The sequence below is a fragment of the Dipteris shenzhenensis genome, chromosome 29 (assembly GCF_047967505.1).
Source record: "Dipteris shenzhenensis isolate YYH24624 ecotype China chromosome 29, Dip_SZ_1.0, whole genome shotgun sequence".
NCBI classification, from domain to species: Eukaryota; Viridiplantae; Streptophyta; class Polypodiopsida; order Gleicheniales; family Dipteridaceae; genus Dipteris; species Dipteris shenzhenensis.
This window is the reverse complement of record NC_141624.1, coordinates 32,775,385-32,847,473: the sequence shown is the minus strand read 5'-3', so window position 1 is coordinate 32,847,473 and position 72,089 is coordinate 32,775,385. Positions and strand designations below refer to the sequence as shown.

Here is a 72,089-nt window from a genome sequence, read left to right as displayed (position 1 = left end):
AAGTTCTCAAAGCTCTTCCAAAATCAAGAAGACCACAAAGACAAAGTACAAGGTGAAGAACACTCTAGTTAAGAGGTTGTGGGAGAAGCCAACTGGTTATGATTATGCCAAACAATTAGGTTTTTCAAAATTCTTATCTTGCAATTTGCATCTATATGGTGAAGGTGATTTTTTTGTTTAGAAAGATTGACCTTTTGTAAAGGGATTAGACACTGCCATTAATTTGGTAAGACCTTCCTAATTGGCTTCCAAACTAAAAATAGATAAGTTTGAAGGAGAGGGGTTCCACACTTGGCCAAAAAAACTAAAGTTTATTCTCATGAAAAAGGGAATATGGAAGGTAGCAAATGGCAAAGAAACTAAACCTACAACTAGAGAAGGAGAAGCTTCATGGCTTCCAAAAGATGAAAAAGCTCTTGCTATAATTGCTCCTGGTCTGAGTGATTCCTTAATTCATCACATTGATAGATGTGAGACTGCTCATGCTACATGGACTCATCTTGAGCATGTGTTTGGTGAGAGTGATTTGCTTAAGACCATAGAGACTCTTCTTTAGCTTGCAAACTAAATGCTCTTTGCCCTTTTCTTCAAAGCCTTCCGGCTGAACCATGTAAATTTCCTCATGCAAATCCCCATGCAAGAAAGCTGTCTTGACATCCATCTGCATAAGCTCCATATCCTCTATTGCCACTAGTCCAAGCATGCATCTAAGTGTGGTCATCTTCACAACCGGAGAGAATATCTCATCAAAGTCCACACCCTTCTCTTGCTTGAACCCTTTAGCAACCAATCGGGCCTTGTACCTAGGCACATCATCACCTGTGACCTTCATTTTGTAGACCCATTTACATGGCAATGCTTTCTTTCCATGTGGCAAAGAAACCAAGTCCCAAGTCTTATTCTTCATAAGTGAACTCATCTCTGATTGCATAGCATACTCCTACTTGCGTTGATCCTCACGCATCATAGCCTCTTTGTAGCAAGAAGGCTCCCCGCAATCAGTAAGCATCACATAGTCTACCCCTGGAACAAACCTATCAGGCGGTCTAGACACTCTAGATGATCTTCTCAATGGCATTTCAGCTTGCTGTCCCACCTGCATATCAGCCACATTTGGCTCATCATTTCCACTGATAGATGATCCATCATCTACCCTTGATTGTATACCTGTGGGAGTACTTGGTGGTACCATTTCTTGCACATTTGGTGCATGGACAGCTTGCTGCCTATCAACATATGCAGGTGGATTCACATCCTGGAAAGTGATTCTCCTCATTTCCACATCCCTAATGGGTGTCTTATGCATCTTCTTCTCATTGAAGACCACATCATGGCTGCGTATGATCTTCTTTGCTTCTGGATCCCAGAGACGATAGCCCATCTCTCCACTTTCACCATAACCCAGAAAGATGCATTTCCTAGACTTAGGTCTAGCTTCTTTCGAAGCTCTTTTGGCACATGTGCATATGCCTCACACCCAAATATACGCAAATGAGAGTAAGAGGGATTCTTGCCACTCCATGCCTCTTCAGGAATACCACCATCCAAACTCTTACTAGGTGATCTATTGATCACATGCACTGCAGTCTTCATTGCCTCAGCCCAAAAACCACCAGAAAGACTTGCATTGGAAAGCATGCATTGCAACCTTTCTTGAATGGTACGATTCATCTTTTCTGCAACTAGATTTTGCTCTGGAGTACGAGGGGATGTGAGCTCCCTCTTAATCCCACGTGTATCACAGAAATGTTGAAAGTCATGAGAGAGATACTCTCCACCATTATCAGTCCGTAGGCATTTAAGCATTCTACCTGACTGATTCTCAACCAAGGCCAGCCATTTCTGAAATACCTGGAACACATCACTCTTCCGAGCTATAGCATAAGCCCACACTTTCCTAGTTGCATCATCAATGAATGTCACATAGTATTCAGCCCCGCCTAATGACCGTGTAGGCATGGGACCACATACGTCTGAATGCACCAAATCAAGCATTTCAAACTCTTTCTTTCCCCTTCTTTTATGGGCTGATTTAGTTTGCTTCCCATAGAGACAATGCTCACAAAATTCAAAATCAGAGAAACTCAAATGCGGTACATAACCCAAACGGCATAAGAGTTTCATTCCATTCTGGCTCATGTGCCCCAACCTGCAATGCCACAAAGAAGTGCTTGGCTGCTCGGTTATTGCAACAACATGATCAAATACCCCTGATACATGTAAGGGATACAAAGTCCCACACTTGGCACCCCTGGCCAAAAGCATAGAGCCCTTCTGAATTTTCCAACTTTGAAAGCCAAAAGTGGTGTGAAATGCAGCATCATCTAGCTGACCCACTGAAATAAGACTCTTGGTCAGCTTAGGCACATGTCTCACATGTTTCAAAACAAATGCAGACCCATTTGCAAAAGAAAACTTTATGTCACCTACTCCCACTATGTCACATGCATAGTCATTTCCAAGATGCACACAACCTGTCTTTCCACTATCATAAGTGGAGAACCATTCCCTATGGGGAGTAACATGGAATGAAGCACCAGAATCCAAAATCCAATCCTGGGAATATGCATCATCTGAAGCGGTAAGCAACTCTGCAGATAAACTAGACATGAAGAGAACATCATTGTCACTATCACGTGTGACTGCATTGATCTCCTCGATCTTCACTTTTCCTTTGTCCTCCCTTGGACTCTCTTCCTTTTGATTTGCACCCCAATTTGCATTCTTTTTCTTATCCTTTTGCTCTCTTTTCAGCTTGTAGCAATCCTTTTTCATATGGCCCTTCTTGCCACAATGGTAACACTCAATGTTCCGTGCCTTGGATTTGCTACAAGACTTCCCTCTTTCTTGGGACTTCCCCCTGAACTGTGATCTGCCCCTTTGCACATTTAAGGCTGCATCCTGCTTGTTGCCATCCATAGACTTCCGTCTAATCTCCTCGGCCAACAAGCTACCCACAACATCATCAAATTTCAGTACTCCACCAGGTGCAGAGTTACTGACAGCTGTACGGAAGGTATCCCATGAGGATGGCAATGAACATAAGAGAAATATTGCCTTAGTCTCCGCATCAAAATTCATTTTCTGAGCCTGAAGTTGGTTGAAAATAATATTGAATTCATTCAAATGAGAAGCAATGGAGACCCCTTCCTTCATCTGCAGCTCAAACAACCTCTTCATGAGGTAAACTTTATTAGAGGCAGTTTCCTTCTCATAAGTGGCACACAGTTTCTTCCACAAATCTTCCGTAGTCTGCTCATTTACTACTGTGAAATAAACTGACTCTGCAAGATGAAGTCTAATAGTAGACTTTGCTAATGCATCCAACTCATTCCAATCATCCTCAGACATATCCACAGGCTTAGCTTCAATACCTGCCAAGGGTTTAATCTGCTTCTTTTGAATAAGCACATCCCTTATTTGTTCTTTCCACAAAGAAAAGTTTGTCCCATCAAACTTTTTAATGCTGAAAAACTCCTTTTCAGACATGGAAGAGGATGCCATGATGCAAATAAAGCAAAATCCCAAATGCTAGTGCCTGCAAGAGAGAATCACACCAAATACTAGGTGCACCCAAATGTGTATGCCACAATAGAGTGAAATATCACCAAAACTCAAAGCTCAAAGCATCAAAAGATGCATCTGACTCATGTGCATATACTATGCATCCATATGAGCAAATCTGGCCCAAAAGAAAATGCCAATAAGTGCCAAATGACTCAAGCATAAACACTGTCCACTGGCATATGCATCAATAATGTCTCATCCAAGAGAGCATAGCACTATCAGTGCATCACCTACAATGTTTCAAAGCTATCCCTCAGCATAAAATAGCATCCATGTGCAAAGCGTCCATAAAAAATAGCATCCCACAAGGCAATTTGGGCCTATCAGCGCATCCAATAAGGACCGCAATGCATCCAAATGGCCTATAAATCATCCATTGCAACCCAATGCATACCATGAATGAGTGCACACTGCTCAAACTGCAACCAGAGTGATCTGCATAAGGTATGCTCAAGAAATCATAGTCCCACGGTAATGAGCGCTACTGAAAATAGAACCTGAGATGCTTCAAAACATGGGCACCATTGCATAATCGGACTCAGCAAGAAAATCTACAAATATCTCTCCTCTGCCAGAACTCCAAAATCCCAATCGATGAGTGAGAAATGGGAGTCAACACTTATCCACTGGCATGTGGCATAAATCTAAGGTTTCAAAACCTTAGTATGAAAAATTCATAACAGAGAGACGAAATCGAATACACCGAGATTTATAACTCTGAAAATCCTCCACCGAATCATGCAAGAACTGATAGGTAGGGGTTTTTGGGCGTCCGGAACGCAATGGGACAGACGGTTTTGGAAACCGTGGTCTCAATCACTGGGTCCAACACACGGACTGAAAAACGTTTTTGGAAACAGAGCTGTTTGTAAACTCCACCGGAGTGCGAATGATGAGCAACATAGAAGTTTTAGGATCTCCTGAGTCCACCGGAAGTGACAGATCTGCAAATGGTTGCTCCAAACTTGAGTTCCAACACCCGGAAAAAAACGCAGAAACTGACACAGTGAGTCAGAAATCCACTGAAATGTTCCCAGATTCAAGAGTGAAGGTGTTTCCAAGCTCCTGAAGTAATGTGGACACCAAAAGCAAGCAATAGTTGCCTCTACAAGTCAATACGGAGTCTCTGTCATCGAACGGAACAGGGAAAAGCTCAAAAAACGACTTTTTCTTTGAAAGCTCTTAATAGGCTCTCAAAACCACTTCGTAAAGCCAAAGTGACTTTTCCAAAGGTTCCTCCAAGGTCTCTGCACAGTCGGATGCAAGTAAAGTCACCCACAAAGCTTCCCACAGAGCTTCTCCTTCCTCGCACAGAGCTGCTGAGCTTCCAAGCATTCACGCACGCTCAACTAGATCACCCGGGCTCTGATACCAATTGAGAGTGATCTCAACGGAAGCAAGAACGGAAGAAGGAGAGAGAGAGACAGAGAGCCACACAAGTTTGGTGGGTGCAGAACCACCCTAATCTTCTTTTTCATTCATTTATATATGTGTTTGAGTATTGTACATAACCGGGGTTAAGGCATAGTGACCTTTAACCCCCACATTTGGAGCATAGGGAAGATGCTCTAAGTATAGCTTGCTTATCAAGTTCTTTGACTTAAGATTCAATGAAGAGCATTTTGACATAGTTATCTAGCATCGAGTTTAATCTTAATGAAGATATTGTAATTGCCATCTTACTTAAAAGTCTCAATGAAGAATATGGCACTATTGTAACCACACTCACCAATATTCCAGAGATAAGTTTGGTAGAAATTGAAGCATCACTCTTGGAGGAGGAGAGAAAGATCAAACAAAGAAGTGATTATAGAGAAGGGGCATATTACAAAGAAGGGGCATATTTGGCCAGAAGCAACTTAAGCAACTTCAAGGGAAAGAGCAGAATGAAATGTAACTTTTGTGGCAAACCTAGACACTTTGAAAAGGAATGTTATGCCAAAAGAGATGTTCAGCCAATCTTGTTGAGGAAGCAGAAACTGAAGAAGAAGAAGAACCAGAGAATGTCAAAACTCAAGCTCTCACTGCTTACAACACCCAAGTCAAATCTGACAAGGGTAAGGATCCATATGTTTTTTGAGTTGTGTGTATGAGGTCAATAATGGTTCTCTACCATGGATAGTCCATCCTTAAATGATTGTTAGTCTTTTGAGATTTTTCCTTAGACTCATTGGGCTTTACATACATAGTCTGTTTCCATCTCCCAGTTGTAAACCAAGAATCCTATGAGTGAGTCACAAGTTGGGGCCATGAGTGTTGCCACATGATAGTGGGCAAGCCATGGAGCATCCCATGTACTACTGCTAAGGGATGAGGTCATCAATTTGTGAGGGGGAATGAAGGGGCAAATTGATGTGTGTGTGTGTGTGTGCCTATGGGATTGGAGTCCTATGCAAGAAGTGTGTGAGTGTAGGTGTGCTAGAAGGTTCTAGTTAGGTGTCTCAGGTTGGTGTGATGAGTGAGTGATCATAGGAGGTGATTAATTGAGATAATTAGGGAGATGATTGTGGATCTAGGATCTACCTACATGGAGGCAGTTGCCTATATATGTAACCACTCTATGAATAAACAACTACATTTTGTGTCTCATTGTTTCTACATGGACTTTCAGAGGAAGGATGTATTTCTTAGACTATGTACCTTCCTTGCCTATCTTCTTTACAAGATCCTATTTTAACATAGGAGTGGAAAGTAGTGGAATCTTTGATATAACTGACAATGGACTGTCTGTAAATTATGTGCAGGAATACCTTTTAGTCATGGAAAACTAAATGTATAGTCCTTCAACTTTACTTGAAATGGTGAAATAGCAGGCAAGAATCTAGAGAAATGCATGAAAATATCCATTTTATCCCTCGTGCAACATTAAACAATGTGTTTTACTAGTACAAGCTGTCCATAAATTGTAGGTTGGGCATTTTAGAATTTGCATAGGTTTTCTTCATGACTTGGAGGACATTAAAAGCATTGATGAATTTTATTTTGATGGTTTTATTATGTGGTTTCATGTCCAAAGTTTTCAGGTAATATGTATAAAGTTTTCATGCCTAAAGTTTTCATGTCTAAAGTTTACAGTTTATACGTATTTGCCTTGCTTGCATCATTAAAGGAGACAATGCCATGATGGTAAGCATCCTATGTATTAATTTATATTTATGGTCTTTTAATGTAATGTGCTTTGTTAGGTCTACTAATGTAATGGTTGTTGAATTGATGCAGGAGGCATTCGAGATCACTCATTGGTGCACTATATTAGTGGAGTAGGAGGATACGTTGTGGTCTTCCACATCCAATTTTTAGAATGGCCTACATAACTACTCAAGTGCATCAAAGAATTGACAGCTTGATCATTGTGATCCACATCACATGGCTTCCCCTATTGCATTGTATCCCATTGGTAATGGTGTAAAAAACTTTGTGCCTGGCTACCCTGAGAGGAGAGCCTTAATGATATTAATATTAGGATCTTACTTGTGGATTTCAAAAGCCTCTTTTTTCTATGTATTAGAGGTAGCAAAGAGGAGGTATAGGCTATGAAGAGTCTTTATATTTGAATGGAGAGATTATAATACAAAAATGTACATTTTATCACATTCTCTTCCTTGCAAGATACCATGTCATAAGCAATAATTTTGATTCATTCATGGTTGAAGTTTTGAATGTGTTGTTAATTCAATATAAGGTAATGTCGCTTTGAATTGTAGAGTATTGAATACACTACCTCCAAGTTTGTTGTGTAGAGAGGTGAACCTTTTAGATGCAAACTTGTCCCTTTTCCTTCATTTGTATCCAAAGTAAATACAAATTTATGACCCCCTCAACTTGTGATTGATTTTTGAAGGTCTTCTACATTGAATTTGAACATTTGGGGAAAAATAGGGTCATAGAGCTCTCATGCTCTTGATTTTCAACTTAAAAAAATTGCAATTTTAGCACAAAAGTTATAGCTATTTTACTATTCTCTTCATAATCCATGCAATTAAGTTCTATTACTTGTATATATATTTTTGTAAAATTAATTTAGGAAAATATTATGAATATTCTAAGTCAAAATAATACTCTTGACCAAGTTTGGTAATTTTGGTGACCATTTTTTGCAAATGTCAGAGGAATTTGACCATGGCACAAAAGGCAAAGTTGGCCAGGACATCATGGGGTGTCCAAAAATGCACAAACCTGCCATGGTGCGAATTTGGCCATCTAAAGATGACATCATGGGGTGTCCGAAAATGCACAAACCCGCCATGGTGCGAATTTGGCCATCTAGAGATGTCTAGATGGCCAAATTCATGCCATGGCAGGTTTGTGCATTTTTGGACACCCCATGATGTCCTGGCCAACTTTTCCTTCTGCGCCGTGGTCAAATTTCTCCTTTATTTGCCAAAAATGGACATCAAAATGGCCAAAGTTGTCAAACTCCTTCATCTACCCCTTCAAAATCTATATTTCTTCATAGGAAATCATGAACTGCATCAATCCTTTACAAGGTAATATAGTAGCCAACCTAAAAATTAAAATAAAAGATGCAAGGACATAGCTAACCTCCATGACTAAGAAAACATAGAAAATGAAAATTTTAGATTCCTCTTCAAAATATATATTTTCTCATGTAATGCATCAAATTATTTCAAAGTGATTTAGTGATATGCAATCAAATATTTCATTGACATAGCCAACCTAAAAGGTGGCTCCGAAGGAAAGATGAACAAAGAAAATGAAAATCTACAAGGTGATGTGGTGGAATATCAAAGTCTTCTGGATTAAATAAAAAATTACATTGACATAGCCAACCTACAAGGTTCCTCCAATGGCGCAAGAAATTATATAGAAAATATATTGCCTAAGGGTCTTACCAGAGTTGTGCTACAAGGCACATAAGTTGTCATATTGACCAACCGTCATTTGCTAAGTTGCTTTGTAAATATTTTATTTTCCATGTTTATCTATGTTGAAGTTGATGCATCTATAAAGACACATGGATTTCAATCAAGTAGATGAAGGAATTTGACTATTTGGCCATTCCAATGTCCATTTTTAGCAAATGTTGAAGGAATTTCACTGCGGCACTGAAGACAAAGTTGGTCGAGATGTCATGGGGTGTCCAAAAATGCAAAAATCCTTTACGGCATGAATTTGGCCATTTGAAGGTGTCCAAATGGCCAAATTCACACCATGGTGGATTTTGGCATTTTTGGACACCCCATGATGTCCCGACCAACTTTGCCTTCTCTGCCGTGGTCAAATTCCTCATACATTTGCCAAAAATTGACATTGAAATGGCCAAAGTTGTCGAATTTCTTCATCTACCCCTTCAAAATCTATATTTCTTTGTAGAAAATCATGAAATGCATCAATCCTTTACAAGGTGATGTACAAAAATCTCAAATTTTGGTTTTTAAACACTCCATCTAATCAATGTGGTGCCATGGTCAAATCCCTTCTACATATGTATTAGAATGGCCAAACTTGGCGAACAACATTTTATTGACTTGTAAGTTACATCAAAATGTGATATAACTTTTGTGTGCAAGCTATTATAAAAAAAGATGCAATATTAAAAACAACAAATAATTAAAATAGACGTAACAAAAGATTCACCATTTGGACATAGATACATGAATTTTTTTTGCTTTAGATAGAAGAATATTATTACAAATAGGTGTTTGTATTTTAAATTGTATTACAAAGAGGCTTCATAGCTTGTTTGTCTTCTTCAACTCTAATACACTAATAAAAGGGTCTTTAAATCCTCGACTAAGTCCTTAGAAAGACCGCTATGCTATTTGGAATCTCACATTAAACTCATAAGTTCTTATAATCTCATGTACAACACATTAGAATGGATCACGTAGGTTGCCTTGGGTCAATACTGTGAATTCTCCATGCCTTCTTGTTCCAAATGGATAGATTCTCCATTCCTGCTTGCTACTGCACACATGAAGAAACATCATTTTAGAAATTTAAATTTAAATAGATGTAATGCATCATGTGAATTCTTCTTCTTTAATAAACTTTTGAGCTTCAAGACTTACATTAGCAGCATCACAAGTTCCAGGCATCTCCTTTGCATCACCATTCCCTTCAAGTCCTACATCACCTCCAAAACAACTTGCTCATGCATGACTTTGTGTCTTTCGATATGAAGAGTCCATATGATCCATGCCCACCATTCTCATATCATCCTCCATGAAGTTCCTAAAAGAACATCTAAGGGAACCTTAGCAAAAGCAATGCACCACTGTGGATACTCGAAAGTAAGAAATTACATTGAAACACTACAAAATTAACATTTTATCTCATATTCTCCTCTTTAGAGCACCTACTGAGGTTCAAGATGCTTCTTTTCTTGAAAAAAACAATCATGGATCACAGATCGATCCTGCAACTGTACGGTCACATGATGGTTACATGGGAGATCTCCTCAAATGGTGCCATCAATAGCCGCAGAGTTTGCAGAGACTGTGATAGGCCATGTTAGAAGGTAGGTGATGTTCGAGGAGGGATGAGAAGGACCATGAATGATTACAAGGGAGGAGAAGCAAGCAGAGGACTAGGTGTGAGGATGAGGGCAGACAAATACACATGAGTAGGAGGAGTAGAGGGAGCAGCAATAGGCATGAACATGAGGCAAGAGGAGCTTCCATGAGTAGGAGGAAGGAGGACTAGGCATGAGCATGAGGGAAGATGAGAATGGATGAGCATCAGGGAGGAGGAGGAACAGGAAAGAGCAGCAGGGGGGGGGGAGGAGGATGCATGTGGGAGGAGGGAGGAGGAGGAAAAAGCAGCAAAGGGGGGGGAGGAGGATGATGCATGTGGGAGGAGGGAGGCAGGGGGCAGGAAAAACCAACAGGGGGGAGGAGGAGGACGCATGTGGGAGGAGGGAGGAGGAGGAAAATGCAGTAGGGGGGGGGGAGGAGGATGATGCATGTGGGAGGAGGGAGTAGGAGGAGGAGGAGGAGGAGGAGGAGGAATGGGACATGTGGAAGAGGAGGATGGAGGAGGGAGACAAGGAGGAGGATGGGGGGAGGAGGAGGGAATTCAAATTCAAATTTTAAAATTCAAAAGTTCAACTTTGGAGGATGGGGGGAGGAGGGAGAGAGAGGGAATTCAAATTTGAAATTTGAAATTTTGACTTTGGGAAAAGTGCCCCCTCCTTGGTGTAAGAGGTAGCCCCCTCTTAGGCATAAGAGTGTAAGAGGTGGGATCAACTGGGCTTCACCCACCTAGGTAGGGGGGGTTAGGACTCCCTTGGACCCCACAAGAGGACTTGCATTAGGCCTTATCCATTTCTTGACCCATTCCTTATAAGGCCCTCTTGAGACCCCAATTCTCCCCTAATGCATGCACTCATAATTCTGGAACTATCTTAAAGATTACAAATTGTATTATCACAACAAAGCAGCATATATGGCCTTACAAGATCCCAAAGTGCAGCCATACAGTGCAGCCATACATCAGAGCAATTGGTTTGCAAATAGTGGCAGCAAAGTTCCCCTACCACCTCAATCTTAGACAGGTTGTGGACTTCAAAGCCAACTACAACAAAGCGATAAGCACCACAAGTTGGGTGCATGCAGATGGTTAGCTCCACTACTACCATTTTATGGTGGAGGCCAATCCAGAGAGTGTTTGACCTGCCTGTAATGTCCCAGCCCTACTAGACACTCAAAGCCATGGAGAAGAGGTTGGTAGAAGTGGCCCCCTACAACAGCAAAATCCATCAGGGAGGGCTACCGCTCAATCTAATCAAGGAACAAAATTGGCAAAAGCAGTTTGAGTCATCATGCTACTCGCACAATTCTAGATGATAGAGTATTATTCAGTAGTCATACCCAACCTCTTGCTATGATTATATAAGCCAGAGCCCACCAACTGGGCATACTTGTTTTATTGGGAGATCATTAGCATTTGTCACGATGGCAAAAATATAAGTAATCCCATGTTTTTGATGCCCATCATCCATCACCTTCTTGATGACCCCATTCTAGAAGGCTATGGTGATGTGGATAGAGAAGTTGGATTATTAGCAGTACCATCCACTTGATCGATGTCGACCATGAAAAGAAAGTAGGAAGACGTAGCCAAAATGGCCTAGGAAGTAGAAGTAGCCAAAAAGCTCTAGGTGGAAGAAGTAGCCAGAAATCTCCAAGTGGGGGAAGAGGCCCAAAAACAAAGAGAGGAAATAGAGAAATGGGAGCAAGATCTCCTAAGGCAGCAAGAGGAACAAGAAAGGCTCCAGGAAGAGGAGAAGCAAAAGAAGGCAATAGAGGCACAGGCAAGCCACGAGCGAGAACACCGGCTTAAAAGACTGATCAGTTCAGAAGAGCAGATAACCGAGGATTCTCAAGAGCCTAACCCCTCTCCGTTTACTCAGCAACTAGAAACAGCTTCAAGACAAACCCCTCTCTAGGCTCCCTTTGTCCCAAAATTGTACCAACAGGCCGTGGAGTACTATACATTGACTTCATACAACTCCGTTGAACAGTACATGGATTTCATCCTTCATTATTGCAATCTTGATATAAAGAGTTGGCCTATTTGCAGTCGATCAATGCTCTCATGGTGGCAGCATAGAATGTCCTACAGTGGTGTCACAAGGCCTACATAATAGAGCACCAAGAGACACTCCAAACCTTCCACTAGCTTAATGATTGCACTCTGAAAAGATCATGAAAAGTGCCTGGTAGTGGAGGCATTGGTACTCCAAGTAGTTGAAATTGGAAAGAAGCTCAAAAAGGAGCTATTATAGACTCAACAGGCCCTTGCAATGGAACGATCATGAAGGGACTGGGATGACTTCGAGGCATTGCAGCAACAGGCAACTCTCAATAAACAACAGCATGCCCAAGTCCTTAAGGAAAAGTAGAGGCTTGAGATACATGCCCAACAATAGGCCATCCTGATCGAGCAACTCTATGTAGCAAGTTCATAGACTATAGGGGCCTTCAGATAGCAATGACTTCCCCTCTGGTCTGAGATTCTGATCAAGTCCATGACAGGCTGCAAGAAGCGTTGTCCCATGCTTGTACCCTCTACTTCTCACCATGTATAGTCCACGACACATACACTTACTTCTTACACATAATCACCACTACACTCCTCCCCCACAACATCAATTTTGATAACACAGTCATACTACACTCCTCCCCCACGACACATACATTTACTTCCTGTACATAATTGCCACTATGCTCCTCCCCCACAACATCAATTTTGATAACACAGTCATACTACATGACCTCAATGAGGCCTTTCGGCACTCCACTGTACAAGCACATCCAATTTTGTTAATGGCCTTCTCCCCTGAGGATTTAGTTCTGGATGCCGATATGGATATTTTGACCTCTGCTACCACCCATAGTCTACAATTTTATGGCGTGGTGCAAAGTTCTAAAATAATTGGCCAACTATCTCATAGCAATGCCACTGTTAGAGCTAGTAAAGCCTGAAGCCCTAGAAGACCAACCCTGCCATTTTGACATAATCCAACACAGTTTGGAGTGGATGAAGGCGTGCAATCACACTAAAGCTAATTATATTTTCCAGAGCTTATTTTGGGTAGCAAGAAAACAATACCCACCAACTAGCATTAGTGTTCTATATGACAATATCATGGAAGCATTACAAAATATGATTTAGACTAGCATTAGCCAGTTTGATGACTCACATGTAGCTTACCCCACTGAAGTCCATGACCATGACATGGACTTGGACTGGGATCTTTTTTCGTTTGCACCACCCCCATCACTACCCAGACATAGCATCGGCAAGCTCCACCATTATAGGCACTCACCCAAGCATGGCCATCACCTCACAACTATCCACTTCATAGCAAGGAGCTAGGACCATCCAAAGGCAGCCTATTGACGGACAAGAACAAGAAGGCATGGGAACAAAACATTGGTATAATATTCTCAAACCCATGCTCTTCTTAGATATCAAAGGCACTATGAAGAAGAATTGAAGGAAGAAGTGGCACAACAGCCACCAAAAGAATAGGATCAGCCACAAGACTCCACAACCGACCATGACACATGGTATGAGGCTATCACATCATTCAAATCGATCGAGGACGTTGCAGATGTCAACAGATGGAAAGGGAATGTGCAAAGCTTTCATCTTTCTAGGAAAGATATCATGGAGGTGAGAGCCCTCACAAAACTCATTCAACATAGCATCCACAAGTGGCCTAAGCAAATTTCATGGAAGAGAATGAAGAAAAAGCCTCATTTGGGGAAGATGATGACATGGCAGTAACATACTCATGTAGGCTACACCAACTAGAAAAATAGTACCTATGACGGACACTATTGCAGAGCTCCAGCCTCAATGGAGAATTTATTTTCATGCAGCATTTGGACCACATACTACTATGGAGGGGTTGAATAGAGAATCAAACCAACCTTTATGCCCCTACACCACCGTTGGAGTTGGCCTGATTTTGAAAAATTGCATGAAGCAAATCCAAACATCGTACATTTTTCCATGCTTCAATTTTCCAACAATTAGCTCTTCCCTCAATATGGCTGCTCAGATGGAAGAGTTCAACACAACATTCACATCTGCTAGCCATTGTAGCCACCATGCATTTTTTCTAGCTATTGATAATATTGCTAAGGGACCTATCCGCACAAGATTTACCAAAGGAAGAGCACCATTAGTGGGGCTGCAAGCGAAGATCATCTTCAACCTAAATGAGGGTCCTTCATTCCCTCAGGTCATGCAACTCTACATACGTGTCCAAAATCTTCATGGCCATCACATACATACATTTGGAGACATGTTCGAGACACATTTTTGAAAACCTCTCTATTTCTTTTGTTGCATCTCCCGCTGCGGGCATTCGCCCTCAAGTCCAACATTATGCACTAGACACAATCCACGGATGGATTGTGAATAGGAAGGGGGGCATGTTAACAACCATTGAGCATGCTAATGGATTTGGCCTATCCAAACCCTATGGGTTCTGAGCCACAAATAGAACAACCATTGAGCATGCTAATGGATCTGGCCTATCCAAACCCCATGGGTTCTGAGCCACAAATAGCTCCATTTCAAAGTAATCGTCGAGATCACCCAAATTGGCAAGGATAACACAAGAGCCATTTGGATCCCGTATATGGATAACATAAGAGACATTTGGAGATGGAGTGTGGAGAGAATAAGCATATGCCTTGGCACCAAGTGGGCCCATGTGGTTGTAACAAGAGAGAGAGAGAGAGAGAGAGAGAGAGAGAGAGAGAGAGAGGTGCAAGGAATAGAGTTGGCCCTCGCTTCAAAAGGTGACTTCTATAAAGGCCAAATATTTGACTTTGGTCTTCATTGTGTACTTTCAAGGAATGGAATAGAAGCTCTCTTTTCATTCTCTTTTCTTCTTTATGAGTTATCTTGTCATTGCCACTCTCCCTAGCTCCCAGCCCCCTCCCTCATGCTCTCTTCTCCCTTCTCTCCCCATCTCCCCTCTCTTCCATTTTTCTCATGGAATCACTTGCACATGATCTGGTAGACACTTGGGTGACACAAGCGGGCTGTTTATGCATATGGAGCTCCCACAAGGAGTTATTTGAGAGTAGAGGCTTTGACGGCATTCCTCAAGATCCCCATGACATGTGAGTCATTGCCAAAGACTACACACTTAGTCACTCAAATATGAATGACACTAACTCTTTGAATTTGGATCCACAACTGTGATGGGTAGGCCTCCATATGATGATGAGTACAGAAGGGTATACAAGATTAGAGCTATGCCTTGGTTTAAGGAGATGGAGTGAGAAGGACATGAAATAAATTGACAAAATTTGGCAGAGCATCATGTGAGTATACCCTAATCCTCATCTTGTCATTTGAGTATAATCATTGTCTTACAATTGACACTCTTACCTTATTTTCTAACTTTTTTCATTCTTAGGGACAAGCTTAGACCCATTTAGAGATCCAAACTTTTGAGTATAATCGTTGTCTTACAATTGACACTCTTACCTTATTTTCTAACCTTTTTTGTTCTTAGGGACAAGCTTAGACCCATTTAGAGATCCAAACTTGGGGATTAGATCTCGAGAAGAAGATGAGAGGCTTGCAGGTCTAGAGGAGGGTGAGGGATTAGGCCTATGCAAAGAGCTTGTAGGCGAGGAGGGCAAGAGGATGAGGAGTAGTAGGATAGGACATTTTGTAGGTTTTGTATTTCGACACTTTTGCCATTTTGTATCACAATACTTCGGCAATTTGCCATTTTGAAATTTGGTACTTTACCATTTGTACTACATATCATTTTGTAGACCTCTTTTGTAACATTTTAACATGGTTCTAATGAAAAAAAAATCTATACACCCCATCCTATCCGATAAAAATATATATATATTCTACAAAGCGTCAGTATATACCAACACTGATACTGACACTGTAGCGTTGGTATATGCCAACACTGTAGCTTTGGTATATACCAATTCTGATATTGACACTGAGAACAATTAGTTACCAATGCCCATATCGACGATGATACCAACACATTCTTTGTGGTGCGTACACCGATGGACACTCCCACACTTTTGACTTGTTTTTATAAAAATATCCTTTGTTTTTAGCATCTATATCCACATCGAAAAGCATCATGTGTCTTGTAGTGTACTCTACTATATTAGTGATGTATTAGTACTGTATTAGTACTCTACTATAGAAATAGAATAATAGTATATTAGTGTTCTATTGTATTAGTATTGAATAGAAATACATTGTACTACATTAGTATTATTATAGTATTATATAAGTACTATATTAGTGCTATAGTAGTACTATATTAGTACTCTACTATAGAAACATAATACTATTATATTAGTGTACTATTGTATTAGTATTGAATAGAAAGACATTGTACTACATTAGTGTTATTATAGCATTATATAAGTACTATATTAGTGCTCTAATATAATAGTATTGGAATAGAAACAAGTACTATATTGTATTCTTTTACATCATAGATTGCAAACATTACTTTGAAAATTGGAATATTAACACACATGTTGCAAAGCAAACTTACCAATTTTTTTGAATCCCATGGCAACCACCCAATCTTTTAAAACGTTGTTCTTGCAGGATGGAAAAATGCACTCGTATGTGCGAAAAAATGAACTACTACACACAACATGTGGTATGTGTGCAAGCAGGGTGTGAACACCACATTAAGAGAGTCTGTGTTAAATCCAAGCCCATACAATACACACCTGCATATGTATAGAAAGGGTTAGTACATACTAACCACAATGACCTAGGCGTAAGATAAAATACGGATTATGTCAATGAAAAAAGTTTATCTTACTTCTCAATGACCACTGGAATACTTGCAAAGCATGTTGGATGCTGTATTGATGCAAGGATGAGATCCTACAACCATTCTTTGTAAGCTCCACCATCAATTGTTGCATATGAATGTTGAATGTAGGCTCCTATCTCCAGCTGCTCTATGATCCAAACATGGTGCATTCTTGCCAAATCAAAATGTTTTGTGGTGCATTCTGGCTCTACTTCCAAATTTTCAAAATCCCTCTAGCAATTCATCTTGCATGGTGCTACTAGAGTCTAGCATCTTTGAGTTTGCCAGGAGGCTATGTGTTTAACAGAGTCAATGTGTTGTGTGGCTTCTGACTCACATGCATCAGCCATTTCTAAGTCTGACACCAATTTTTGTTTCTCCTCCCCCACCATTCTCTTCCAACTAGATAAGACCACTTGCTGATCCTCAATCAATGTCTTGCATAATATAGTACTCAAAACCGTCTTCACAGGATGTTCCTTTGTAAGGCCTTTTAATGGGATTTTCATAGCATGCTCCTCTTTGATACAAATTCTTTCTTGAATAGCACCCCTCATATTGGTTTCTTGATGGTGGGAAAAATCATCCCAATGCACCTATTGCCATGAATATCTATGCAGCATATGCTCAGGCCAATACAGTGCCCACCTCATTGTTCATGACTATGCCAGTCTGGTATGTCCTTCTATATACATAAATAAATTCCTCATAGAATTCTTTCTTGATGCTTCCAAAGTGATAGCCTCACTAGCTAGCCTTGTCCTAGGTGCATGAGGGGTCTTTCATCGACTCCTCCATGTCTTGGTATACTTCTAGCCAGATAAAAAATTTAGTCGAGCTTTTGTGGGTGATCTTTTTTTGACTAGGGGAGGCTTTTTTGATTAGGCAAGCTTTTAAAAAAAAAACAAATTAGGCGAGCCTTTTCTAAATTTATCATAGTTTCTAACCACCTTAGGAGAGCTTTTTGATTTATTCCTCGCATTACCATGAGCAAACATTTTTTGAATTCTTCATGAAGATGTTTCTATTGGATCAATAACAACACACATAGGTACAAATTTATCTATCATATATGCAATCATTCATTAATATCATTTGTATCAATGTTGGATAGGTGGGAAACGGGTAGTAAACCAACAAAAAGTATTATATCATTGTCACCCACTTATGAAAATAACGTATTGCGAACATCATCTAAAATTCTTACCTTTGAGATATATCCTTTACTTCAAAAAAATGCACCCCTTCTTTTTTATCCCTTAGCTTGAGGGAATAATACTTTTAGAAAGTAATAAAATGCAAGATGAACATTGCATTACTTTAGGGAATAATACTTCTAGAAAAACGAAATCATCACTAGATTACTTAACTCTTTCACATCAAAGTGTCATTCATGGATGTCAGTTGGCCATCATGGACCACATAAAAACATGTCTAGGGTGCTCACCATTTAGCATCTTCTCTCTTGACCCATGCGATGCATCACCTAGAACTCTAGAGTCAACTGGTGCATCATGAGATGGTCATGCGACATCATGAGATGGTCCTACCACATCATGACATCCTGAGATGACAGTGTCACATCATGAGCTGTTGCTTTTGCCTTGCTAGCTTCAATCACTTGAGATGCCGATGGTTCGATCACACCTATGGTTGCCACACAAGAGGCAGTGTCCCTAGTGTCAGTGCAACATGTTGAAGAGCGTGTAGGGTAACGCCTTGGCATGATGTGTATCTCTGATAACCCTACAAGGCCACACAAGTATCAGGCGTGAAATTAATATTTGTAAAATGAAACCCCTTCTAGCAATTACTAGTTACAATAACACTAATGAGCAATAGCAAAGTAAGTAATAATCCCAAGACTAACTGATGCTAACTGGTGCTTGGATGTGTGGCATGATGTGTACCTCTGATAATCCTACAAGACCACACAAGTATCAGGCATGAAATTCATATTTGTAAAATGAAACCCCTTCTAGCAATTACTAGTTACAATAACACTAATGAGCAATAGCAGTAAGTAATAATCCCAAGACTAACTGATGCTAACTAGTGCTTGGATGTGTGAATACATAATAAAACATGCCTTGACATAGAATTTCAACAAATTATCTCACCACTTGAGGTCCTATCACATGGTCTAAAAAATTTGATATTAAAGCTAAAATATGCTAAACCATGTCAAAAGGCAACCTCCCGAGAGATTTTTAAAGATCCCAGATTTGTCCTGACAATCTCCACTAAACTATAACAAGGTCCTAGATGGGGCTTGGACAACACTCATCCCCCCTTTTTTTAATGAGATCAGGCTAAAAAATGCGAAACTATGTCAAAAGGAAATCTCCCGAGAGGTCCCCCATTCTAGTTTTGTCCCAACAATGTGCACTTAACCATGTGATTTTATATGAAACTTCTACACTTGAGTTCTCCATAGGTTGCATGCAATGATAATGGACAAGAAAGAGGCCTTTTTTCTTTTCTTTTTTAATAATCGCCAGAGAGACAAGGGGGCTGCTTGGGAGGAATTTTCCCTTCCCTCCCCCACCATGATGCGCTCCCATGCAACTCTTGTGGGGGCCCTCTAGATGTTTCTTGCATCTTCTCTAGGGCATCTTTCCAATGTACTTTTGCCTCCACAAAAAAAGAATGGGATGTGTTCGATCTGTGGTCAGATGAAACATTTCACCAAATATTTACATGAGGCTATCACCCATCAATAGCTTCCCTGAGATAGTTTTTGGACCGATGTTTTGGACCTACACCATAAACTTGACAGATTTGAGCCCCAAAAAACAAGCCACAGACAGACCTCTGCCAAGCTATCACCAAGCAATAGCTTGCTAAGGCCTTGCTCTAGATGGGATTGCATGAGAAGGATGATGATTTTGATGAGAGAGAGAGAGAGAGAAGGGCACTTTCTCTAGATCCTCTCGACAGGAGGAGAGGAGGGCATGAGGGTAGGAGGATGTAGGAGGCTAGAGGATAAGAGGGCAAGAGGATAGGAGGACAAGAGGATGGAGAGCTAATGGGAGGGACGAGCAAAATTGGAGCAACACCATGTATCTCTACTAGTCTTGGGACCACACCTAGTCACAACTACTATGGGACCCTCTAGCCATTTTTGGCATTGAATAAACCAATGGACCTCAATTTCACTCCAAAAAACTCAGATTTTCAAAAAATAAGGCCATTTGGACCATGAGGCTTCTTCTCCATTGCGTTGTTAACCCCACGCACCACATTCACTCTTGTTGCCTTGCCCTCCTTACAAGTCAGTCATCCATCATTTCTCCCCCCAAGTTCGCTTACTTTGAGCAGATATTTTGTGATTATTGTTGGTAGTGTTTCATGTGTGGCTTAATCAAGTTTCCATTATTCACATTGCTCTCCCATTCTCTTCAAGATGTCGTTACTCTTCCCATTTCTCCTAGATCCACCACCTCCTTATCCCACATGGCTATTTCCCCCCCCCCCATTGCTATCATTTCCCCCATGGTTATCTTGTCCCCACTTCAAGTGGCACCATTGGCAAAGCTCCTTCTTATGGGTTTACAACATTTAGATCTTGAAAGCTCTATGATTGTATTGCAAAAGAGATTTGAAATAGATTCATCTTGCTAAATAGATAGAGGAGGACCAATATGTAGCTTCAAATGTTAAGAGTTGAAATAGTTATGGCTTTGAAAGTCTTTATAGGATGAAATAGTTATGGTCTTGCAAGACTTTTTGTTCTTACGGAATTCTTGTTTAATGGTTTTATTAATGACTTGCAAGACTTGTTGTTTTTATTATATATTTTCATCATCTGGTTGTGGTGTATAGAATCTTCAATTGTCAAGATGGGTGCATCGACTGCAATTCTTGTGTTTGAAGACCCCTCAACGTAGGCCATGAACATGAGCTCTAAGTTTCTCATGTTGAAGTTAAATCTACAATGCGATATCACAATCAGAATCTTTGTAGTTGTTGAAGGAGACACATCATTTGAAGAGCCTATTCCACTAAAAGAGCATCATGACATGGAGGGATCTTGCTAGTATATTGTTGACTCAACCCTCTCAACCAAATATATTGTCAAAATATATTTTGATGCCACTTCGCCAAGTCCTATACCTGAGCAAACTGTGCCATGCAGGGTTGTGAATGTAACTAGAGCACCTTCCAAGGATAAGGCTATTGCCTCCACATCATTAATTGATGAGAACAGCCTCGAGTATGCTAATATGACAAAGCCATCTAGTGCCAACAAGCAGACATGTTGCCCCCTAAACCCATTTGATAAGTGGAGGGCCACTATTTATGATGACTCAAGTGAGCATTTAGATGATTAATTCTTCCATGGTTTCCAAAAACCGATGTTCACCTCACCAAAATTGGGAGAGAGAATGACAGGTTGCAGTGTTGTACCATACATACAACAACATTGTCCAAAGACTGTCCTTGTGAAGATGCTCCAGCAAGAAGGTTCAATAATGCAAGTGGAGGAGTTACCACGTGAGTAAAATGGTGACTACATGTTTGAGTTGACCAAGGATTAAAAAATGGAGGGCAGGGAACTTAAGTACGATGACCATATATGGATGAAGCCAGTCATATCAGATGTTGCATTTAATGGCACTATGTGCATTAGCTATTGTGATGGGCAATTTGAATGCAACCACCTAATTTGTCCAAGGTTTCTAAGTACTAGCATGAAATTGTGTTTGAGAAATACAAATCAATGCTCAAGTTTGGACATAAATAAAGGTATCGATTTGAAGATATCAAAACACATGAGAGAAATAATATTGAAGATACATGAATTTTTAGACATACTATTAAAGACAAATGAACATATAATGGATGAGATCCTATTGATGATACATGAATTTTCAATAGAACTATCATTCAAAATATTTGATGGATTGAATGTAGCTTTAATACATTATCCCTTTTACAAGGGTGTTTGAGTTTGAGGCTTGAAACTTAAGAATGAATTTGTGTTGAAGCCTAGTGGTTTGTTAAGGATATGTGAAACTTATAGTAAAAGTACTTACAATGGAAGGGATTATATCGAAGATCCCATTAAGGACATGTGAACATATAGTAGAAGAATTGTATATAAAAATGAGTGGATCAAACTTAATGGCTCAAAAGCAAAAAAGGATGGTGGTGCAACCTAGGGGCTACTCTACGGCACTATGGCAGGAACCTTTGTAGTTACTATCAAAGGTAGTGCAACTTTTTTATGAAGGAAAGAGACACAAACCACTCCACATGACCTAGATCTGAATGGCCTAGGTTGCACCGACTTGTTTGTTTCATGGATAAAAAGTGACCCTTAGGTGATGCTATAGCACTCCCTTTTTTGGTCCATTATTATAGCACAATTGGGGCCTTTTGACCTAATACTAGCTAGCCATCAAATATTTGTTGTAGATGTTGGGGGTAGTTACCAAACTACTAGTGCCAAGTTTTGTCACTACCATTAGTAATTTTATTGGAGTGTTCCTTAATGGTAGTTCTCCTCCTACTAGATACAATTTATTACCAATACTAGTCCTAATCCCGATGATAGTACATATACTATTATTACGACCATCCAACTTACATAATAGCATAGGGAATGGTAAAAGGTCATCCCATTTGTATTGAGATGTATATGTGTCTTGTTCCTAGAATAGATTGCCCCCTAGGCCTTCGACATGAGGGAAGGGATGAGCTTCCTCGAGTCACTCTCAAATGTGACCTACCATTTGAGAGTGACGCAGGTCATCCTACACCACTTGGCCTAGTTTAGGACAAGAGAATGATGACAAATACATTCCCATCGCAATCCCATCCATATGCTAGCAAGGCTTAGCAGATGGAAGGGATTAGCATGGGTTTAGGATAGGAATCTACTTGATTCAAGATGTGTTGGGACGAAACGCGCTTCGGATAACCTTCAGAATGTGCAAAAGAAAAGCGGGGAGAAAGCACTTCGGTTTCCCCCGCGACCGTGGGAAATCGGCCTCGGGCCCTTCCCCCATCTCCCCCTTGCCCCCCCTTAGGGCCAGCTCCCCCTGACCAAGGGGGAGCCTTAGGCCCACCCCTACGGGGCAATTTATCCCAGGGGTATCCTAGTTTCGTGCTGATAAGCACTCTATCTATCGTATCGGGGGTCTCGCTTATCAGCACAAGTTGTGTAGTTGATGCGTCAGGAGTATCTATTGATGGAAAAGGTGGGACGGCCGTTGGATCATCTACGGTCAAAAAACGCGAGGTTGGAATGGCATACAGGCATGGGACTCACCAGAACCCACGAAGGGAGGCCGAGACCATAGCATGTCGCAAAAGCACGATTGAAAGCGAAATGTCTCAGACGGATGAAGATCATCGTGCAAGCCCGATGGTTTGGTGAGAGATGAGGCCGAAGGCTTGCGAATCGGAGTCTTTTTTGGGTGACCATGCCCTCGGCTAGATAGACACGGATATGCTCTCTGCCTACCATAGGCACATCATGGTCAGGCCCTTTTGGAGTGGCACCTTGGAGCATATTAGTGCTTGTTTCACTAGACGAAAAAGATTGCATTTCAGGCCACCAAGGTTTAATCTTTCTTCGGCAACAATGACTGCGTACTTTCCTGGTTCCCCTAAATCAAGCATTCACTATGTACAAGCGTCAGTAGGCATCTCCTCTTAAGGGGGAGTAACCACTGCACAGGTCCTTCTTTTTGGGTTTTGTACATTCGCATTAGGCATCCTTGTTATAATAGTACCGACAGCACAGATTTCTAGCTTTCTCATGTAAGGCATTCCCTATATACAAACACAGTTTCTTTTTCGTGAATCCACCCCGGGCATTCCTCATTCTATCAGAACGTCAGGCGACATCCCTACCATAGGAAAAGGAAAACAGGGGGGAAGAGAGAAACAAAAGATTGTCATCAGTTATGTTAACTGTAGTAGGGTCAGAATGAATTTGGTTCTTCATATGAGGGAAGTACTACACGACCATAGGCATACTAGGTGCGGTTGTCAAAGGGCGGTGGGAGTTTTTGAAGGCCTTCTCGCTGTCTTTTCCTAGTAATCTCCTCTCTCCCTTCATTTTTTGTATCGCCCCGTGGCCTGTGAGATAGAGTCAAACGCCTAGTGAGGGGAGGGCAAGCGGAGCCTCGCTCTATTGGCTTGACGAGGGCGAAGCACAAGAAAGGCCTTCGGCGGCGCAATGGATTTTGTGCAAACAGCTTGTATTTCCTGTGTTCCATCCCCCTCCTGTAACTGGTGCAGGCTACACAAGTGCTCTCCAAACTGGGTTGGATAGTCACCCATCACACGACTCTTTAACTTGACGAATGAAAGGGAAAGGTCGGGTTTCGGGAAATTGGCCTCCCCCCTGCCCCCCCAGGGCCAGCCCCTCTCTATAGGGGGGAGGCCAAGGGGCCCTGTGGGACGACTTCTTCCAAGCCCCCCCTTGGCACAAGCGTTTGGACTCGAGAAGGGGTTGTATCCCATCTTGAACCATGGCCTCAAGACCCTTGAAGAAGAACAAGATTCATGTTTTAACGACGACCGAGGATAACATGTGGCGTGTCCCCACCTTTCGAAAAACATGGGAAATGATGAGATGTGTGTGCCCACTTCTACCCAATCCATCCGTAGATCGATGACAGTTTTGTGGCATGTGTCATTTGCCAGAGAGTTCATCGGGAGTAAATGTGTCATAGGGAGTAAATGTGTCATGAGGAATAGATGTGTGAGAGGGAGCACATGGAATAGGATAGAAATACATGTGATGACCTATGTGAAGAGAAATGGGACCCAAACTTGTTCCTATTGGAGGGTACTATGAGGAGGAGTGATTGACTATATTATGTACTTAAAGGGTGAGGGTGCTTTATGGGTTGGTTCTTATCAACTGAACTTTTTTAAGCAATTTTGCCACCGTCCTCCTCTTCATCATCCCTTGCATTTTGTACAAAATCGCCCATTTTTTCTTCTTGCACTATCTTCTTCTTCTGCAAAACAAAGTTTTTCTTCTTGCACGGTCTTCTTCTCCAAAACAAAGTTTTCTTCTTGCACTCTCTTCTTCTCCAAAAACCCAAAAAAAAACTACTGCTCTTCTTCATCCCTTCCATCTTCTCCAGATCGCCCACTTCCCATTTTCTTCTTGCACTGTCTTCTTCTTCTGCAAACCAAAGTTTTTCTTCTTGCACTGTCTTCTTCTCCAAAACAAAATTTTCTCCTTGCACTGTCTTCTTCTCCAAACCAAAGTTTTCTTCTTGCACTGTCTTCTTCTCCAAAAACTACTACTCTTCTTCATCCCTTCCATCTTCTACAGATCGCCCACTTCTCATTTTCTTCTTCTTTCCACTGCCTTCTTCACCAAACACAACAACAACTTCTCCATCCCTCGTTTTGCCCACATCCCATTTTCTTCTTCCACAAATCTTCTTCTGCAACCACACCTGCTCGGCCCATCATGCCTCTCGATTTCATGTGTTGCCTCCTCCTCGGTCAGCTCCTTCGCTATTGCCTCCTCGTCCTCGTCGCCGCCTTCTCTGGTGACTCCGAAGATTGCTGCATTTCTAGCCCCGTTATGGTCCTCATCTCCCACTCCAGATAAACTTGTTGGTCTGCAGATAGATGGACGACTTCAGCATCCGTCTTCCCCTTTCCCGCACGTTTCTCTGCGATTGGAGCGCCGTTGGGTCGGCGAAAGGAGGGGCACGCTTGAGGCCTTCGCGTATACGAGCTCAGGCAGATTTCAAGCTTATATTTTCTTAGGCTGATGACCAAAACACACAATATCAAGGACTACTCTGGTGTAAGGGTTATGGCTAATGCAGTGAGTCGCCTTGAAGGACTATCCTAATGTTCCGCAGGGGAAGGGTTAAGCTGCCCTGGAAATGCCTCTTGCTTCAATTCAGTTTCTCAAGTTCCTCTAAATGAGGTAAATAACTGCATCACAATCTCAATGAAAGAGAGACTTCCTGATCCATAAAGATTTTGTGTTTTCTGTTTGTTATTTGATCTAGCATGGAAGCAAGAGATATAGATTTCGCCACCTGGCATAATATCGAAACTGATTGCAGAATAGGCTAATTTCTGCAAACGTGAGAGGGAATTTCTGTTATCCTTGTCGTGCACACTGCGTCATGGGTGCTTATCTGTTAATATGATTGTGTATTTAAGCTTCTTAAGTACCGCAGTATGTGTGTGTGTGATAATTTGTAAAAAAAAATTTTGTCAGATCCATCTGTATCATGACCGGAACGAGGAGGAAATATATAGATGCTTTGCTACTTTTGTTCAATGGGTTGGATCCTCTGTACTAGTTTGCGTTTTTGAAGCATATTTCTAACGTTCATTCGAAGCATACTTACTGGGGAGAAGTATTTTGCTGGACAACATTTTTGCACTTATCCATAATATTTGGTTGGGATATATTATCACTTATTGCTGCCTATCATCCTCATAAGCGTAGGTATGCGTGACATGTCACCGTTTGGGAGCTGTCTCTTGAGATATGCTACTCTTGTATGCCCAATCACAGCTAGCGCTGCTGTAAGAGGTGTTTGATACTTCACACTTGGGAGCCAGTAAATTATTATAGAACTACCCTTATATCTCGTTTCCCAGACCTCCAAACCCTGCTTACCTCCAGCGCAAAGTACCTTTTGAATCAGTCCAAATGTGAATGGTTTCCCTTTATACTAATGTGTTTTTGTTTTGATACTCCTGGGGTGTTGACTTGTTTTTGTCCAGTGGATTGGATTTCTTTTTGGTGTGTTTGTGAACCTAAATTCCACATTCTCGTCAGTGTATGATTTTCAGCTATGAAGACCTTGCATTCACATGCCTGTCCAAGGATTTTAAATGTATGATCGATTCTAGCAAGGATGTGGAATTGTAGGGGTCGAAATAAACATAACTCTGCTAAATAATCTGCTCAAATCTATTCTATAACAGAATGTCCTTAAGCATCCACCGCCCTCCTTGTCCTGAAGCATCCACTGACAGCCTAATCACCAAAAATGGCATGGGCTTCACAGTATGCTTTCAGTCATTACATGGTCCAAGCATCCTTTTAAACTAAAGGATACATTCTTCAACAATTCGTTAAGAGTCTCTCAGGTGTGAGACTGCTTGAAAACCTGCAATTTCTTATCGGTCTTTTGTCACTGGGGTTCATTGCCGACCTTTTAAATGTTGTAAAAATAGCTATAGCACGGTCTATCACTTATGCAAGAAGTTGTTAATTGTAGACACTCATCAAGGTAAGGTTTGTCCTGCAGGTTTGGCAATGCAATTCTTGCACACATGGCAGTGGCTACATTCTCTACACCTTTATGGTATAGAATTAAACTTGAGCTCATCTCACTGGTCTATGGCTCAGGGTTTTCGCTAGATAATTGAGGAAGGCATAAGTGGGGCATGGTTATAACAGGTTCCATCGAGAATTTGATTCAGTTGGAATGAAAATATTGAATTTTCTTTTCGTTATTGCTGTTTCTTTTGTTTTGTGTGAACTTTCGTTGCTAATACCATTGTCACCACCTGCAAAGTTAGTTTGTTCCAGTCTCGTACATACAAGGCATGTGGAAAGAGTACCTTGTACGATACTATTGCAGCATGGCCTTCGTGTTTTCAGGCTATTGGCCCTGATTGAGTTCCCAATAATCATGATGGATGCAGCTATTGATGCAACGTAGCCTTCTCAAGGGAATTGCCTCCCGCCTGTCAAGAGGACAACCATCACACATGTTCTATTCATTACTTTGCTCTTTAAAGAGGTCCTTATAACTTTTTAATTATTACGAGTGCTTTGTTTTTCTGTTGACCTGGCTGTATGCTCAAATAATTCAAAATCTGATGGTATCCAAGCTAACCTCCATCCCGTGTTAACTCAAGGTGTCTCTCTCAATGCTAGGTTCCCATACAAAGATGCTATAGAGAAAGAGGAGTGTCTATGGTATCTAGCTGAAGAAAATGGAACAGCCTCTCAAAACTGCATCTCGTCTCTTATTGAGGTTCTCCTTGCAAGAGGATAAAGCTAATAGAAATCTGGCTTTAATAGAAATCTGATCTATCTGAAGAAACATTCCCAAGTATGGGATTTAAATGATTTTGTTCATATGCAGTGGACTCTAGGACATGATGCACATCGGTGACTACAAATTCAGTTTCGAGTGTGCTGTTAGGTTTCAGAGATTACGCGCGCACATATGAAAAGGATGGCGACTTTATTATCAAATATTATCAAGCCAAAAACTTCTCTGGGACAACATAGATACAATTGACAAAATGTCTGCTCAGCCCGACCAGGCTTGTTGCAGGTCACAACTAAGAGAAACTCCTAGAACCACCTACAGACAGTTGGACGAGAATATAGAGGACAAGCTTGTGACACACACACAACTTGTCACCTTCACAACACACAGCAGAATAATAGCGACACACGCCAGAGATGGTAAGATAACTGTCATCACAGATTTCTCCGTGCATAAGTAGAGAAGAATTGCTAGCAGCTCGTGAGCATTACGAGCCAATCGTCTTCGACCTCCAAAGCCTGGGAAGTCAAGGGCAGAGATGATCTTCCACAAGTGCAAGAGCCAGAGGCCCGTCGATCAACAAGTCGGTGAAGAGATGAGAAACTAGGCTGCATGCAATCACGCCACTTGGCACAAGCCATGCACCCACGAGGTTTAAAGCTAACATGTGCCATCCCATCAATTGCATTTCTTCGAGAATTCTTGTTGATATATTGTGCCATTGTGGAGTCCAAGTCGATAGTTTAGTGCGTATTACCTATGGAGCAACCTTTGTTGGTTCAAAATATTTAGACAAACCTTTGCATGTGCGAAGCTGGTTGTCTTCCCTCTTCCCCCAAACCCTCCATGGATAATTGTTGTATACGTCTTAGTACCATCTTAAATGTCTCCTTAAATCATTTTGCAATATAATTTTTGCGAATTTACGTCTGTCTGATATTACTCTCCCACTTGTGACCCCTCAAATGAGGAGAAGGGGTTAGTAGATCTAGGGGTTGATGTGGGTAGGCAGATGGAATTGGTTATGAAATACCTCATTTTGAGGTGGCTTGGAGTAGATTAGAGTTGCACACAACCGCCCCACTTCTAGGTTTGGGGTTGTTGCATGCATGTGCACTTAATAGGCCGATTATCTAGTTGAGGTGTAGAAGATAGGTTTGTCAAGTCAATCTTGACTAGATTGGGTTAGGTAAGGGAGGTTGAGTCATGATAGATTTGATCTAGGTTGATTGTGTTGTTTACCTGTACTCATCTAGGATGGTGAGGATTTTGCCACCCCCTTAATTTTCACTTCCTCCCCTCCCTCCATTTTCATCCATTGCTATAGCTAGTTGTCAAAATGATAGAGGCTAATGATGCTCTTTTTTCAAAAAACCTAATGCTTCATTAAACAACGTAGTATGTAAAGTTTCCAAAGTGCATTTCTAGGGGTGTTAATTATCACTTCCTTCAACATCCCACCTCATAGGACAAGCTTTGTTATTAGTTCCCATATTTCTCTCAATCCCTCCTTAGCAACTTGCCCTTGTGCCCTCCCTTCCCCTCTAGTCTTGCATAGCTTCTTATTCTCTATTGTGCATTCCTTTTGTCCTCATTGTTGCCCTCTATGAGGATTATCATGGATTCAAAGTGGTAGTTTGGATTTGTTAATAATCTTATGAGATTTATTGATCAGCCACAAAAGTTCATTGCCATGATGTTGTATCCTTGGCGGGAGAGTAGTAGCTGATAAGCTCTTGATGCCGTTAGTTTTATTATTGGAAGGCTCTGGGAACCAATCTCTGGTCTTACAAGTTTCTAGTTCTCCAGTCTATCTTGTACCTAAAGATGAGAAATCTGGAGGAATGGTTGAATTAAGTTCCCCAACTTGTGCCAAACAGGCTTGGAGTGCATGCCCAAAGCATAACGCCTATTTGCTATTGGAAAGGACATGAAAGTATCATCATCTTGAACGACATCTTGCACACATTCTTTCGGGACTCACCACAGCCAGAGGTGTAGGAAAGAGCCTACTTCAATGTATGCTCTCAAATTGATGTGGTATACTTCTCTAGAGATCAACTACTAAACAACATTAGTTTACCAATTACTTCTCAAACTAGTCCTCCATCGAGAGAGGTCCATATGACACTATGGAACTAGATGAGTCTTGGCCAACCTTGGAGACTAATGTCATTGAATAGGGCCATGGTGAGTCGAACATGTGAGTCTCAAATGGCCATGGAAACATCTATCTCTAGAAGGGAAAGAACCATGTGGTAAAGCCTACTGTTGCTTAAGAAAAATTGAGTATGCAATGTCATCGAAAATCTATAGCTGAGGAAAACTCTATTAGGCCACATCTAAAGAGTACAACGTGCACCATGCAAGCTAGACCAGATGTGTTGTTGCCCCCCTATCTAGAAACATAGTGCTCCTCCCTCCTTGCATAGTACCCTTGCCTCCTCACATCCTTCCTTGGAAGAAAGTGGTATGTCTTCTCAAAGAGGATCAATACATGAGCAAAACCAATGATAGAATATGGATATCTGCCTATTGAGGTTGAAGCAACAAAAGCCATCATTTTGGAGATTTCCATCTGCTCCATGTTTGCCCTTCCTAGGTACCCTTTGTTTATAATTAACCTCTACGTTGCATTGGGGGTTAACCCATTTTGAAATTGAGTGAGAAAAATGGGGGGAGTCCCCTGTGCCTCGTTGACTAAGCTAGATTAGAGTGGTGGTGGGAGTGACCTCGGTTGCGAGCTAAAGCAAAGCTATACAGGCTAAGGGGGGGAAACTACATGAGTAAAATGGAGATGTACAGGTTGAAGCAGAGAAGTTTTGTGTTGGAGCAAAGTTATATGGTGACTTGGAGTGGAGTTGTATAGAGAGAGAGAGAGAGAGAGAGAGAGAGAGAGAGAGAGAGAGAGATGACATGATTCACCTCTTGTGCACCTTGTTTTCTCTTCATTCATCAAAGGAGTCATAAAATTTGCAGGCATATACAAGCACACAATACAAAGATTAAATTGACACTAAATACATAACCCAATGATGGATTTTGCATGGACATATACTAGCCTCCATATGAGGGAGTTGTAGATATAAATCCGAGTTACATGGACATATATGAGCCTACCACATAAGACCTAAATAAATAATGAATAATAACCCATTAATGAACTTGGTGTGTTATGTGCACTATAGATCACGCACGCGCACACACACAATAATTTTGATTAGTAAATGTATCTCACACACACACTTATTTCTTACACACACGCATGTATACTTTCCCAACTATGAATTATTCTTTTACGTACCTAAGCACACTAATCCTCCCATATCTCGTCGAATCCTTTCTCAACCCGTGCACTCATTCGCTCCTTACTCCACTTGTGACTCAAAACTTCTTTTAATTATCTAAGAATCCATATGGTTGTCTATATTCCTAAGTGAAGTGATAACAAGCCTAGGAAAACAAGCATTACTTGTGTACCCAAACGTAACTATGATGTTCTTACACCTAGTTTGTTTGGATGGTGGCAAGTAAGTAGACCTTGACCTCAAAACCTGGAGTACGTGAGGATTCCACATCTTTTTTTAATATTGTGTTTGTTAAACTCAATATTATTACAAATTCTTAATTTTTGTGAAAATTTTTGCAAACTCTAGTTGTTGCATTTTTCAACTTAGATGTTTCAAACAGTTTTTTCTTATATGTTCTCCTGTTTTTACTTTTTATCCAATTGATGGAATTAATTTAATGGCTCAATTATTGATGGGACTTTTTAATCTAAACACACAGGCACACACGCACGTATACACACACACACGTGCACATGCACAAATGCATATACATACACGTGCACACATCCATGCATGCATGCATACACGCACACACTCGCTCGCACGCACACATACACATGCATGCATGCACACGCAGGGACACATACACAAACACACATGCACACACACACACGCAAGGAAGCACACGCACACACAGATGCACACGTGCATGCACAGGCGCACACGCACATGCGGATGCAAAAAGGTTATGAAGTGCCTATTTTGTTTTGAGAATTGGCTTTGCTGTGTGAGCCACTTATACCCACTAGACATCTAGAACTCTTTCCCCCTGCATTATTGTAGAATTCTTTCACCCACCAGACATCTCATAGAGAACTCTTTCCTCCCTAGTCTATTCCATTTTGTATTGTATATAAGTGGAAAAACACTTGGATTCCTTTCATAGGCACCAGATGGGTAATCTTGTGAAAGGATTCTGATAGCAATAAGCTTCACTTTGGGTCTACACCAACCATACCTTATTAGGGACTTAAATCTCATATGAGGATTTTAGATATTTAGGGTTGGCCATGCGATGTGACATGACAAGGTCTCTACATGCATAAAACACATGTGGTTTTGAATTTTTAGCATGATAGTAGTGTCAACCAAGGCATTTTATATGTAGGGGTTGAATGAGAGTTATTGTATCATGGCTAAGTTAGTCATGTAGACAGATTGGTTGAATGCTTTTTGTATAGATTATCTTGGTTATGCAAAAATATTTGTAAGTCTTGTAAGAAAGTATCAAGCCCCATCGGGATGAGCTCAATTTTTGTAAGTCTTATAAGAGAACACCACCTCTACAAAGGATCCTTTAAATTGATATAGGCCAATCGGCTAGCCAACCAAGCTAGTTGACTAATACACAGATGTATTGCTACTAATCGACCAATCCAAGGGTTGTTCCATCCCCTATATTGTTGCCCCTCAGCTCTTATGCCTCTCCAACATTTGTTCCTACCTAACTTACCCTACCTAAGCCTCTCCCTAAGGTTCATGGAGAAAATTTGGGGTAGCAGAGGTCTCTTCATTGGCTTGTTGGAAACATACAGTAATAGTTTGTTCAAGTTTCACTAGTTTGGATTCTACAATATACTCATGATTTGGTTTAATATCTATTGTATGAGTTTTTTACAAAATTTGAATGTGTGTAGTGCATGCATTGTGAACTTTCTATCATGGGCAAGCATTTTAATTTCCACAATTGCAAAACTTGGCTTTGTAGAGGTTTCCAATACTTTGTCACCTTTATTGATGACTTTTCTACACATGCATGGGTTAATCCAATGAGAGAAAAATTTGAGGTGTCTCAACATGTTTGGAACTCCCTAGCAGACAAGTTCAAGAACATTAATTATAATAGAGGAGATGAATAATGTTGAATGTATTCATGATTTATTGAAAAGTAAGGGTATAGTGCATCATTGTACATTGCCATATACACCTCAACAAAATGGAAAGATGGTTAGATGCATGCTCAAGAGTTAGAATGTGGCAAAGACATTTTGGGTAGAAGCTATAGTGACAAGTACACATATCTTGAATAGATGTTCTACAACGTTAGTAAAAGTCTGTCATATTCTAGTTGATGATTCCAATATGTAAGAATACATTAATAGGATACTTAAACTTATGGAGAAATTATGGATATATATGTCCTTTGTTGCAGTTCAATAATCCTCTCTTTCCACATCTTCTTTGCAACGTTCCATGTGCTTCGTAGCATCCTTTTGATTCAGCTTTTCATATGTGCCTTTTTCTCTTTTCCAACTCAATTCCCAAATATTGGAGTCAATTCACCTCTAATCGTGCTAGAGCTTCTTCTCAACATGACAAATGAATCCATTAAAGGTAATAATAATATGGCAACATGGCAAATGGATCAAGCTTCTTCTCAACATGGCAAATGAATCCATCAAAGATAATAATACATGACGTGTAGATGATTTGGAACAAGATTCGCCAAGCTAGCATAGCTTTGAGGACTCTCCATCGTAAGAGGACAAGAAAGGAGATCCCAAGCTCATGCAATTTTCTAGAACTACAATGAGAGGAGTGGAAGAGAGGTTTGAGTGCAATGGACCTGGTGAATTCTAGAGATGTGGCTCCAATTTATAATAATTCTCTAGCATGGAATCTGGATAAAACAATTGAGTAGATAGAGCATCTTTTTGGCACCCATTTGTCCCCTCAAATTTCATATCTAACAAATCATGTGGCATGTTTAGATGAATTCCATAAATCTCTCAAAAATAGCATCCATCAACAAGCAACCATGCTTGCAAGAAACATCTCATCCATAAGATGCACAAGTATATGGTTTGTATGTTGAAAAACTTGGTTGGCAATTCCTTTTCCATCAAACTTCAGCTCTATACACTCTAGTATCATTTTAGAAACTCATATAGATTTCGTTCTTTGAGACTTTCTGCTTGTATAGTGCACATGCTTGCAGGTTAGTCAAATTAATACCTAAATGTAAATTAAACAAACAATATATGAATATATACACATGCTTGCTTACCTCACAATTGCTCCTAGAATAGAAAATGACTTTATGCAAACCCTCAATCAAGCCCTCTTGGATGACCAATGGTAAAATATGGTACCATACATAATTAATCAAAACTTATGTGAGGTAAAATTGTTTATGAAGGTGACCCAATAATAATGACATGATTAATATATTATAACACTAGCTTATAATAGATTATGCCAATCATGGCTCTTTAAGCTTAAAAAATTGTCATCATTATTGAATGAGTCTCTAAAAGATGCTCCATATCTAATAGACATTGTTTTGACCATCATTTATTCCTTATCTACCTAGTATTCTCATTCTTACACGAGATCCATGGAGCCATCTCATATGTAACCATCTACGAATTGAGGGGGGGGGGCTCGTGTGGAAGATCTACAACCATATGTAAACATCATCACTATTATGTTTTGGCCATAGCTGATATTTTGTCTTAGCTATTTGAAGATCTGAAAGATGCACAATCTTTATGGAGCTCCAATACAACAAGACATCGAAATAGATATCTAAGTTTCATGCCCTTCGGTTTTATATCTCTAGTTTGTTCTCTCTCCCTTTCAAATGCAACAGACTTCTCATACCAAGTGGATTTGCACTAGGTGGACAATGCTTTGTTTCTTTAGTACCATCAAAATGTTGCTATCCCTCGAGCAAAAGGGATGGTTCGTTGCGTGAAAACGCCTAACCATTTTTCTCAAGTTCTAACTATGTCTAGATTTTAACTCATTATAACGTGTTGTACATGTGTGAATCCCTTTGTTGAGAGACCTGCAAAAGTCTTTTTATAAATAATTGAAAAGTATTCTTATTAGATATGCACTAAGAGATTTAATTGCATTAATGTTATCGACATAAAAAGTATGTGTATCAATGACTCAATACGGTATTTCATTGAAAATAATGGTAATGGCATAATACATTAACATAATGAGTGACCTGTGGGGGTTAAAGGTCACTCTGCCCTTACCCCAGTTATGTACAATACTCAAACACATATATAAATGAATGAAAAAGAAGATTAGGGTGGTTCTGCACCCACCAAAACTTGTGGCTCTCTATCTCTCTCTCTCTCCTTCTTCCGTTCTTGCTTCCCTTGAGAGCACTCTCAACTGGTATCAGAGCTCGTGTGATCTAGCTGAGCATGCGTGAATGCTTGAAGCTCAGTAGCTCTGTGGGAAGAAGAAGAAGCTCTGTGGGAAGCTTTGTGGGCGACTTTACTTGCATCCGAGTGTGCAGAGACCTTGGAGGAACCTTTGGAAAAGTTACTTTGGCTTTGCGAAGTGGTTTTGAGAGCTTGTTAAGAGTTTTCAAAGAAAAAGTCGTTTTTTGAGCTTTTTCCTGTTCCGTTCGATGACAAAGACTCCATATTGACTTGTAGAGGCAACTATTGCTTGCTTTTGGTGTCCACTTCACTTTAGGAGCTTGGAAACACCTTCATTCTTGAATCTGGGATCATTTCATTGGATTTCAGACTCACTGTGTCAGTTCCTGCGTTTTTTGCCCGAGTGTTGGAACTCAAGTTTGGAGCAACCATTTGCAGATCTGTCAGTTCCGGTAAACTCAAGAGGTCCTAAAACTTCTATGTTGCTCATCATTCGCACTCCGGTGGAGTTTACAAACAGCTCTGTTTCCAAAAACGTTTTTCAGTCCGTGTGTTGGACCCAGTGATTGAGACCACGGTTTCCAAAACCATTGCGTTCCGGACGCCCAAAAACCCCTACCTGTCAGTTCTTGCACGATTCGGTGGAGGATTTTCAGAGTTATAGATCTCTGTGTATTCGATTTCGTCTCTCTGTTATGCATTTGTCATTCTAAGGTTTTGAAACCTTAGATTTATGCCACATGGCAGTGGATAAGTATTGACTCCCATTTCTCACTCATCGGTTGGGATTTTGGAGTTCTGGCAGAAGAGAGATATTTGCAAATTTTCTTGCTAAGTCTGATTATGCAATGGTGCCCATGTTTTGAGGCATCTCAGGTTCTATTTTCAGTAGCGGTCATTACCGTGGGACTATGATTTCTTGAGCATACCTTATGTAGATCACTCTGGTTGCAGTTTGAGCAGTGTGCGCTCATTCCTGGTGTGCGTTGGGTTGCAATGGATGATTTATAGGGCATTTGGATGCATTACGGTCCTTATTGGATGCGCTGATAGGCCCAAATTGCCTTGTGGGATGCTATTTTTTATGGACGCTTTGCACATGGATGCTATTTTATGTTGAGGGACAGCTTTGACACATTGCAGGTGATGCACTGATAGTGCTATGCTCTCTTGGATGAGATATTATTGATGCATATGCCAGTGGACGGTGTTTATGCTTGAGTCATTTGGCACTTATTGGCATTTTCTTTTGGGCCAGATTTGCTCATATGGATGCATAGTATATGCACATGAGTCAGATGCATCTTTTGATGCTTTGAGCTTTGAGTTTTGGTGATATTTCAGTCTATTGTGGCATACACATTTGGGTGCACCTGGTATTTGTTGTGATTCTCTCTTGCAGGCACTAGCATTTGGGATTTTGCTTTATTTGCATCATGGCATCCTCTTCCATGTCTGAAAAGGAGTTTTTCAGCATTAAAAAGTTTGATGGGACAAACTTTTCTTTGTGGAAAGAACAAATAAGGGATGTGCTTATTCAAAAGAAGCAAATTAAACCCTTGGCAGGGATTGAAGCTAAGCTTGCAAATATGTCTGAGGATGATTGGAATGAGTTGGATGCATTAGCAAAGTCTACTATTAGACTTCATCTTGCAGAGTCAGTTTATTTCAAAGTAGTAAATGAGCAGACTACGGAAGATTTGTGGAAGAAACTGTGTGCCACGTATGAGAAGGAAACTGCCTCTAATAAAGTTTACCTCATGAAGAGGTTGTTTGAGTTGCAGATGAAGGAAGGGGTCTCCATTGCTTCTCACTTGAATGAATTCAATATTATTTTTAGCCAGCTTCAGGCTCAGAAGATGAATTTTGATGTGGAGACTAAGGCAATATTTCTCTTATGTTCATTGCCATCCTCATGGGATACCTTCCGTACAGCTGTAAGTAACTCTGCACCTAGTGGAGTACTGAAATTTGATGATGTTGTGGGTAGCTTGTTGGCTGAGGAGATTATACGAAAGTCTATGGATGGCAACAAGCAGGATGCAGCCTTAAATGTGCAAAGGGGCAAATCACAGTTCAGGGGGAAGTCCCAAGAAAGAGGGAAGTCTCGTAGCAAATCCAGGGCACGGAACATTGAGTGTTACCATTGTGGCAAGAAGGGCCATATGAAAAAGGATTGCTACAAGCTGAAAAGAGAGCAAAAGGATAAGAAAAAGAATGCAAATTGGGGTGCAAATCAAAAGGAAGAGAGTCCAAGGGAGGACAAAGGAAAAGTGAAGATCGAGGAGATCAATGCAGTCACACATGATAGTGACAATGATGTTCTCTTCATGTCTAGTTTATTTGCAGAGTTGCTTACCACTTCAGATGATGCATATTCCCAGGATTGGATTTTGGATTCTGGTGCTTCATTCCATGTTACTCCCCATAGGGAATGGTTCTCCACTTATGACAGTGGAAAGACAGGTTGTGTGCATCTTGGAAATGACTATGCATGTGACATAGTGGGAGCAGGTGACATAAAGTTTTCTTTTGCCAATGGGTCTGCATTTGTTTTGAAACATGTGAGACATGTGCCTAAGCTGACCAAGAGTCTTATTTCAGTGGGTCAGCTAGATGATGCTGGTTTTCACACCACTTTTGGCTTTCAGAGTTGGAAAATTCAGAAGGGCTCTATGCTTTTGGCCAGGGGTGCCAAGTGTGGGACATTGTATCCCTTATATGTATCAGGGGTATTTGATCATGTTGTTGCAATAACCGAGCAGCCAAGCACTTCTTTGTGGCATTGCAGGTTGGGGCACATGAGCTAGAATGGAATGAAACTCTTATGCCGTTTGGGTTATGTACCGCATTTGAGTTTCTCTGATTTTGAATTTTGTGAGCATTGTCTCTATGGGAAGCAGACTAAATCAGCCCATAAAAGAAGGGGAAAGAAAGAGTTTGAAAAGCTTGATTTGGTGCATTCAGACGTATGTGGTCCCATGCCTACACGGTCATTAGGCCGGGCTAAATACTATGTGACATTCATTGATGATGCAACTAGGAAAGTGTGGGCTTATGCTATAGCTCGGAAGAGTGATGTGTTCCAGGTATTTCAGAAATGGCTGGCCTTGGTTGAGAATCAGTCAGGTAGAACGCTTAAATGCCTACGCACTGACAATGGTGGAGAGTATCTCTCTCATGACTTTCAGCAATTCTGTGATACACGTGGGATTAAGAGGGAGCTCACATCCCCTCGTACTCCAGAGCAAAATCCAGTTGCAGAAAAGATGAACTGTACCATTCAAGAAAGGTTGCAATGCATGCTTTCCAATGCAAGTCTTTCTGGTGGTTTTTGGGCTGAGGCAATGAAGACTGCAGTGCATGTGATCAATAGATCACCTAGTAAGAGTTTGGATGGTGGTATTCCTGAAGAGGCATGGAGTGGCAAGAAGCCCTCTTACTCTCATTTGCGTATATTTGGGTGTGAGGCATATGCACATGTGCCAAAAGAGCTTCGAAAGAAGCTAGATCCTAAGTCTAGGAAATGCATCTTTCTGGGTTATGGTGAAAGTGGAGAGATGGGCTATCGTCTCTGGGATCCAGAAGCAAAGAAGATCATACGTAGCCATGATGTGGTCTTCAATGACAAGAAGATGCATAAGGCACCCATGAGGGATGTGGAAATGAGGAGAATCACTTTCCAGGATGTGAATCCACCTGCATATGTTGATAGATAGCAAGGTGTCCATGCACCAAATGTGCAAGAAATGGTACCACCAAGTACTCCCACAGGTATACAATCAAGGGTAGATGACGAATCATCTATTGGTGGAAATGATGAGCCAAATGTGGCTGATATGCAGGTGGGATAGCAAGCTGAAATGCCCTTGAGAAGATCATCTAGAGTGTCTAGACCACCTGATAGGTTTGTTCCAGGGGTAGACTATGTGATGCTTACTGATTGCGGGGAGCCTTCTTGCTACAGAGAGGCTATGATGCGCGAGGATCAACGCAAGTGGGAGTATGCTATGCAATCAGAGATGAGTTCACTTATGAAGAATAAGACTTGGGACTTGGTTTCTTTGCCACATGGAAAGAAAGCATTGCCATGTAAATGGGTCTACAAAATGAAGGTCACAGGTGATGATGTGCCTAGGTACAAGGCCCGTTTGGTTGCTAAAGGGTTCAAACAAGGGAAGGGTGTGGACTTTGATGAGATATTCTCTCCGGTTGTGAAGATGACCACACTTAGATGCATGCTTGGACTAGTGGCAGTAGAGGATATGGAGCTTATGCAGATGGATGTCAAGACAGCTTTCTTGCATGGGGATTTGCATGAGGAAATTTACATGGTGCAGCCGGAAGGCTTTGAAGAAAAGGGCAAAGAGCATTTAGTTTGCAAGCTGAAGAAGAGTCTCTATGGTCTTAAGCAAGCACCTAGAGAATGGTATCAGAAGTTTGATGCTTTCATTCGGTCCCAGGGTTTTAGAAGGAGTGAAATTGATCACTGCCTCTACACTAAAAGGGCTAAGGATAATAGCCTGATAATCCTGGCACTATATGTGGATGATATGCTATTGGCTAGCAAGAATACTTATGAGCTAGATGCATTAAAGGCCAAGTTGCATGAGGCCTTTGATATGAAGGATTTGGGACTTGCAGGTCATATTCTTGGTATGTGCATCACACGTGATCGGAGTAGGAAACTCCTTTGGCTTTCACAAAAAGAGTACGTTACAAAAGTATTGCAGCATTTCAATATGGAGGGGGGGAAGGCAGTGAGTACTCCATTGCCTCCATATGTGAAACTGAGTCACACAGATAGTCCCAAATCAGAGGAGGAAAGGGCCATGATGGCCAAGGTTCCTTATGCATCAGCGGTTGGGAGTCTTATGTATGCTATGATAGCTACTAGACCAGACATTGCATTTGCAGTGGGAGTTGTTAGCCGGTATATGGCTAATCCAGGAAAGAGGCATTGGGAGGCAGTTAAGTGCATCATGAGGTACATGAAGGGTACCAAGGAGATGTGCATCTGCTTTGGTAAAGGAGACATGCGTGTACTTGGGTACACAGATTCAGACTATGCAGGGCATGTGGATAGTAGGAGATCCACTTCTCGTTATGTGTTCACCTTTGCAGGTGGTGCAGTGTCGTGGATGTCTTGTGCACAGAAGTGCGTTGCTTTGTCTACCACAGAGGCTGAGTATGTTGCAGCCACAGAGGGTTGCAAGGAGGCTATATGGCTTGATCGGCTAGTGGGAGATTTGGGGATTCATACAGGTGTACCGACATTGCATAGTGATTCCATGAGTGCTATTCAGCTAGCACAGAATCCGGTCTTTCATGCAAAGACCAAACACATTGAGGTCAGGTACCATTTCATCAGCAGGAAGGTACTTGAGGACAAGCGCATAGAGCTTGTCAAGGTTCATACAGATGATAGCCCTGCAGATATGCTGACGAAGAGTCTACCTAGTTAGCGGTTTGAGTATTGTCGTGTATTGATGGGCATTGGATAGTATGCTCACTAGTTGTTCTCCCTTAAAGGCACATTGTCCTTTAAGTGGGAGGTTGTGGGGGTTAAAGGTCACTGTGCCCTTACCCCAGTTATGTGCAATACTCAAACACATATATAAATGAATGAAAAAGAAGATTAGGGTGGTTCTGCACCCACCAAAACTTGTGGCTCTCTATCTCTCTCTCTCTCCTTCTTCCGTTCTTGCTTCCCTTGAGAGCACTCTCATGACCAAGACCATAGCACTTCAACGTCTCACGATGGATAGATTTGAGTTGAAGTCATAGATGAAAAAGGTTCCTCATAATTGTATTAGAATCTATTTGGCCAACTATGCTCTGTGGACACATAACCGTTGTCCGCACAAAATTCTCTCATTGGGCCACCTCATATCGTAAGGTTTCCTCTCATATCTTAGTCTTCCACTTGTGTGCATGACTGTAATGTGGCTCGGTCTCTTCTTATTAGAACCGATCCAATCTACTCATTATTTCATAGCCCTTTCATGTTTAATGAACATAACCCTTGAGAGCTTTTTGTGAATCTCTCCTTTGTTGTAGGTAGTGCTCAAACTTGGTAGTGAGTTCTCTTGAATTCACTATTAAGGTGGCCTCTCATTGGTCCAAAGGTTGGGATTTGAATGCATAGTCCGTGGTGATTGCTTCTACTTCTCTAAGTAGGTCCATCTACTCCTTGAAAGGTATTTATCTATCGCCTAGGGACTTGATGGATGATGAAGCTAATGAGATCACATTGGAAATTGTTTGTGACCGTAAACTCATTGAGTTTCCATCATCTAGTCACTTGTACGATGCTGCCCAAAGCTATAATCATGTTGGAATAATGTGAGATGCTCAATCAAAGTTATTCATCATCACCCCATGATAAATTTGTCATTCACTAGATAGAAAAAACCCCTCCACTGAATCTCTTTCTCGCTACTATTGAGGAACAATTGAGTAAGCTTTATGATGTGTGTCAAATTCATAAGAGGATAATTGAAGCTCAATAAGATGTTGAGGTTAACACCCCTCAGCCTCCCATCAACCTTATTTGTCAAGTGATGGAACGTGTTGATGGGAAGTTTTTTAGAGATGAGGCAAATAAAAGGCCTTGCCATGGTACCATAGTAGTGCATTTAAAAAATGTGGAAGGTGAAATGGATGGCAGCTAAACTTTTAGTAGAACTTTGATTCACTTTGAGAGAAGTAAGGGTGATGAACTCATGCAACCTCTCTTCTTAAGACGAATTTTCTTTAAGACGTTAAACTCCATGATTACTAGTGAACTAGACATTCTTTTCACTTAGATTGTGCCACTAAACCACATTGAATTGAGGGAGGCTTTTAACATTCCCATAAATATCGAGGAGAATTCATATGATCATCATGATAGGCTTCCAATTGATGGTGACACTAAACACCCCACCAAGTAGCCTATTTACTTAGTGCATCATTGGTTCAAACCCTATTTAGGCCCTAATGGATGGCATTCAATGGTTTCATGGATCTTTTGATATGGAATATTCCTTGAAAAATGTTTTCAACTAGTCAAAAAAATTTCAGCTGACTAAACTAATCTTGATCTTTGAATCCCAAACAAAAAGTACACCTACCAATAGAATCACAATCATCACTTTGACTTCTTCACAATCAGAACCATTACTAGGGCATGACTATGCTTCATTTCCATGCGCATACAATGGCAAATTGCACTTCTCGGATTGAAAGGACAAAGTCTTTGGTACTTGCATCCATAGGTTAGTAGAAAATGTAAGTCTCACAAGAGACGCATACTACAAGAGTGCTATAAATTCACAAAAGTGATCTCATACAACTTGTCTTATTAAGTTTAATGTACTATGTATGATAGGACACTATGACTTAGGAATGATTTGCATTGGCAGGTGCATTGTGAGTGTCGCAATTGCATAATGAAAATTGTGACACTCACTGACATCCTGATATGATATAATTAGTGACATGGATCTAGAATATTACAAGTGAATCACAAAACCATACTTAACTGGTGCACTAAAGATTGCTTTGGAGCTATTCCTTGAAGAATTCCTTTGCCATCTTAATTTTCTCTTGTATATTGAAATACAATTTCACATTTGTCTTTCCAAATGCAAAATGTCTATGACAAGATTCATTTTAAAGATAGTCTAGTTTTTGAGATATGACAAGAACGGTTCCAAAGCAGACTACTTGAAAATGGTAAGATCGACCTCACTAACAGGACATAAAAGGCTTGATATACTAAGATCAGCTATAGCATTTCAATCCTAGGTTACATAGGAAACTTTGAGACTCTAGAACTTCATCAAAAACTCTGATCCCTTTTGCCCAATAACATCACATGTAATAATTGAGTACTTGGTATTGCCTTTAACTTGTCAAATTAACAACATTGAATGACCTATGATCTTTAAATGAGTGATTTAAACCCTAGTTGCTATCCAAAGTCTTCCAATCTAGGACCTCCAATTGCTCATATTGTTTTGTATTGTTAAAACCAACACATCTCACACTATGATATTCCTCCCTATTGTAGTACAAAGAACAATCCTAATCTATCCTTCATTTTACAATTCCTTAGCTCCATCGAACAACTATACTACCTCATAATGTGACAAATACCAATGGTTAGCATAAAAACATCAAATAATTGAATCTTTTTTTTTCTAAGAAAGAGGGTATTTTATTTGTGATATGAACAAGACAACAATGCCTTTACAATGGCACTTTGGCCCATGATTCCAAAAGGCCAAAAGGACCATTGATCCCAAAAACTAGCAAAAACTAGTTGTAAAGGAGACTCAAGTCACAAGATCTACTACACAACATATAAGTTTTCAAGCCAAATGGGATAATCCCTTCATTCATGCTTGGGTAGGGACCTAAAAATGGTATCTAGATGCTTGTATTGTTTTTGAAGCATGCCATGAGCAGATTCAAAATATCTTTGGTAACAAGTACGTGAGCACGGGCCACCAACCTGATTTTGTATTCTAATCAATGAACGCATCACACTCTTTCATCATTGATCTTTTGTTGCTCCTACAGTCACCCACCAATTCATCATTAGTGGCACAACATCAAACAAAGACTTAATTAAAACCATATAATTTCATGAAGCCAAATGAGCCATAATATTTGACTTCTCATGATCTTCCATTCCCTTGCAATCTAAAGGGTTTGTCTCCCAAAAGAGCCATGTTATAGGCAAGGTGTGAGCAACCATGAATCTATCAAGACTTGGTCTAGATCCCAATAGAGAACCTACAGTTAAGAAATAATTGAGCACTATTCTTTAAGGCATTGTAACAACAATGGCAAGTTGGAGGCCCTTGACTAATAAACAGCCATAGTCCCTGTCCAATAGCCTTATGAATAATTAGCCATAACAAAACATGGCTACTTTTTAGGTAAATTCTTGTCCCATATTTTTGTAAATCTATACCTCCATAGCTTCATGTCGTCTCTCCTTAGCCATTTTTTATTTAACAAATCACAAATTTTCTTATGGTTGAACATGATGGGGACTGGGAGTAAGTGTTTCTAATCCTTCCAATGGAATTTGTGCAAGGCCTCATTCTATCTACCCTCCATCTAACCCAGGGAATACCTATTCTAGATTTGCATCTTTGTTTTAATAAAGAGAATTTCAAACTTGTTCACTTTGTATTTTTGCACTACTCTGTCTGAGAGCCAACATTGATCCCTTCTATTCCACAACTCTTCCCAAAGGCATATGCCATTCTTGTTCATATAACATGTTACATGTTTCAGATCCCCATCCTACAGCCTCTTTTTTTTTCATATTATTGAGAATGAATAGAATCCTTAGATGTGAAAGTGCCAATTTTTCTAGTGCAGCACTTCCAAATACTAAAGTTTCTTAACTATTTATCACCCTTTTCACATGGCTCTCTACAATACCAAGCCTGTATTAATACATGGATTATTGCCAAAAAAATTGGATATGACTATAATTCTTCTAGATTTACATCTAGCAAGCCTAGTATGATTAAAATGCCTCCTTAGAGGATGGAGCCTTCAGCCTTGTGTTGGAAATCTTTTATGACCCACTTATCCAACCATGAAGTGAGCAAGAAACTAATCTAAATCGAAACTCCCCACCCCTCCTTTGGGCTTGGGCAGTGTGCAAACCTTGTCTTCTTGGGATGGAGGGCTAGGGCTGAAGACCTTGTCATCTACGTAGCTTTTTCTTAATCTTTTCAACTACCCACTCCCAATGTGCCTTCATTGAGCATTGAAATCCTATTGGAATCCACCAACAACTTGGAAGGAACCCCTTTTGGATTCTTTACACTCTTGAGTTTTCAAAAACTGAGGACGTGGACCTTAATGCATATACACTTGTCTTACAATGATTCAGTGGGGATCTTGAGGCTAGGCAAAAAATATTCAAGAAATACAATATCCCCCCGATTGTCCCTTCATGATTAAGAGAAGTAATAATTGGCATCATCTATGAACTATTGATAGATCACCTCTCTACCATTAGGTACCTAGATGCCCTTTACCTCTCCATAATCATCCCCATCCTGTATTAACCAACCCAAAGCATTTGTAGCAATGGCAAATAGAAGGGGGGACAAAGGACAACCCTACCTTATGGATCTCTTTAATGCAAAGGGGTTAGAGTACAAACCATTAACCGCAACTTGGCCATGGGAGGCTTCACAAGAGAAAGATATTGTAAGGGAGGTTCTTGATCATTTTTAAAAGCAATTAGGGGAGTAAGAAGTCCTCAGTACTACAAAATTAATACTAGAGAAAGGTGTAGTTAGGTGAGACCAAAGGGAATTCCCAGTTTTAATGCAAACTTTTTGGATAAACCTATTGCTTTGGAAGAGTAAAAAGAAGCTGCTAATTCAGTGGTCCCAAAGAAGACTCTAGAGGAAGATGGCATTCTAGTAGACATATACCTCTCATTTTGGGAAACACTAGGCCCAAGGCTATTGGACCTTTGGGAAGAGACCATCCTTCAGGGATATCTAGATTTGAGAGTTAATATTAGTATGGTTAGATCAATGCTGAAGGTGGTCAAAGGGAGCTCATATCCAATTGCTAACCTCACACAATGTTGGACATGAGTTATAACCAAGGCATTAGCCTTGAAACTCAAGATAAAAGACCAGAAGGTTTCATCAAAGGCAAGAACACCATGGAAGCCATAATAATAGTGTGGGAAGGGATAAAATTAGGGGAGAAGAGGGACAAGGCATTTGCTTCATGAAGATTGATTTTGTTAAGGTATATGATAGGATGGCCTACCCCCCAATCACATTGGTAAATTAAAAGTTGTTTGCATTTGCACCTCCCTCTCTTTGACCTTCACCTCTCTCAAAACTATATGCCCTTCCTCTAAGATGTCATCCTCCATACCATAGGAAAACTTATGGAATTCCCATAGGAGTAGGGGGATCTCACTCTTGGTCACATATTTGTGTACACACCTTTATGACTTTTTTGCAAAACATTCCACCCATTATACTAAATCCGTGTGCCTAGATTACTAACATAGGCTTTTGACTATCGTCATACCCTTTTAATTTCTTTCAAAATCCTATCAATCTTGAATAAATATTCATTGGTCCAATTTGGCTCGTCTCCACTCGATTTCATGGAGGCCAATTGCTCCGTAAATTCATCAATTATTGGGTCATCACCAATCACCCAACGATCTTGTATTTGCTATAATCGCGGCAATTTTGTTCCCAATTCATGATTCAATTATTTTAGAATTACTATCCATTTCATCAATATATCTGGAGACTTTAGTTTTTTCATCATTCACTTCAAGGCCTCAATTTTAACAAAGAAAATGGTCTTTGATTTCAAGATATAATGTTGCAATTTTTTAGTGAAATAGATTATGAAAAGACAATATCTCAGCTCAAGCTTAATGCATCTCAATATGTAAAATCTTTTGACCATAAAAACTATAGGATGATACATCTTTGGGTCATGGTACTAGCCTAATTATCATGTAATTTTTTGTGGCCCTACTACTATGAACATGAAGAATTTAACACAATAATCTACCAGAACTAAAATGGGTACTTTTCCTAGCTTTAATCTGAGCTCTTCAAAAACTCAATCATGTCCTTTTACCCTATTGAACTCCTCATTCCTCTTAAACAACTAGGTAAGGTAATTGGGTCACACCACATGGAGTATGCAACTCCCTTAGTCTCTCAACCTTCTCAATTGCAATTCCCCCTATAGATAATAGCATTCCCCAAAAACATATCAATACATGCACTTCTTGGGATTTAGTGCAATACAATGATATTGAGAGTTTATGAACACACTGCATAGACTATCGATGTGATTCGAGGGAGTAGTAACTAGCATCAGGTCATCCATGAAAAAAATTTAGATCATTATACTCACAAAATAATCGTTCATGAACCTTTGGTAGGTTCCTAGAGCATTTTGCAACTTGAAAGTTTTGACATGCTCCCAAAGACTCCAAAGATGGAGGTAGATGTTTTTTAAAGCTTATCTTGGGTGCCACTGTTATCTTGTTATACCCTGCTATACGATCCATGAAATTGTGTACCTCATTTCTAGTAGCTAGATGACCAAATATATAATCGATAAAAGGTAGAGGTTACAAATTTAGCACTGTCACCTTTTTTAAATTCCTATAATTGACACATACTTTTACTGCAATTGACCTCTTCTTAGAGACTACTACATTTGGAAATCACAATTTTGATACCTTATTGGAAAAATGAGTCCAACCTCCAAAGGCTACATTATGTTAGCATAGCATAATGGTTTGAAGCTTGTCGGCCAACCTTCGGCAAGTCTATCAAACTAGTTTTGCATTAGGATTCAAGGGAATCTCATGCACCACCCTCAATACATGAGATCTTTATAAGTCCAAGAAAAGAAATCTACAAATTCCTTGCATAGCATTATGAGTTGTCCTTGCATAATGGAGTCCAAATGTGCTCCTATTTGAATGTTCCTCACCCCTTTAGATTGAGGGTCCTCACATCTACTTCTCTTACAATGGGGTATTTATCCTTGGGTACATTGAAAGACATTTCTTCCATCTCATTCTTGAAGATTTTGTAAACATCACCCAAACCAGATTCACTTGTTGTGAATTTTGAATCATCATCGGTTGTTGATCTGTAATCCATCTCAAATAGTTATGCTCGTATGAGAGTGATGCTTTAGGCTAAGTACCAATTACAATTAAATCATTTCCTTGCCCCAAGATTATTAAGTTTCGTATGGGAATGTCTATTTAGTAGCATATTGTAATGATCCAAGGTCTCCTAGGCAATTATCGATTTTTGATGTGGACGTTGCATTCACTACTTTTCCCTTAGAAATTGTGAGAACTTTAGCTCCAAATCCAGCTTTTCCCTTAGAAATCTTGTGAGCTTTAGGATTGAATTATGGTGGTTGCATCATACAGCGTCTTTCTACAATTTTCTTACTTGTGTTTAGCCTTCGCACAACAAGTATACATAACTTTGTGGCATTCATATCTATCAACGGCAGGGGTTGATAGAAGAACAATCCCCACTTTTGGATCAATACACACTATTGATCTTAAAACGATGAAAGTTCATGATACCGAATACCTTTTGTAAAACCCGGCATGCAATCAAAATCAATCGGCTGCACAGACTGCGCAGCTAAGGCGCTGACACACACACCACATGCGTCTCTGACACAGACCATTAGTGCAAAATAAGCTGCATCGTTAGATCAAACTTAGATCTAATGGTTATAAAGACTCACCCTTTTATCGCCTGAAAAATTATCCTATGGCTCACAAATAGTGCTTTTTGTGTGCCAGTGGATGTGATTGCTCATCGTGCGACTAGAAAAACTTGATAGTGCCCACCCTTCGATCGATTTCAAGCTTCTTTCAATGCATGACATGTGTCTCGCTCTCTCCCCCCTATGTTGATGGTTAGGAATCGCCTTTACTTATTTCCTACCAGTAAAGAGCCACCCGACGTCAATTTCCTATTCCGTAATGCCTGTGCTTTTTGAGAAAATTCACATCATGATTAATAGTGAACTGCACATACTCTTCACTCATCTCACACCTTTAAGTTGCATTGAGCTAAGGGAGTCTTTTAAGGTTCCCCTAAATATACAAGCAAATCCAACGTGTGCCAGGTCTCCAAGCAAGGGTGGCACTAAATGCCTTGCAAATTGGCCTCTTCACTTGATGCAACACTAGTTCAAACCTTGTTTTCCTCACTATTCAGAATCTTTTTATACAGAACTCATTTTCAACACTGCACATAGCCTCAAGCGCTAACAAGGTAACTTTGTCTCCACTCATTAGATGCAAATGTCTCTTTGGGTCTTGACATAGCCATAGCACACTACATGCATTGATGTTACATTTTGAAGGACTAATGTGCTCAACACTCACATAATACTCTGCATTGATCACTAGTGACTTCAACATAGATATGATCAGAATTCAAAAGCCAAAGAATAACATTGTAGCTCTATGAGCAACATCACATAGAGTAATAAACCAAAGCCCCTACAATGTAGTAGAACTATCAAATTGATCGTGCTTGAAGAAATGTAGCATTACATAGCAAGGCTATATTGTAAAAAAACTATAGCTTATTGCTTTAATCCATAACCTTGCTTGCAGAGCATTTCAACTATCTTTGCAAGTGTTCGCTTTTGTGCAAATTTTATATTTGTAGTGTTCTAGGTTCAAAAAGATTGTTACACTAGGTAGTATTCACTTTCCATTTATTAGATTTGCTCCTAATTGATAGTGTTATGTTTCAGCTTATTTCATCTAAACGTGATCAATTCCATTCATGTTGCTGTCCATCTCCTTTGCTATCATGTTTTTAATTCTAGGAAAATGCTTAAGTGCCTTGCTGGGAAGCACAAAAAACAGTTGGTGAGACCTTGCTATACATTTACACATGTGCAGTGAACAAATATTATTATTGCTTTATTTATATCTAAAGAAGAGGGGATAAAACCATCAAAGATAAGGATGAAAAGGGTGATAAGGTTCTACTATAACTTTGCTTTATAAAAATTCTCCTTTTTCCCATAAATCCAACCTCTACCTGTTAGTGTAATAAATTATAATCCAAAATCGTACCTCTGCACACAATTCATAGGAAGAGGGTCTAGATCAGAACAAATCATAACATCCCACAAGCAGCTCATAGAGGATATTCATAGGTATAACATGCCTTTCCTGAAAAGTTATAGGTGAAATCACCAGCAATCGTTCCAAATTATTTGTCTATACCACAAAGTAATGTTTGGGAGAATCTACACTACACCTTTTTTATGTTTCCATACTTATATGCTTCCATGGTAAGTTTGAAAGCATTGAACTCACAAACAATACTTTAAACACTTGGTTTCTTATAGGATGGTATTGCCATTCATTCCCCCCCTTGGGCGAGGTGTATGTTTGTATTTTCTTATAGTTGTCAAGTCCTCATCACTAACTCACATAATGTTGGGAAACATGTGCAACCTACTTTGATGATGCTACCACCTTACCATCTCTTCCTATGATACAAGTCACATGGATCATCATGTTCTTATTACAACTTCGTTATTTTTTAAAATGCTCCAAACACCCTAACATCATATCAATTATTGCAAGCCACTTCATTGCCATTACAAATTTATATTCACAGGTTATACCACATGAGAGGTAGAGGTTCCTTCCATCCTTTAAAATACTCCTCACATAACACGCCTTCTCACAAATCTCCTTTCGGAGTGGATCGCCGGCATACATCTCTTCTTCAAATTTTGATAGTTCAAGAGACAAGGGCATAATTAGTAGGAAGAGGACCCAACAAACCAAGTGTTACTTCATGGACAAAATTAGACTACGATACACAAGCCCATAAAAAAGGTTTCGCTTTCAACGATATAATTGCCTCCTAGGAAAGGGTATCATTATAGATTATCATGCACTTTCCTACTAGCGGATCATGTGTGCCCATAAACTGAAAACCTTATGGCTTGATTTGTGTACTCCTTGATTTAATTGAAAGGCTAATACATGGACACATTTGGATTCAAATGCATTGGCATCTTATTACCCATGTAGAAATGGAGTGAGTCAATCAAACACAAATAAAGCTTGTGCAACTTCCAATGGCCCTTAGCTTCTCTAAGACACTAAGTACCTTTTTATTTTTTCTTAACATTGCTTCTTTTGATTTTGATACCAATAGCTAAAGCCACCAAAGACCATGGTTGATTCGATGACCTTCTTGAAACAACTTTTTCTATGCCTATACTGGAAAAGCAAAAAAGAAAAGAAAAGAAGAAAACTACATATGGAGAATCCATGTGTACGATTGCCGTATTGGACTTGATGGACCTTAAACATGCTCTTTTTCAACATCTTCAAACTAGGTCATGATGCTTGTATGAGTTGAAATGGCATGCAATGTCAATTAAACTATATAAGGTAAGGTAGCATGAATTTCTTAAGAGGAAACATAATGGTGGCCCAACTCTGTTAGGGTAATGCAAAGGTTACCTCTAGTACTCTTGAATTTGAAGTGGAGTAGCTATCTGGATGTGAGTTCAAGTGTACTTGTCATTATAACTAGAATGGTCAGGAGATAGTAACTTTCAAGCTGCCATGTTTGTGATCATGGAATTGGCAACACAATATTGTTGATAGACAAATCCCTTGAGCTCAATGCTAGCATTTTAACTAATTTGTATCCTTAAAATGTAATTATTGCAAGAAAAATCAAGACACTAATCCTTGGATGGTGATTTTCATTGATCTTGGGTTGATAGATCACATTTGCAAACATGATAATAATCCCTCCATTTTATCCACATGTTATAGCGTAGCGTATGCATAAGGTAATTGATTTTGTATCTCAAGCAAGGAGTTAGGATAAAGGCTGGTGTTGACAAGCAAATGATTGGCTATAATAATATATGTCCAAATGGACATTGGCAAATGATTGGCTAGAACAATTACATTTAAAAAGCTATGGATTCAACAGGCCCAAATGAAAAGCAGGAGAGATTAAAAATGTTAACCCACCAAAATGTTACCAAAATAGAGCACATCCAAAGTAGCTTTACTACTCTCAAAATCACTACCTCTCCTCACATGACCTTGCTTAAATATATTGCAACATATTAAGGGCATATCAACTTCCCCTTTCCTCCCCCCTCTTCCTTGCCCCTACAAAGAGAAAATCTATTTAAGAGTGGTTTCGTTGAGGGACGCTCATTAGACTAGATGAGCTTGGAGAGGTCATCACTCGCTTTGTTCCATTTGGAAGCTTTGTTTAGGAAGGAAAGGCCCACATTTGGTCAAAACATTGCCACCAAAAGGAGGCAATGGTATCTTAGGTTGCATCCCCATGTCAAGCTTCAATAGGGGTGTTACTTCATATTAACCTTGATTCATCCTTTAAAACAAAGCCAAGACAACTCTTACTTTAAACACCTTGCCACTTAACATTTTGATTTGTAGGCCAATTTTTGGATCAACACTTGGTCAACTTACATTTTTTCTATTAGGTGATAAGACATTGGAGACTACTTTATTCCCACCCCAAAATTTGATATCTCGAATTAGATTTCCTATTTGCAAGTATAGATAAGCACAACTTTAATACAACGTGTTTTTCTCTCTTGTAACTGTAGTTCAATGTTGAGTCCTCAGCATTCTAAATTGGATGTTGGCATTTCTTACTTGCAATTTTAGATATGCACTACCTTGAATACAGCATGTTTTTATGTCACTCTAATAGTTGTAGTTCAAGGTTGAGTACTGAGGCATCCCTAATCATTTTTTCGTACAGGCATTCTATCACCTCATGTTTGAAGCAGCTCCTTCCCATTCCTATCATCAGGTCAAGCTCTTCCTAGTTTGCCAAATTTGAAATACCTTGACTTTATTAAGAAACGGAACCAAGCCTGCAAACCTGTGATTGCATCTCCTTGCTGTTGTGTTGCCCAATAACAAAATAATTCTATGCTCTCTGCTAGTTATGGTGACAAGCCATTAGCTGTTGTGATAGCTGGTTCTGGTTGGTGGTGCACCCAATGACAAGACACTCCATGACTTTCACATTCTCTCTACTAGTTCTCGTGACAGTGGTTAGCTGTCACCCACACAAAACTCGGTTCTTCTACCCAATGAGGGTTTAATGGGCACATTTCCACACAGCCTCATCACTTCTGCCTTTCCCTACTGTGGTGGCAGTGCTTTTGAACTTCTAGACGTTGAGCTAACAGGCATTGTGATTATTCAAGTGATAAAAGATTATCATTTCAACCAAGAAAAAAACTAGCAGACCTTCCAACTACATGGAAATTGAGTACTGGGGAAATCTCGAAGACTACCATCTGGCTTCACGCCCAATTTATCATATGATCAGCATCAAATTGTGTTGCAAGAAGTCTACTGACTACATTTGTTGCTCTTGTGATTTGATGTGTGCTAGCAAGAAGATTGTCTTAAATGTTGATGAAAGAAAGGAAAGAAAAATACATTCAAGCTTTAAATACATACAATGAAACCACTTTGACCTCTGTAAAACTTAATATGACCAAAAGAGGACGGAAAATTGACAATCATAACAAATAATTATCGATATCTTCCCTGTGAGGGGAGGCAAGGCAATGGCATATCAGCCAATTTTGCTTCATACTCAAGCCAGACTTGAAATCTCTGCATTTCTGACAATATACAGAACTGTCCATATTCATATATAATGTAAGGGAGCACAATGGACATTTTCCCTCCAGGATCAGAATCAGGCATAGATCCAGCTTAAATATGGATTAAGATTCACTGAAGCCCCTCAACTAAAGGTGTTATAAAAAGGAGCAGGCCATGGGTCCTCTAGGTTTTAAGGGGTGCCTTCTTTTCCCTGTCAGATATTCGTGCAGGACCGGTTGAGTGTGATTTGAATCTGCCCCTTCCTCCATCCTCCTCTTTTTCCTGTTCAAAATTGTCCACATTATGATGCTTACAAGTGAAGCAACACAGATGGGGCGAAAAGGAGAGGCATCACTCACCTTCTTCTTTACAATTTGAACCACATCCTCGTCGTTAAGGATATGAGAAATCCCACATCGTTGTGGATAGTGCTTTGAACTAGTACCCCAGATCAGCACATACTTCACATCCTTCAGTAAATTTCTGTGTATGTGGTTACAAAAGTCCTCCACTGAGCAGCCACCTCTGTCCTAAGGAAGCAAGAAAAGATGAGGTCAAAATCTTTTACTTCAATGCCAACAAAGTGGGCATGACCTGGAAATGCACATCTCACAGAGAATGCCATAAAGAGGGCATGCCATCAACTATGCCTAAGAAATGCACATCTCACAAGAATGGTGCACCATTATGAAAAACCACAGATCACTACCAGTTCAGTAGAGAACACAAACAATTGGGAGACATCTGAGAAATGTAATTACAGTTGATAAGACGACTGGCTCCGAGAAATCAGGCTGTTGGCCTTGAGGCTTTGTGTATACTCGAACAAGGCCCATCTGCTCCCACATTTTTGCCAACAGTCTATCTAGGTTCAACTATAAAGTTCAAATAAAAAATAAACAGATGGACATGAGTTGAGAACATGAGGGAAACTATCACCACCTTATTGTAACTGTCATTGAAACATATGACTGCCTTCAAACATTGATCTTAATATTCTGATTGGAGCAATAAAAAAGTAGTTCTGTCACAAACCTTGAGATTACAACTTATAACTATGGAATTTGGTTGACGGGCTAATCTGTCCACATCATCAATACCAACCACATCAATCTTATTGTAGACATAAACGCATTTAATGTACTTTCGGTTCCCCTCAATAACATCAATAAAATCGTCAACGGTGGCGTCCTCTTTGAATAAAACCTGCATTAAAAAAGCATTCAGCCTCCAACTCATCAAAAACACAACATATGATATCACACAAGCAAACCAGTAAACAAGATCTCAAGGTTATGCAAGGTACAAAACGATCTTGATTCTCAAAATGTCAATAACTATGACATGAAAGCATGCTCACCTCTGCATTATGAACCTTGGCTTTTATAAAATACTCACCTCTGCATTGTGAATCTTGTACTCGTGCAGTATCTGGTAGCAGAGCTTTTCATCCACATTTGTGAGAGGTAATGTACTGTTGAACGAAATCCCACCAGTTTTTTTCTTTTTAAAATAGATCTAGAGAAAGAACCATGAAAAAGCCAACAGGAAAAAAGGTTAATAGACCCTCATCCATCTGCAGTAAAGATAAACATAATTACATGTGAATGCAAACATACATGAGCAAAAACAAACTTATAGGAGTCAGACCTGGGGAGGCCTTTTATTGAGTCGCAATCCCACTGCTTCCAACTCGTTTGTTAAAATCTGTCTATGACCCTCACTCTGTGATTCAAAAAGAAAGTAAAATGACAAAGGGCTTTTGGTCCTTGGCATCTTTCATGATTCGTTCAGATTACTTCATCAAATGAGAGAAACCAGAGAAAAAAACCAACATAGCAAAAAATACCCACAAGAGATAGGACACAGGCCATTGCAATTCTAAATATGAAATGATCACTTTGACTTAGTTTTTGTTCCAGTATGTTAAATATCTTCAGTTTAGTAAATATACAATACAAGGTAACGGAGAGTTTTGCACTTTAGAGGGTAACGGAGATTATTGGAAGAAAAAGAACCTTACCCAAGCTCCCACCAAAATTCTGAGCTGAAATGGAAAAGAGTACAGCATAGAAGAAGTATATAACATTAGTAATCAGGGGTTCTGTAACTGTGTAACTATAAAGTCCTGCGCATAATCAATTTATGTTTACGGTTTTCTTATCTATGCCTCTGGTACAAATGAGGAAACACTGTAGAGGTCCTCATGTCTACCAACTAACCGATGCCATAGTGTCTGTTAGTAAATCGGGACCACCTCCAGCTCATCCTAATCCATCCCAGACCTTCACTGAGCATCAGTCTTGGACGAGCTGAGTAGTTCATGTGACCCAGACTCGTGCAGCAACATTCTGTCAGATCCCTACATCAGTGTGGAGTATTCCTAGTTCATGTGCTTGTAGTCTTGTAAATATACTTATTGTGAGGAGGCACATGACAATTTGGCTAGAATCTGGGTCAGCATGAAGTGTTGGGATTATTGTGGTCGCCTCTCCACCTGTGAGCCCTCAAAAGAGAGGACATGGGGGAGGTGAACCAGCAGAATGGTTGGGTTCCGAGAGAGGCCATGTGGGAAGATCTGGGGAGAGCCACATGGGCAGATCAGGGAGTGCAGGCAGCCTACCATGTAAGCGGGCTAAATACCCTATCAATAGGCCCCCAGGAGGGGGCAGTCATCCATTCACTGCATGCCTTATATTGGCTTCATATCAGAGCATCAGGGAGGAATCGAGGTCATTCTGGACTTGTTTATGTGCTGTATCCAGAGCAACAGGAAGGCCAGAAGCAGGGGAGCAAGCAGGCTGACAGGGTTTTAAAGGTGCCAGGAGGAGGTAGAAGAAAGTTCTGAGCTGCCAGGGTTCCACATCTAGGCAGTACCCTATATGCTACATGGTGGCACAGTGAGCACACCTTTTGTACCAGGTTTTGTCCGTCTTTGGAGGAATCTACTTTACATACCTTACTGTTCTACTCTACTGGTCCTTGTTCAAGATCTCCATTTCTGATTTCTAACAGGAAGCATATGCAGGAAGGGATACACACAGGTTCAAGCTTGAAGGGCTTGCTTAAGGAAACCTGTGGTTCCACGGATGGTGCAACATAGTGATATCAGAGCAAATCTGACTAAATAACAGAGGCAATTGGCAAGCTTTCAAAGCAATCAGGCACATACAGCCAAATGGCAGCAGATAAGCAGTGTGAGATGCCAAGCAAGTTGGCCCGCAAATTTGTAGCCAACGGTGTCCAATTTACTTTTATTGGCCAAACTAGGCTGGCTAACCAGTTAATGAGTACGGGATACAAGCATTATGGGGGACAACTACCAAGAGGGACCCAAGCTTCAATCAATGCAGCATAGCATGACAAAGCTAACATTTTTGCAAAGAGTTGTTAGAGAGGTAACAAAGCAAGCATATACAGAAGCTGTTCAGACCTAACCATGTATTGGGTTTAGAAATACAGCTCTTGGCGTATTTAAACATGGCCAAGGATAAAATTATATTCAGAGCACATTTATCGTCCAAGGCTCAGCTATAAACGTGTTTCATGTGAACAATAGATACGCCAGGAAAAAATATTACTGCTGAGTAAGTCAAAGAGATCTTAGCTAGCACTGATGCATGACATCTGAGGTCTTTGCTGAATGCTATCATAAAGACCTAAAATTTCCCCCAACACAGTCACGTTTGATTAGTTTGCTTAAGACCATTAACTTCTACATGTCTTCTACAAACATCCAATTTACTGTACCTATAATGTCCACAAATCAAGCAGCTGTTAAGTATTATTTACATTGCCTGAAAGACATGTACCTTAGAAGCATCAAGGACCATCAACACCAAATCAGAAGATTTCGCCACTGCAATAACCTGCCAAGGTAACACAGCATAAGAAAGACTCTCTCTCTCTCTCTCTCTCCAGACAACTAGCAGAAAGCGGGGCAGACACATGGTATGCACATATATCCACATGGTATTCAGATGGACAGGCTTCCCCCCTTTCAGTACAGTATGGATGCACCTCCTGAGTCGATCCCACGAGATGAGATTAACCGTATCATACGGTTAGATTAACCGTATCATACGATTAGATCTCCTCCAGCTCCATACATCTCAGACTTTGGACCGGGGGGGGGGGGGTCAAGAGCTCCCCACCAAGAACCAGTTCTATCATGACCCAGTTCTACCCTGAGGGTATCGCGAAGGAGGGATTCATCATCAGACCCCGGTATCTCGAGGACAAAGGAGTCTCACATGCACTGAGGATTGCCATTGGACAGATGCGGGTTTCATCCCATCAGCAGAGGATTAAGGCGGGGAGAGCAGCAGGTATACCCACTGAGCAGTGGATCTGTATACTATGCACATTGGGAGTGGTTGAGACAGAGGAGCATTTTCTTTGTTCTTGCCCAGCTTACTTGAGATCCAGGGACGAGACCACTCTCTCTACCAGGAGGGGAGCACTAATCCACTTCCATGACCAGGTCTGCATTGGGCTCTATCTACTTGAGATGCGCCAACACAGGGAGACACTACTACGACAGCTTAGAGAGCAGCAAGAGACAACCAGACCACAAGATACAGAGGCTGACCGAGCACAGCGACACGTCACAAAGCATTTGAGTCAGGTCCAAGGTACAGCGGGGTGGAGGAGGAGGAGCTAGCTGATAGCAGGCAATTTGGATCAGTCGAGAGAGCCGACACAGTGTTGCTGAGAGAGAGAGAGAGAGACGCTAAGACCACTCGCGACACGGAGAGCGACTAGATTACACTCTATTGAGGTCTGGCCTATCACACCTTTCCTCAAGGGAGGCACCTGAGACGAGGCGTCACTCTGAACATAGCCCAATGATATCAAAGATCGAGGAGACCACGCCTCCTCCCCCCACCACAATGTGGGAAAGCCCGACAAACGCAGATCTGAGATATTTTTACCGCTCACAGACGAGCCACCATGGCGCCGGGCTTCAGTTCCTAAGTCCCAGCTCTCAGTCTGCTTCAGTATATATTTGATTTTTGCTCGAGCTATTGAGCTTTTATAGTACTCAGCAAGGGCCCTAGTGCACCCTTTGCTCCAGCCTATTGAGGCTTGTATAAATTTTTGTACTTTGTCCCATAGGCCCACGAGGCCTCCTACGAACTTTGATACATCTTTCTTTCTTTCTTTCTCTCTCAATTCATCATCAAATAGTACAGGCAGAGTTCATCGTGACAACACTCCAGATTGATGCCATCTTTCAGGCAGTAACATATCTTCACAGAGGTTTGGGCTTTGCATAGTTGGAGACGACCAACGTTGGCACTAGAGTCATCTAGACGGCTAACTTAGAGAGAAGTTAGTATGGCCTGGTGTGCACGCATATCAAGATGGTTTGTGAGTCAGGGTATTCAAATGGACCCACTCCCCCCCTTCCAGTACAGCTTAGATACCCATCATACGATTGGGGGGGCAGGTGGGCGGGCCAAGAGTTCCCCACCAAGATCAAGTTCTATCACGTCCACTTCATCAGACCTCAATACCTGGATGATAGAGTCTCACACGCATTGAGGATAGCCATTGGAAAGATGTGGGACTTGTCCCATCAGCTGAGGATTGAGGCACGGAGAGCCGCAAGCACACCCAGAGAGCAGCAGATCTACAGACTATGCACATTGAAGGAGATGGAGATAGAGGAGCACTTCCTATGTACTTGCCGGGTCTATTATGAGATCCGTGGACGATACCACTGTCTCTTTCAGGAAGGATATGGTTTTGGGCCTCTCTCTTGGCCGGTCCACTTTCATGACCAGGTTTGTGTCGGTGTCTATCTGTTGAGATGAGGTGACACAGAGAGACCCTACTGAGGTAGATGAGACAGCAAGAGGTGACAATGCTGCAGGAGATAGAGATAGAGCGAGCACAATGACTTGTCACATATTTCTATGCAGTTGAGTCAACCGCATGGCATAGCAAAGTGGAGGCGCTAGCTTTTTTTTAATATAGAGGAGGAGGAGCTAGCTGATATAAGGGTACAGTGGATCATTAGGAAGAGATGACGTGGGGCTGCGGAGCCAGAGACACAAACCACGCACAATGCAGAGCACGATGGAAGTTCAGCCCATATCAGCCCCGCTTAGAGGAGACCGCCAGAGTCAAGTTGTCACTCTCAATATGGCTCACCGGATACAGAGATCATGGCAACCACACCCCCCACCACCACAACGTGAGATGACCTGACTGAGAGAGATACACGATGTATTAGGTTTGAGTTCTTGGTATAGCACTCAGCAAGGGCCTCAGCAAGCCCTTTGCCTCACGCATAGCGGCTTGTATGAGTTACTTTTCTTGGTTGTACCTTGTCTCATAAGACCGCGAGGCCTCCCCAAGACATTAGTACATCTTTTTGTATTCCTTTATATGATAGTGTAGTAGGAAAGTTCAAACACATCTCAAAGTATACACATACTGGCACCACGATTACACAGTATGGGAGACACCTATAGGACATGTGCACCACACATTAGATTATCGTGTAAAATGTGGTTTGCAAAGATGGCCAGGATCAAAGAGATGAGGTGGTAACAGTGTGGGAGACTATGTCATGGGGTCTCCTGCCTTCACCTCACAAATGTCTGACCTCAAAGTTCACCACCTCATACCAAGAGTTGATCACTCACCTATCCTTCACCCTGTAACTATCCCCACCCAACCAAACCTCCTTCACAGTCACTAACTCAACATACCACGCCTAGACCACAACTTCTTGTAGCTCGCTCTCTCTGCAAATATAGACAAGCAAACCCATTCTAGACACTAAAGCCTAATTTCTCACTCATTCCATTTGCTTAGCTACACAATATTGATTTCCTTGCACAGTCAAGTCCATGAGAAAGCCACCAAGGGAATGGTTCATACAATGAAGAGTGCAAAGAGCATAGGCAAGCTGGTATACAGAGACAAACAAGGCATCCAAACAAAGAATAACTAATTGGAAAGGGAAGGTAAGATCAACATGTTCGTTCTAGTCAAAGCCATCCTCGCCCCCTATTCGTTCTAGTCATAGCCGTCCTCGCCCTTGTTCGTTCTAGCCATATCCATCCTTGCCACTGTTCGTTCTAGTCTCAGCCATCCTCACCCCAATTTGTTCTAATCATAGCCATCCTCGCCCCAGTTCATTCTAATCATAACCATCCTCGCCCCTAGCTTGCCTACAATTCCCTCTCTTTCAGTACAATTTCCAATGTAGGTCTTTCTGAAGGAGGATGAAACCAAGCACCCATTCCTTCTAGTTTCAATCACCTTGAGATTCCCTAGCCTCCCAAAGACTACAAGGATATCCTCTTATTGATTGATACCCACTTGGCAATATTCTAGAGACCCCCCCAACCACAACTTTGGTTTTGATGGGTGACGGGTCCCAAAGCTGCATTCAATTGTAAAGGATTCAAAGGCCTTCCTAGCAGAGATCATATGGAGGCATTGACTGGAGAAGATCTTTGTGATCAAGCAGAGGTTGCACACTGGCTAGGGCGGAGTATAGGCAAGTTGGCCAAGTTCTTACCCTAATTTACTAGATTATTGATAGGACATACCACCGTAAGGAAGTGTGTGAGACAAACCTCATCTACCGACCCAACAAGAGCTGCAAAGGATACCCACTTATTAGTTAACAAAGGATGTTATAGAAGTGGACCCCTGAAGATTTTCATACCTTCCAAAGGGGTTTCTTTTTTTACCTTGTAAATTAATTCTTAACCCCTTGTTTTGGAGACCAACCCTCCCTAGATCAGATGCACAGAGAGCCTAGCCCCCCCCCTGGACCGAATGCACAGAAAGCCAAGACCCCCCCAACCCTCCCCATTTGTCCCCTCACTCCCTAAATCCCTCCCGCCCTCCCCAAACAGATGCATGGAGAGCCTATACACATACACACACACACACCCCTTCCTTCTCATCCATCACTCCCTAATCACACCACCCCTCCCCGGCCCTCCAAGCCCCACCCAACTCTTCTCGCCGTCACACATCTCTCTCCCCCAGCCAGTACCCCACCACCTCACCCCTACTCCCCTCTCACATCTCAAGTCTTTTCTTCCACACAAACATGGCTCCCATCACACTTCAGCCCCTATTGCTTCTAGGCAAACCCATAGTGAAGACTTGCAGCCTCGCTAAGAGATTGCTAGCACAGTTCTAGTGTCTAGGCCTTTGGGATCACATGTAGTGCCACAAAACCACCTACACACTTTGGAGGTCATCTTCCTCCAACCTCTAGCAAGGGCTAGATGGGAGCAATCAAGCAAATCCTTTACCCTTTTGAGGATTCATGTTTGCAACCACAAGGAAGGAAGAGTGGATTCGACGCTAGTAGACTTGCAGCTAGAAGGTTAGATCACGCACATGCTTGACCATTGGTTGGGCTCCACAGGATAGCTCCATGGATTATTGTGGGAAATGGCATGAGCTCCTCTTTGTCCACAGATAGGGAGGCTCATGATATCGGTTTGGCTAGACATTCATACTCAACTGAAATGTGCCATTTTGGCCTTTGAATTAAATTACTTAGAGGCTCAAGGTTTCAGCTTCAACATTGAAGACTTATGCCTTAGTGAGATATCGCATGGATTTAAACTATTTTCCTTCCAAACCTGCCTCAAACTTGATTAGATTGGAAGGCTCCAATTAGGCCTCTAGTTCCAGGAAGGTCACCACCCCTCTTGACCATAAGCTGGACCATCATGAGTTGGAAAGTGCATGGATTGCATAACCATGTGCATCAGGTACCCTGCATTGCAGCCAAGGGCATATACTCTTGCAGCGTGGTTGAAGGATTTGGTCTCCAAGGGTCTGGCCCACAAATTGACCAGCAAATCCCTCATCAAAGCCTAGAACAAACACAGGTGCACAAGGGCAAGGCGCCTCCTAGCCATTCAACATAAATGAACGGTCAACATCAACTTCATATACCACTTGTGTATTTTTGTGATCCTTATCTTCATGCATGTTGACCCTCTTGACCCCTACTTAGCATCTTGCCAAGTGTCAACCCCTTATGCTTCTCCCCACAAGGCATGCTTGTCTCCCCGTTACCATTAATTGCTATGCTCATTAATTATTCCTAGGTAGCTTCCCATAGCAAATACTCAAGCATAAGGGAATCTTAAGATCCCTAGTTCCCTTGCACACCTCATCAAGCATCTTGACAAAGCCTTATCTTTGACTATTAGTTTGACCCTACAACTCACAGACCAAACATAACCAGTAAGGATCAGCTTGAGCTAGCCCTCAGGAACTGATTGCCAAATCTATAGCTGTATGGAAGCCGATCATAGCTTTTAGAGTGCACAGGAGCTTGTAAATGTACAAGGTCTACTAGTGACCATCAAGATAGTTTGGTGCTTTTTCGAGTGCAAACTGTTCTTGAAAGATGCTCACTTAGTCGCAATTCTGATTCGGAAAGTATTGTAGATCCCCCAAAGTTGGTTGAGGAAAAGCTGCAAGAGTTGGATCTGGCCTCTCATGTTGACTTAGAGGCTGTTACTTGAGATCCGGAGGAATACACTCAAGAAAAGGATGATGGGACATTTAACTCTTGATGGTTTCAATCCAGTTAGAAGTTGAAAAGGAGACGCACAAATTCTGCACATCTTCTGTTTATGGACATATTTTCCTGCTGAGAAATACATCATCATGGTACAAGGATTTCTGCAAGGTGTCTACATAAGAGATCCGTTCTCTCCCAGTAAATGGATTAAGGTAATGCAGTTCCAAAGTTAAGAGGAATCAGGAGTGAAGTCTCTCAAGCTCCGATTCCCAAAGTTTAGTAACATTTTGGGAAATTAGAGGGAGTAGTTGAAATTTACCAAGGGTGGCCTCAGTTCACCATGTATTGAACCGATAGATACAAATGTTGTGAACACAACTGTGCTTTGTATTGCTAACAATATAAGCACTTACTCTCTTCCTGCATATATCCACATTCACGCACCAATTTTAATCCTAAATTTGCTTCCACTCTCATTTCTTAAACATTTTTCAGAGTCTAGTTAGTTCTGCTGTTGCAAAAAACTGAAGTATTAATCCCAAGGATGCATATCTCTCTCTCCCTCTCTTTTAAAGCAAATATTCCCAATCCAAATGAGGAATCCAAGCCCCCTGGAATTTCAGTGGATGTGAGTGCATGTATAGCAGTGAAAGACACCTACTTGGCGTCCTCTACCCTTGCCTTCAGAAGCTCCCTCTATGATTCCAGGAAGATCGAGCAGTTGAATTTTAGCATCATTATAATGTATGATGCCTGGAATACAAGTCAACGTGGTAAACTCATAAGATGCTGCCTCAGAGTGTGTCCCCGTCAGAAGCGTCAAAAGAGTTGATTTGCCCACACTGCACAGCAAATTAAAAGACTCCTCAGCATACATTAAGCGAAACGATGTCAATCCAACCAACAGGGTGCAGAGATAGAAAACGATGCTGCAAGAAAAATAACGCATCCCATGGAGGTCTTGCTTAGAGGTAGACAAGACGCTGCCTTCCCCAGGTAATAAAGGAGGGAACTGCTAAAATCTGTAAAGCCATGACATAGCATATCGTACCTTGGAAAGCCAATGAGAGCAACTCGACCATGACCAAATTTTGTTACTTCAAAGCCGTCTCCTGCACCTGCTGAGCCCTATCGTGTCACGGGCCTGAGAAAGTTAGAGCATAATGTGTCCCTAACTTCGTTTAGTGAACGAAAAACCGATGGTGACAAACCTTCGGTGGCTCGAGTAGTTGAGTTCTCAGCTTAGCAAGCTTGGCCTTCAGCTGCCCCAAATGATATTCTGAACAAGTGAGCGTCTATGTGTTAATAACGGATCTTGACCTTAGATGTGGCCAAAAAGGACATCATTGAAATCCTAAGCCAAAACCGAGATCAGTAACGCACCTGATTTTCCTTCAAGACTACGAAAATAAATTGAAGATGAACAAAATTCTTATGTCAATGATGCTACCGAAAAGACACTACTCCATTGAAATTCACGATAAGTTCAGAATAGGATTCATTCCAAAGGCAAGGAGCTTGAAGATTACCAGTAGCCTTATTCTTTTGAGTGCGTGCCATCTCGGCTTCTATCTCTTTGATCTTTTCAATGATCCCCATTGTGCAAACACGGGATTGAGATTCTGCAATCAATTCTACATGATGTAAAAGAGTGATGAGAACAAAATTGCATAACTAAAAGATGGTTGTAAGGCGAGAAGGAGGCAAGAACCTGGAGAGAAACTGGTGGAAGTTGAGATCTTTACGCGAATGGACAAGTGATGAGAAAAACAGTCATGTAGCTTTCACAGCCTCTCCCTATATCAAAGCTCTTCTCTAATCTTCTTTTCTTAACTTTAACCCAAAGATTAAACAACAATCACAATACCCTTCACCTTAAGTATCAAAGTGGGTATCGAAGTTCGCCCCCCTCGGCTCGGTATGGTAGGGTGGTTTTTGTATGGTGGTTGAATACGCGTGTGACTGTCTCCGGTGGGTGTCTACGTTCGATCACCACATCTGCCCCTCCGCTTACTCGTCCAAGGCACCCTGCCCCTCGATACAACCGAGTGATGGGATGAGTGATGGTGAGGGAAAAACAGAACTAGTTTTGCGGTAGGCACCCTTTTCGTCGTGGAGCACGCAGTTGCTAGCTCAAAGTTGAACTTGAATCCTAGTATTTTATCAATTTTTTAAGGAGAAAAGTGGATGAGTAAAATGTTGGACATGAGACGCGACACATGGTCTGTTAGGAACCGATCCTCCCTGCAAATGTCAAGGGTGGTGATTTATTATTGACTTCATGATGTCCATATTTTGGAAGCTAAAGTCCAAAAAACACTTGAATAAGGTGATACAATAACCGATCCTCATTGCAGTCTATACAATATTGTCATATGGACTACAACCATATGAAATAAAGGTGTCGTCATTCTTCTATCTTGGATTTCCTTGCTCCCTCGCATCGTTAAAAGAGAGGAATGTTGTAAGAATTTAGATTGAAAACAAGCAATTTTGGTGGCGTGCTTCCTTTCCCAAAGAGTTATAATTCAAGGGAATGGGCCCTTCCCTGGGTACCAAGATAGCGCTAAGAATATTAACACTAAGAATATAAACGTCCAAAATATTAGCGCCGAGGATAAGTCTCGTGAATAAATAAGATACTTGCATATTACCTGAATATCAATTGTCATAAACATCGTCAAACACTGGTAAAATCACTACAAGCAAGGCACTAGGTGAAATTCAAATTCTGATCTTAGAGACAATATCTCGAAAACTTGCCAATCTGAGCCTAAGAGGATCTATGTGTGTCATTGAGCGGGATGATTCCAACATTCTTAGATCTTTCAGTAGACTGTGGATAGCACAAAAATGCAACTATCATTACAGGATGTCCAAAGCAGAGCACGTAATATTCTCACTCTCCACTTAGCCAGCGTTACGTGCCTCTCTAACCTTAGGAAAATGGAAGTTTTATCATTGTAGTAAGTCGAGCTTTTAGGCTTGTGAGAGCAAAGCATAAGGTGGTCACGAGGCTCTCCAAAGCTTCACATGTTAGGAAAACACAAATCCATCTTGGTTCATCTATAACTAAAAACGACCACTCCGGATTGAATAGACTCCAAGGTTACTTGAGAGGAGAGCAGGTGCCATGTATTTCCGGGTGCTACTAGCCACATCCAATGTGTTCTTCATCTTTAGAGATAATGGTCGACCACTTGACACATAGTCTCGACTGTTCCACTTTATTTGTCAGCATAGAGTGCCTTTGACAAGTGTTGCAATTCTGCCTCTAGCGTTGGCCCTTCTTGCGTAAGATTGTTGTCACAACTCACCTTGCTTTCTGTTGCCACTGTGGACTCTTCCTATTGCTACAACTCTTCCATCACATCAGGATGTTTATCTTGATTATATCTTTTAAATGCTATTTTATTTATTCTATACATTCAATAAGCATTAAAAGAATTTTAAATGAAATCGAATGATTTCTAAGGACAATACTAGAATTGCCTAATGCATACTAATAAACATACAATGTGTAATGATAAAAATATAGTGTGCAATGTGAATTTGATATTTAAATTTAAATGTTAATGAAAACAACAATGCAAGTAATTATATTCAAACAAAATTCTCAATTATATTATTATGTTCTCTAAGATAAAAGTACAATTTAAGAAGAAATAATAATAATAAAGGGTGAATCAGTTCATAAGCTACAAAATGCATGATGCACAATGGCAATTTGGTTGTTTAAATGTCAGGTTCAATTCTCTCAAACTTTCTATGATAAAACTATATCTCAAAATAAAATTTCAAAAACATAAGATTAATTTTTTTAATAATTTAATAATGAATGAGTAATCTAAGACCAGTAATTGACTAGGGATATTCTATGCATAAGCTTAAAAGGTCCAACATCCAATGCATGTGAAGCTTTGTAGGTGGGACATACAGATGTTAGGGTATGTGCGGCGTTCATCCTTCACATACGTATCATCCACATTGAAACATGTATGACCATTGAAACAAAGATGTATATGGAAATACATGAATGGCTATATATACAAACATATTAAACCCCTTGCTGATGACATATCCCCTTGTTGATTCAATAACTCTTGACCTATAATTAAGATGCTTGGTCAAGAATAGGCCTTCAACTTGTACTTCCAAACATTGAATGTTGATAACATTGCTAGAATAGTACTTGATGAAAAATATTGATAGAAAGATTCGCTACTACGATGATCTTTGATTGATGAAAATGTTGCTTGTTGATTTGAATGCTACTTTACTTAGTGTTGACCTTACATAAATTGTAGCATTATTCACTCACTATGTTCAAGATAGAAAGACATTGTCTAATCTACTTTGAGGCAATTTGCCTCATCAAGCACTCAAGAAATCTTTCATGTGAATTGGATTGTCCTTCTTCCTGTATCTTTAATCCTAGAGATACTATGGCTAATTATGTTTGTTTGGCGTATTGGCATCTATTAAGGATTATAAGGACTAGAATCCAACCATTCAATCATGAAGAGGCCAAACTTGAATTATAGAGATTATAAAGATAACATTTAGCTAGCTAAACTTGAATCACAGATATTGAATATGATGAGGCTAAAACTCAATCAAAGATGATAAAGAGAACCGTTAGCTATCAAAACTTGTATAACATGTATTGAAGATGAAGAAGCTAGATGTTAATCAAAGGTGGTCGTGAGTATGATGATGTTGATCAAGATGAATATGATTTTCAAGATTGATATATGGCTATGTTGATGCATATAATGCATACCACTAATAAAATGTGGCCAATACTCATCGTTTTACTTCTATATTCATGAGAAGGTAAGTATCATGTCTAGTTCCAAGACAAACCTAAAGCCTTTTATTCAACTCTTTACTTTTATACAAGGTAGAGCCATGCACTCATTTTTATTAACCAATGATGCATAGATTAAGAATTATAAGTTGCAAGAAATCAAGTAATATTATATAGCTTATTCATGATTTATTAATGCATTGGTGGCACATGTTACCACTAGTACTAAGGAATGGATTTCTTCATGATACAACTACTTATGCTTTAAGATTTGTGACCACTATTGGACAATCATAATGTCATTGTTGATGTATGTCCATCATAGAACTATAATTGAGTAGATTATTAATCAATATCTACAAATGAATTGTGTTTAATCAATGAGACGTAGAAAGTTATCAAGACTAAGAACATGGTAATTGAGGGCAAATCCTAGATAGTTCCTATCATGTGGCAATCTTAGAATTGTTCATCTTTGAGATGAAGCTAACATCATTCAAGGAATTATAAAAAGGATTTGGTACATATTGGTATTTGATTTCCTTTTCAATATCTATTGCTCTTTTGTGTGTTTTTATTTGATTCTTACAATAACTATACTCTTTTATGCTTATGTTGTGCATGATCAAGATGGCTAGCAACAACAAGGACATGGCGGGAAAGAAAATGATGAGTGAAGATCCAAGTTTCCTTGGACTCATGGATTCCATGTTTAGTGATATTAAAGGTATGTCCTTTTATGGTAAATTTATGGTATGCATTTGGAGAAATAAGAGGTTGAATTTATGGCACATATGTTATGCACTTGGAAAACGAAGGTGGTTGAATTTATGGCACATATGTTAGGCATATAGAGAAAGAAGGTGGCTAAATTTATGGCATGCATGTTTTTGCATTTGGATGTATGGGAGAAGGCAGCTAAAATTATGGCATGTAAGTTATGCATTTGGATGAAAGGGGGGGGGGGGTGATGGTAGAAAGAGGGTGCCAAATTTATGGGCAAAGAGAGGTGGTGGTTGAATTTATGGCATGTATGCTATGCATTTAGAGAAATAAGGGGATGATTTTTAAGTATGTATGTTATGTACTTGGAGAAAGAAGGTGACTAAATGTATGGCATGTGTGTTTTCCATTTGGAGAATGAAGGTGGCTAAATTTATGGCACGTATGTTGAGCACTTGGAGAAAGAAGGTGGTTGAACTTATGGCATGTATGTTTTTGCATGTGGATGTAAGGGAGGGGGCTGAATTTATGGGAGAAGGGGGCTGAATTTATGGCATGTATGTTTTTGAATTTGGATGTAAGGGAGGGGGCTGAATTTATGGGAGAAGGGGGCTGAATTTATGGCGTGTATCATATGAATTTGGATTTATGGGAGAAGGGGCTAAAATTATGGGACAAGGGGGCTGAATTTATGGCATGTATGTTGTGCATTTGCAGAAAGAAGATGGATGAATTTATGGCATGTATGCTATATATTTTGATGAAAGAGGTGGGGGAGGGGAGAAGGAAAGAGGTGGCTAACATATGGGAAAAGAGAGGTGGTGGTTAAATTAATGGCATGTATGCTATGCATTTGAAGAAAGAAGGGGCTGATTTACCTTGTATGCTCATACTTCTCTATGTTTACCTTGTATGTTTACCTTCTCTATTTTTATATTTCTATCGTATGTTATCTTTACATGGTTACCTTTCTATGAAATTAGAGCATGGGAGAAAGAAGGGGCTGAATTTATCCCATTTATGTTATGCATTTGGATGAAGGGGGGCATTTGAATGTTATATTTACCTTTTTATGGTATGAAATTACCTCATGAAAAGACCCATAAATTTTTTATATAGGGAAAGGAGATATGGGAGATGCATTAAAGGATGTGTCCTTCAAAGAAAACAAGGAGAGTCTCTCTTTGCAAGATAAATCTCAAGTTTTTGTTGCTCCAATCTCAGGGGCAAGTTTTACACCTACGTATGATGAGGTATTTAAACCACCCAAAATGAATAGTAGGGATAAGAACAAGCTCTATGGGAAAGAGCTTTCAGAAAAGTGCTTTAGAGCCCAGCATTCTCTAATGTTAGAAAACTACCATCGTGTATGAAGGTGGTTCGGGGGAATAGAGACTATTAAAGTTTTACGGCATAAAAAGGAAGAACAACATATTAAAGGCATAATCCATGAGAATAATCATGAGATAGTGCCTCTAAAGTTTAGTGGAGTTGAATATAGTTGGAGAGAGGAGGATATATACAGGTGGTGGATCTCCTCAAAGTAGTCTAGCAAGAAATAGAAGAAGACTCTTGTCATCAATGTGAGTTGGCCTTTCAATTATGTGATATTTTATAAAACTGTATATTTAAAATATAGATATGCCCTAATCAATGTATGCTATTGTGTTTAAAAGGACCAAATGAGCAAAGTCCAGAGAACTTTGGAGCCTCAAGCAACCTCCTTATATTGACGAGGCTCCACGTAATCGAGTTTTAGAGAAGGCATGTGTATATCAGTACCTTTAATGGCTCTCTAGCATGGAGCACAAATTTGTATTTATTTGCATAATTTGTGTGACTTGTTACTTAGATTATTTAACTCTTTGGCAGTCTATTGGAGATTTAGTTTCTATTAGAAAGGAATTTTATGGACAAGGATATCCAACTTCTGAGGTTATGAAAGCATTTAAAATATAAGATATTTTTTTTTGGTTTATTAGAATTTGTCATACCAATTGAACTAAGTTCTTATTCCTTTGGATTTCAAAATGATATACAAGAGTTAAATATGATTTTCTATGTCTATTTGGAACTTTGTAGAGAAATATGGAGACTCAAGTAACTACTCCTTGTATTGATGAGTCTCCACATAATCCAATTTCAAAGAAGGTATTTTTATATTAATACCTTCAATGGTTCTCTACTTTTAGTAAAAAATTGTATTTATTTGCATAATTTGTGTGACATGAAGGACATGCAAGATATTCATATATTTAGAATTTATTTTCTATAATTTGAAGTGTTTATACCTTGATTTTAATTTCACTATTTTTCTTTGAATTAGAACTTAAAAGATATTCAAGCTACAGACATGGAGGTGACTCTAATTTCAAGCGAGAGTGAAAGAGTATGTAACAATCTTTTACTAAAGCAATGCTTCATTAGGCTTGATGATATAAATCATTTACTTCAAATTTGCTAATATATTGTGTCTTTTTTTGTTATTATGGCCTTAGGTGGATGACCTTTCAGAAGAAAATATGGAGACACTTCTTTTGAAATATATGGGAGTCCACACAATTCATGATACGTTCTTTTCTTTAAACAGTACTTGTGTGAAGCTTAAAAAGACAGAGAGTAGCTTCAAACACTACTCTCCAAGCTAGCGAGCAACATTATGATAAGGGGCATTGTGCATTGGCTTATTGAAAGTCAAAAGTTTAGATTCATGGGGCAAAATAATATGTGCTTAATTTAGAAAATATAGAGATTTTCAGATGACATTTAGCTTAGTTCAAATAACTCTTCAAAGATGTTATGTAGGGCACATTAAGCTCTCTTTAGTTGTCATAAATTTCCTATAGTAGAAGTTTTTAGCTTTTTGTTTTAAATGTTTTAATAACAAATGAAGGACTTTTAAACTTCTTATTAATTGTAAAAAAAGTAAAAAGGATTTCATAATCTTTTTGATGCTTTTGTTGAATCTTAGTGTAGATCTATACTGTGAGTTAAGGTAATTATGGTAACAATTACTAATTGCTCTTGGTACTTCTTCAAAAGTTCAAATTGCCACATATGAAAATGTGAAGTATGAGTGCTTCATTTTTATAATGATAGAACTTGGAGAAAATCACACTAATTTTTGGAATTTCACATTTTGCTTTCTCTCTATATAGGAAAATAGAAGATTCTCTATATCATTTACTAGTTCATAACTAGGAAGTTTTCAAACTAGGAAAAATGGGGCACTTCCTAGTTTGTCTTACAAAGAAAAAGAGGATTCTCTATATCATTTACTAGATTGTAACTATGGAACATTACCTCTTCTCAACAGAATCTTCGACAAGGCGTAACTTGCAATCCAGGAGGAATTTGCATATGCTCCAAAAAGGAAAAATAATTGGTTTTTTGAGCTCTACACGCTTGTCAACTCAGATTTTTTGTGGTCTATCATGGCTAAGAT

General features: G+C 40.3%; 1 protein-coding gene and 2 long non-coding RNA genes across 6 annotated transcripts; 1 reads left to right on the top strand and 2 right to left on the bottom strand.

Annotated features, from left to right (window-relative positions):
* Window positions 1–24,856: 24,856 nt before the first annotated feature.
* LOC147882729 (uncharacterized) lies at window positions 24,857–25,276 on the bottom strand. The gene is made up of 2 exons (XR_015543897.1): window positions 25,145–25,276; window positions 24,857–24,949 (listed from the first exon to the last, which is right to left on the bottom strand). It is a non-coding gene; the product is annotated as an uncharacterized LOC147882729 (long non-coding RNA).
* On the top strand, window positions 24,941–27,974 carry LOC147882728 (uncharacterized). Of its 2 annotated transcripts, none has more exons than XR_015543896.1 (3): window positions 24,941–25,790; window positions 27,136–27,603; window positions 27,771–27,974. It is a non-coding gene; the product is annotated as an uncharacterized LOC147882728 (long non-coding RNA). The 2 variants fall into 2 exon arrangements; XR_015543895.1 differs by having other exon boundaries at window positions 27,136–27,633.
* Window positions 27,975–53,441: 25,467 nt separating this feature from the next.
* Window positions 53,442–64,945, bottom strand: LOC147882727 (developmentally-regulated G protein 2). 3 transcript variants are annotated; one of them, XM_087400262.1, is made up of 12 exons: window positions 64,823–64,945; window positions 64,641–64,733; window positions 64,323–64,390; window positions 64,163–64,239; window positions 63,773–63,953; window positions 57,401–57,457; window positions 55,239–55,313; window positions 54,987–55,106; window positions 54,624–54,794; window positions 54,350–54,463; window positions 53,948–54,118; window positions 53,442–53,870 (listed from the first exon to the last, which is right to left on the bottom strand). In XM_087400262.1, the coding sequence occupies exons 2-12, from the start codon at window positions 64,708–64,710 to the stop codon at window positions 53,772–53,774; spliced, it is 1,203 nt and encodes a 400-aa protein (XP_087256388.1). In that variant the 5' UTR covers window positions 64,711–64,733; window positions 64,823–64,945; the 3' UTR covers window positions 53,442–53,771. The 3 variants fall into 3 exon arrangements, with proteins under 3 accessions (XP_087256388.1, XP_087256389.1, XP_087256390.1); XM_087400263.1 differs by having other exon boundaries at window positions 64,641–64,745; window positions 64,823–64,943; XM_087400264.1 differs by lacking the exon at window positions 53,442–53,870 and having other exon boundaries at window positions 53,947–54,113.
* Window positions 64,946–72,089: the final 7,144 nt, after the last annotated feature.

Bases quoted from the DNA above. Each gene is read 5' to 3' on its own strand.
- LOC147882727 (XM_087400262.1), bottom strand. From the start codon at position 64,710: ATGGGGATCATTGAAAAGATCAAAGAGATAGAAGCCGAGATGGCACGC. The intron at 64,391-64,640 runs GTAATCTTCAAG...TCACTTGTTCAG, and splicing joins TCAAAAGAATAAGGCTACTG to AATATCATTTGGGGCAGCTG. The intron at 55,314-57,400 runs GTACATGTCTTT...TTTGAATCACAG, and splicing joins TGGTCCTTGATGCTTCTAAG to AGTGAGGGTCATAGACAGAT.